This window comes from Prunus persica, chromosome G1 (assembly GCF_000346465.2).
Source record: "Prunus persica cultivar Lovell chromosome G1, Prunus_persica_NCBIv2, whole genome shotgun sequence".
In the NCBI taxonomy this organism is placed as follows: domain Eukaryota; kingdom Viridiplantae; phylum Streptophyta; class Magnoliopsida; order Rosales; family Rosaceae; genus Prunus; species Prunus persica.
In genome coordinates, this window is record NC_034009.1 from 15,228,053 (window position 1) to 15,300,141 (window position 72,089).

A 72,089-nucleotide genomic window follows, 5' to 3' on the forward strand; every position below is an offset into this window, starting at 1 on the left:
TACCGGGTTGCCGGAAAGACTCGAACCAAGACTCCAAACTCCTATCCTAGGTAAAACATCCCATTTGGAGTCACTTTTGTTCTTGGTCATACCCCAAAAAGTGGCCAGAAATGGCCGATCACGGCGGCCGAAGTTCGGCCGATTTTCAATTCGAAAATCGAGTGATCTAGAGGTAAAATCGATCAAAACCCAGCCAACCATCAGTTAGAGCATGAAAAATAGCTGAGAAACCATACCTTACTCGAACGATTTGGTTGAGAAACGAAGGAGATCGAGGAGCTTGAAGTTTCGACTGAAAACCGGCGGAAAACTCCAGATTCCGGCCAGTTCCCGGCGGCCCCAGGTCGGCGGCGGGTCGGGGAAGAACGGCGAGGCCGAGGCGGAGCTGACGGTACCCTTGCCGGAGATCGGGCCGAGCTGTAGCGGCGGCGGGACGAGCTGGAAGGGGAGGAGGCGCGCGGCTGGTCACGCGGGAGGAGAGAGAGAGAGAGGAGAGAGAAAAATGAAGAGAGAGAGAGAGAGAGGAGAAAGGGATAAAAATCTGACTTTTTGTCCAAATTACAGTTTTGCCCTTTGCGGTATTTTGACCGTATTTTCTTTGTTACAACTCCGATTCGAGTCTACTCCGTGTCTACGAATGCGTTTCGCCGTGCTCTACACAACGGCGTAAGCGAAATTGCCAACTTCCTTCTCGATCAAAAAGTTAACTTTTTCCCTATTAAATAATGCGAGGGCAAAATCGTCTTTTTGCTAGAATAAATAAATCCTAATTTTTAGATATTTTGTTTTGGGTTATTACAATATATGTATATCACAAAACATCCTTGAAGTTCACACACCTATCACAAATGGTACTTATGAAAATTTTTAATTTTTTAAATTTAAATTTCATAAAAAATTTTGTTTTCTATTGATGAATTATAATTATTTTAAAATATATATTAAATTTTAAATACATGTGACACTATATTATTGTAGATGTTGGCTCCATATATATGCCACATCAACAAACTAATGAAGTTTTTAAAAACTAATTAAAAAATTTATAAAATTTAAAAATGAAAAAAAAACTAAAGTTTTAAGGTTCATAAATGGTCCTCAAAATTAAAATCCTTCTATAAATGATTTTTTCATTTATAAATATTTTTAAAAAGAAAACCAAAATTTTATGAATTTTTAATTAAAAAATAAAAAAAATTCATAGGGACAATTTGTGATAAGTGTGTAAACCTCAGGGATATTTTGTGATATATATGTATATCACGTCAGCAAACTAACAGAGTTTTTGACAGAACCTAACGGCAGGGACCATTTGTGATTGTACATACTAACCTTGAGTGACCCAAAAAAATATTAAGGATGCAATCTGATAGTTTCGTAAACCTTAGGGATATTTTGTGATAATAAGCCTAAAAAAAAATCCATCAAAATTAGCAAGTTGTTGAATACCAAAAAACTTTTTATTACTTGTTTAAAGTCCAGATTGAATACCACTAGATTTGGACACCCTCTTTCAAATATCCTAATAGTCCTGATTGAATACCACAAGACTTATTTAGATTATTTAAAAGTCTTAATTGAATACCACAAGACTTATTTATCCCAAAATAGTCTTTTAAAATCCCAATTGAATACACCCCCCTTAATCTAAACTGTCGGCTTTGATATGGATTTATTTTTCACCATTAATCAATGTAATTGTTAGTTTCATATTTCAATTTGAATGAAATATGGCCATACATTAGAGAGTTGTTGGAGAAGAACTTTGTACATTTGCATCATTTTAATAACTTCCTCATTTTAATAAATCTCAGCCAAGCCCTGGGCCCACCATTTTAATAACTTCCCTATCATTTAGGCAGCTTTCCTCTCTCATCTCTCTTGGATTTTCTATTACAGGACCCACTTGGCTGGGTGTAAAATTAGCTTGAAGGCATCTTTTTCCCATCTCATGGCTATGATGTACACCTCCTCATTACAGGACATTCTGACAACCAAATGTGTATATTTGACATACACCTCCATGTACACTTTACCATTGTGGATGCTCTTAGAGCTCACGAAACTTTCACATTTGAGGCATTTAGGGATGAATAAATTGACCAGGGATCTTGCCTTTAAGTGAAGAACACGGTAACACATGTATCTAGAAATGGCTGTCTAGTTTAAGGAAATGCAATCAGAGCCTTCTGAATTGAAGTAAAGACAAGTTTCCAGCAATGGGAAAATGATCGTCGAGCTTTTGAAGAAATAAGTCATTACCACCCAAATTAACCTATGCAACAACTCCTAGAAAGTCCTAGCTAAAAAAACAAACAAAATCATTAAAAGTAGAAATCTCATTCCCTTCTTATACCTCATCATCGACACTAGCTAGCCCTCATAAGCCACCAATCCACTGCTCATACCACCAAGGCCAACCTACCCACCACTCTTATTTTTTTCTCTGTCTCTGTCTGTCTGTCTATATATATATATATATATCTCTCTCTCTCTCTCTCATAATCAAAATACAAAGAAGCAGAACATACCTTCCAATTTCCATTCATGGACACTCCCAACCAAACCCTAAACTCATCATCTGTGCAAGTCCTAATCCACCCACTTTTTTCACTTACATTCACATCCACTTCCTATGCACCTTCCCAAACCCATCTTAAATATTTTAGTAAAACCCCACATGACCCGCCCTCAAATTCCCCCTCTGAACTCGGGAAAGGTCCTATGCATGTCCGACATCCCTCAAATGTTCGGCCCACTTACTAAACTACCATTACTAGAAGATTAAGGGTTTGTTTGATAGGAGGGATTAGACAAGACTAGACTAGCAAAATGCCTACATTCAAGTGCATATATTCAAAACATAACATGGATATGTTGCCTAACTTGGAGGGAAAATGAGGACTATCTGTAAGAGGTTGTTGTGGGATTAGAAGGGATAAGTTTTAGATCAAACTCTTATGAATAGTCCTCTCTTATCCTCCAAATTAGACAACAATATCCATATTATGCCTTGATTGCACATGAATTGTAGCCACTTTGCGAGTCTAGTCTAATCATCCCTAACAACTAAATGTTAGAAAACATAATAATAATATTTTCTCAAACGTTGCATGCATAAAGTATACAAATATACAATATCACAACAATAACAACATGTTCTTAGTCCTTTTAACAACACCATCATCTTTAAATCCCAATAAAAAAACACAAAAAAGGGTATCCAACCCATCTACCATCCCCAAACAATGCATTCACCATTGTGGTATCGTTCCAATTCTCTTTGAACATTAGTCTAAAGATCAAAATACTAGTAAAATGACATATGCGATGACATAGAGAGGGATAAAGAAGAAACATACAAGAATAGCACGAAGCACAATCTAATAAGTAGCCTAAATGAATATTAGGTCACCTAATGTGATGATGAGGGAAGGCAGCCCCCACCATACCAACCCAAGAGAAGCTATTGCACTGAAAAAGTAAAATGAGGGATAACAAGTGTAGTAGGTGTGCGGTAAACATATGCAATAGCTCATGCTCTCAATGACACAAGTTTTTCAAAAGAGAAAAAAATGACACAAATTTTTTACCCAAGAAATTAAGAACGTTCATAGATCATTTATCACATGGTTGATTCATCTTTATTAATTGCATATCTATTCGAAGTTCATTTTAATTTCATCTTAATCATTCATCGAATCATGTTTTACACTAAATATAAAACTTGCTTTCCATCTTTATTAGGAATGCACTAGCAAAAGGTGCCCATGCGATGCTGCGGGTTTTAAAATTGTGTGAAATGTATATAAAGCGATGAAAATAGGCACGGAACATCGTTCTATTTATATATACATGAAAATGTAAATAGTGCCATCACTGTTAGTTTTTCAAGTTTTAGTTACAAAAGATAAACTAATAACATGTTTTATATACTGTTTGATATCTTAAAATATTGGGCATATTTTAATAGAAAAAAAATATCAAAATATGAGAAGTTTTGAGCTGTGCATTGATCAACATAGCTTGTACAACTGTTTATCTATATGCTATTGGGTCGTAGAAGGGGATTTTTCCTTTTTTATGTATGTTTGAAGGGGATTTAGTTGTTGCTGGCTTTGCTGCAGAGCCGACTTATGCTTCTTTTCCTTAGCAGAGATTTTAACTATGTTCCCATAAAGTTAGAAAATGCCATGTGTTAATGTTGATGAATGAAAATTTTTTGAGTGAGGGCAATAACTAATATGATAGAATTAAGTTAAAAAATTAAACATGACAAACAATAATGTAGATATATTAAGCATTGTATTAACTTGACAGACAAAAGTATAAGTTCAATCTGTCAAATCAATTGAAAATAAATTGAGGACAATTGTGACAATTTATTAAAGATGTATAAGAGATTTAAGCAAAAACACTTGAGCTTTAATAGAATCAAATCAAGGGGTGTTGAATCTGTTGTCATCAATTTGGTAAACGGCAGGTGTTAGTGTAGAGAAATGAGAAAATTTTAGTGAAGACAATGACTATCGTAAAAGAATTAAGGCCAACAACATAAACTGCACAAACATAAATTTAAATAATCTTAAACACCTAATGATCTACAAACAGAAATAAGATAACCTAATGACCTAATGATGGATAAGTAAGTTGTAGAAGCAGTAACAATCTATGAACAACCATATGGGAAAAAAGTGCATAGAATAGAAATGCTATCAAATTTATGTCATAATTGAAAGGAAAAAAAACAATTACATGAGGCACCAAAGGAACAGAAGGGAAAGCTTTTCGAAATTTAAGGTTAAACCACGTATCATTATAGTAAAACTTCAAATAGAAAAGCTTAAAATTGGGGAAAAAAAATAGAGTAAGAGCACCACCACCCCAAAGGGCAAGGGCAAAGGTAAGGCAAAGGTAAGGCAAGGTTTGTCACTATTCACGTGAATATTGGCAGCCTTACCTTTTTTGGTTCCACCCCGAAGGGCAAGGGCAAGGGCAAATACTATTCACTTTAATTTATTTTCTACTTTTTATACTTAAACCATTAATTTTGATAAGTTTTTAGATCGCCACGTGTCATTATTTATTATAAAATTCTCACTTAAAATTTCAGATAATATTTTCGGATAAAATTTTTGAATTAAATTTTTGGATAAGATTTTCGGTTGCCACGTGTCCATATGTTGTTATAACATTCAGATCTCAAATTTCAGATAAGATTTTAGGATGAGATTTTCGGTTGCCACGTGTCTCACTTCAGATAAGATTTTCGGATAGTTATTAAAAAATTCCACTCTCAGATTTCAAATAAGATTTTCATCCTCTAAAATTGTGCCATGTGTCATCTCTATCTTCTAAATCCCTCTATAAAACTACACCCTCAACTCATACCTCTCACATCATATCTTCGCTATTTTTTTCATTTCTCAAATTTTACAAAACACATTCTACTCTCAATGTCTAACCTGAGGAAGGTATTAGAGAGGCAAGAGTGAGAAGAGGAAGAAATCAGGCACAAACATGCTAAAGAAGATCGTGAGTGGGATAAAGAGGAGGAAGAAATTGTTTTAGCGGTGTGTATGCTCAATGAATCAAGGCAACACCACTGTCGTCATGCCTCCAACGTGGACATACATAGGCATTCTCGGGGTAAGAATCTCTTGGAAGATTACTTTATCCCAAATTTGTTATATCTTGTTTCCCATTTTCTAGAGAGATATAGAATGCAGCCTCATTTGTTCCAAAAAAATTGTGCATGATGTTTGCAATTATGACACATACTTCGTTCAGAAGTATAATGTCGTTGGGGTTTTGGGTCTTCTTCCGAAGCAAAAACTTACAGCTGCTTTGCTGATGCTTACGTATGGGGCATTTGCAGAGCAAGTGGATGAGATTGATAGGATGGGGAAATCAACTATCTCAGAGTGCTTGGTCAGATTCTGTGATGCAATAGAAAATCTCTACACAAGGGAGTACCTTCGCAAACATATGGCTAGGGACCTCCAAAGGCTTGTACAAAAAGCTGAGGCTCGAGATTTCACAGGCATGATTGGAAGCATCGATTGCATGCATTGACAGTGGAAGAATTGCCTAACTGCTTGGCAAAGAGATTATGAGAATAGAAATGGCTAAAAAAGTATAATTCTATAGGCTGTAGGAGTTGTCGGATCTCAGAATGACCTCAGTGTGCTTGGTCAATCCCCGATATTCAACGATGTCTTGAGAGGTCATTCTCCCTACATCACGTATCAAATCAACAATACTGTATACTCGGGTGTGTATTGCCTCGTCGACGGAATTTTTCCGAGGTAGACGACATTCGTGAAAATAATTCCGAATCCCCAATCCGAGAAGAAAAAAAGCTTTGCTGCCTTTCAAGAAGGTTATAAGAAAGACATAGAAAGGTGTTTCGATATCTTGCAAGCTCGTTTGAGCAATTATTAGGGGTGTTGCTCGAATGCTTGATGTGGAGGTGTTGCAGAGTATTATGATGATTTGCATCATCCTCCATAACATGATTGTGGAGGATAAGTATGATTATGATGCTCCAGAGGTGTTCGAACCCGATCCCATGAACACGGCATTGACAAGAATTTATGAAAGGCCGATGGGAGCAAATGGACAACCAATGGAGCATGAACTGTTACTTCAGGATGGTCGATACAACAACCAAATGATTGACCCTTATTAGGAAATGCAGGGATGGTCGATACAACAACCCAATGATTGACCCTTATTAGGAAATGCAATCTTCGTATGTTTACAAGAGACGTCAAGTTGACTTGATCGAGCACTTATGAGAGATGAAAGGCAATCACAGTGGATGAAGTTAAGTTTAATGCTTTGTTTGGAATTATGATTTATTTTATGTGTGGTTTGTTTGGAATTATGCTTTGTTTTGTGTGTGGTTTTGTAATGAATTAAGGTTTGTTTTTAATTATGCTTTGTTTTGTGTGTGGTTTGTAATGAATTAAGGTTTGTTTTTAATTATGCTTTGTTTTGATGTATGAAATGTTTTTAATAAATAGCTTTATTATTTAATGATTTCTTTATTGAATAAAAGGGAAACAATACAACAAATTAATACATATGGCAACTCTTTCAATACAATTTAATGGTTTTGATCATTTAACCAATCCATGTTGCTAGGTCCATCATCATGGAAAAGCTTTCTTCTCATAACTTCCCTTTATTTTAGCTTCCAATAGGACTTTGTTTCAAGAGACATATGGCTCGTATCCATGGCCATGATTTTCATCTCTCTGTCTTACATGTCTTGTTCTTGTGCCTGCTGCCTTTGAATTGCATATGTTTCATGTCGTGCCTTGTCTGCTTCTTCTTTTTTCAAGTCTCTCTCAATTCTCAATGTGCCGTTCCTAGCAATTTGCTCCAAAAATTGTGCACATTCATTGTTCGAAGTGCTCCCTCTCTTGGCCTTTGCCGCATTTCTCCCAATAAGTCTCGGCTCACGTTGTATTGGTGAGTTTAATCCATTGGGGAGTTCAATGGAGAATCGGTTACCGGTGAATTGTGGAGCGGCGTCTCATTCAACACAATCGTCGGACCAGTGGAGATAATTTTGTATCTCAGACAATTCTTCACAACGTCCCAACATTGGTGATTCATGAAACTCTTTTTATCTTGGGCAATGGCACTGCACCACATTTGTGCTTGCATTTATTTTATAAAAAATTGGAAATGCAAGAAGAAAAAAAAAATATGCAAGAAAAAAAAAAAAAGAGTTTACATCAAATTGAATAAAACGGCACTTATAAATATTTTATCTCATAAGCAAGATTTTGCCAATGCATCTCTCCATTTCTCTAACTTTTTATTCAAAATTTTCCACCTACTAGCCAAGGCCATTTCCGTTTGAGGCGAACCGACCTTTCACAAAATTCTCCATGGATTTTTCTCCACATATGAGAGAATGCCCATCATCATGCAATGACCAACTTTTACCCAACATTCACACAACACAATATCTTCATGAGTTGTCCACGCACCTCCGGCTTCAATGATGGAGGACATTTATTTTTTTGATACAAATGAAAAGTAGTAAAAAATGTGAGTGGAAAGTAAAAAATATTGGAAGGAGAAGAGTTTGAAGATTTGGTGTGGAAAGTGAATAAAATTGTTAGGTATTTATAGGAAAAAAATTCATGATTTTTTGGTTTTTTTTTAATTTCAAATTTTTTTGCCATCAGATTTTTGGAAAAAATTCAATCGGAGCTTCTAGGAAGCGCCACATGGCTTCTTCTCATTGCTGTCAGTCAGTCGTGACGTCACAACTAACGTCAGCAGCCTTCGGGCAACAGCGTAGTCTAATTTTGCTCGTGGGCTTGCCCAAACTGGTGGGTCCCATGCCTTACCAGGGTTGGACTTCGTACGCTAGAGTTGGATTTGGGGCCTAGGGCTGCCTTTTGCTAGAAAAGAACTTGTTTATAAAAATAAAAAATAAATAAAATAAAAGAGATTTTGTTAGAAACGGTTATGAGCGTCAGTGCTTGCTAGAGAAATCCAAAAATGATGTTGTAAACTCAGCATGCACAAACACAAATAACCAAACAGTCAAATTTTACATGAATTTTTTTTTAAAAAAAAAAATAGGGAAAAGTATTGATATGTTCCGAATTTGAGTTAAATAAAGGATATTTGGGTGAAATAATGCCTTTTTTGGGGCAGAAATGGTGATTCCCACATTACCTGATATGATATTGGTTTTGAGAGAAATGAGCAGGGCATCATCACAATTTGATATATCTTTCTCTGGAGCTTTTGCAACATGAATTGTCAGTTTTCTTCTCAATTGTAATGTGACTTGGATACATACCAAAAAAAAAAAAAGAGTATATATATTAATTGATATGTAATTATTGATATCAAGAAGTGAATTGTCATAAAAATTCTTAAGTTTTGAATTTTGTGTGTGTTTGGATGAGATAACTGAAAGGCCTTTTTTTCATAGCAATTCTTGCCTTTTTCTTTGAGGTGGACGTATGTTCGTTTGGTGAAGAGGTGGATGAAGTAGTAAGTGGTGTAGTTAAAGTTTCTTTTGAGAGCGGTGGCAGAGTGGATGGAAATATTTGGCCAGGTGTGTCCTTCTTTTCATATTGAACTAACGCTTGATGAGATGGGTTGGAGCCTGATTCGAACAGCGGCTCAATGTCGTCAAACACAACTTGAATCAAGAGATCACTTATGTTCAAATCATTTTTAATTGGTTCAAATCGCAGTTGAAAAAGTTTGTACTGGCCTCTGACTTGAAGAATTGCATATGGGAATTCTTCTTGGTTTGTAAAACCTTTTTCAACTACCAACTAATAACAAGAAATTCCAAATAATTGCTTCGTTGCTTTTCTGATAATCATGACATTTGCCTCATCGCTTGTATCTTCGAGAATCAATCCCACTTTAAACCTGAATTTCAAATTTATGAGATATTATAATATTAAGCATAGCTGCGGTCAAACTCTATGGAAAGAATATATGAAAATAATTATTATTTATATTATCAAGGGAGAGGGCCTTGGTCTATTGTAATGTTCTTTGGACACACCAGCCAATCCTTGTGGGCACGGTTCTTAGCTGCTTGAAGCAAGATGGACATGCATGATACCACCATCCACCACGCATATTAAAATACGTAATGGCTGCTCTACATATAACAAAAGTATTCTACAACATGTTTAAGGAAATTGGTTAATTTTATGAAAACAATTATGAGATGAAAAATGGCAGGGAAATGAAATAAGTCTTGCTTCTAATAATTGTCAGATTGTGTATTAAATTGGAAGCAATAGAAACCTAAAATGAGGACATTGATGTTTGTACCTTATATATGTCTAGATTAAGAACATTCAATTCAGCCACAGAGAGTCTTTTAGAGTTGCCTAATTGTTGAAGCGCTAGTTGTGGCATTGGAGAAGGTGGCAACATTCTTATAGGGTTTGTCAAATGATTGAAGCTGCATTCGTTCGGTTAAAAGACGAATGCACATCCATATGAGAAAAAAAAAAGGGTAAAATATCATACAATGTTTTGTATGATTGCAATTCTGGTATATCTGGGTTGATGAAAAGCAAAGTTGAAATGGTTCTATTTAAGACAGTTTGTCTTGCATATTGATAAATAAGAGATTAGATTTGCTTTTGGTGAAGATATTTGAGAATGATTAATAGAAAGAATGAGAAACAAATTGCATACCTTGAAATTCTTTAACTTTATGCTTGTAAAAACCACAAATATAGGCGAGACTAACTGTTGTAAAGCTTTCACATTGAAAGTTTTTGTTGTGTCTGTTGGAAAAACAATAATGAGTTACAATTTAAAATAATTATATATTAACAATATCAATAAAATAGATACAAACTGTAATACAAAATACAGTAAACAACAACAAATAAAATCAACTTGGATTCGAGATAAAGGCTTGCATATTTGATATAGTGTCCTAAAGATAGTAATTTCACCCCTTCTCGGTGCTTGAAGTTCTACAGGTGGCTGCCACCCAGGATTCAACTATTTGTATTCTAAGCCATAGCACTAAGATTTAGAATCTGGCGAACTTTGTTTGTTTTCCTCTCAAACAATGTGAAATGCTTGTAGAATGCTTTTTTAGTGTAAAATGAACGATGCTTTGTTTGATTTAAATAAACCTCTGAAACCTTATCAGAAGAGTCACAACTGTTAGAAAACAGTTAATTAGACTAATCCAGATTAAAAAATTATTAATTCGAAACTAAAAAAATTATTTTAAATCTGAAAGTGCCAAGTGGGCCCAAGGCCCATCTTTTTTACCATTAAATATTATATATTTTTATATAATATTCAAAGCCCAAATCGTTTTTGAAACCCAATTGGGTTCCACTTGGCCTACTTCCATTTACTATGTGTGGGACTTCCACACTTATAAAGACCTCACTCTTTCTACTTCCAACAGTGTCACCCCATAAAGTGACTCTAATTTTCTCTCTTTTGTAGCAACAGAGGAATAAAAATCAATTTAATAATAAAGCTAACAGGTTGACAATTTATAGATTTTTGTTAACAGTTTTACCTTATATTCTCAATGTGAATTTCACACTTTGTTTCAAGCCTCTTGTTGTCAACTATTTTGGTTTCCAGATCTTACACAGCAATGATGCGGCACAGAACATCTTGCAATTTAACAAAATAGCATTATAAGATTATTAGAATATGCAAAACCTCATGTACTCAAAACGTCATTTAAAAAAACTAATTGTATGTGTATGCAAATTGCTACATGTTAGAATTGAATTATCATTTATCCGAGAGGATATGTGGTTGTAATCAAGAAAGTAGAAACGATGTGTTGGAATTGTTGGCTGAATATTCAATAATTTTTTGAAAACCGTTCTTGCATTAAAGATCAATGATGCAACATCTGGAACAACTTGGAATGACGGTTTGCTCTTTGCGGTATAAAAATAACTAATGTCCTAAACACATGCAGTCTCTATCCTTGAAGCCACAAAGTCATAATCAATATCTCTAATTATTGCTTGAATCGCATCTCCCTGCATCATAATCAGTCTCTATCCTTAAGACTTGTGTTATGTGTGATTGATGAGTTGAAAGATTTGACAATTATGTGTGTGATGGGTTGAAAAAGTTATGGAGTGTGACACTAATTCATCGCATCAAGTTTTACATTCATTCTAAGCATGTAACTAGGTTAAGCATTCATTGTTCCAAGTTTTGGTATACGTATGGTTATTTATGCTAGTTATCCTATTCATGGAGGGTTGTTATACGATGAGATTATATAAATCCATCATCCTTTTGGTCTATTCTCAATCTATTCAACTTCTTTAATGAAACCCCAACCCTACTCACCTCCTTCAATGGAACCCCAATCTCACTCACCTCTGCGACCACAACCAAACCTCCAACTTCCCCAAGAAGAACATCCAAACCAAATAATGAACTTGGTTTTCGCTTTCTTCGGAACCATGTATATATTCAGTCTCAACTACAATCAACTTGGAAATATTAGTTTTGAGGAGAAGGAGAAATGTATTTGTACACTAGAAGATAGTCTTAGTAGGTGTATTCCTTTAAACTACAAATTTGTAGTGAGTGTCACTGTGGAGCTCACATTAGGATGATCCTTCATGTTTGGTTCACTCAAAAAATGCTTCACTATTTATTTTTATGGGGTATCTTTACCTTCTTGTTGGGGATATATAGGGACATTTTGAACTCAACATAACACTATTTTTCTTTAATGTGTGGGGTCTGCAATGTAGTCATGATCATCATATTCTTGGACTTATTAGTACAAGAAAACGATCACATACTACTACATAAGTTACTTACATACAATTAGCTTAATCCTAGCTTAATTAGCTTTTAAAACTCCTCAAACTCAAAGACACAATTAGCAAGCAAAACAAACAAGGAAACGATTACATCCTACCGAACTAGCTAAGCTACATAAATAAAATCTCGAATCCGAAAGACTATAAAAATGACTCACATATTTTAATGTTAGAAATGAGAGAGAGAGATTGTAGAGGTTCAAGCGAACAACTCAAGGATTTCAACGTTCGAGTGAGAGATCATGGAAGTTCGAGCAAGAGATTATAGAGGCATGACCGAGAGATTGCTAAGGCTATTGAGCAAGAGATAGCGAACGTTCAAGAGATCACGGAGGTTAAAGTGAAAAAGTTAAGGTTAACACATATCCAAAAGGAAAGATGAAATACAACAACAACAACAACAATAACAACAACAACAACAACAAAAACTTCTTTTATTGGGATGTTTCTTCAAATCTTCAATTTCCGCTGTCAAATAAGTTCTCACTTTTCCTCCATCCTAAAATCATGTTCATAATAAAGTACAAAACAAAAAAGTTATAGAATGAGACATTAATTCATCACATTAAGTTTTAGATTAATTCTAAGCATATTGATGTTCGTGTGCACAAAAAAAAAATGTCAATGGCTTAAGAGAAATCAAATCATAAGGATGGAACTAAACACATAAACATTTTATGCTCTAAACACAAGATACCATTTGTTCCTATTTTCTTAAATAAAATATATATTGGAATTCTTTTTGAATTGTACACTTATCAAATTCCAAAATGACTTAACATAAGAAACTATTATATTGATGGGCTCCATCTCAACTCAACTAAAGAGATTTTACACAAGTTAGTCATAGTGTCCATAGGTTGCAATGGCATGACCCAATGAGAAAAGCAAGACTAAAAAAAAAAGTGAAAAATTATGGTGCTTTTTGGTCTGCCATCAGAAAGAGTTGGTACGTACGTAACTCTTGATGCTCATGTAGTGCAGCCCAATACTTGCATAATTAATAGCTTTGTATCCAAGCGAAACGAGGATCCAGTCGGTTTTCCTCTCCTCGCTCACTAGGGTCTTAGGTCTAGGGAGAGAAGACAAACATTTTTTCGCTTCTCGACCAACCAATGGTATTATAGAAAATAGTACACTTGTGCCATTGCTGCTTTTTCTTTGCCTCTTTCTCATTATTATTATTATTATTATTATTATTATTATTATTATTATAGCAATAACAACACAATACACAGCAACACCCAAAGGAAGTGTGGCTTAGTCCTTCAGCTGTATGCGCAAATTGTTCTTACACACAGGGGCGGATCCACAGAGGAGCAAGGGTGGTCAATTGACCCCTGCAACCTCTGAAATCCTCCATTAGAGCCGCCCAAATTGACCCTCGCAAGGTGCTCGATGAAATGCCCCAATGGGGCAAACTCTTGTGCTGCTGTGCAGCTGTGGAGAGCTTGCGCGCAGCGCGCATCCTTTTTTTTTGTTTGGTCGACGTCAAAACGACGTTGTTTCATTTAAGTGATTTTTTTTTTTTTTGCGCCCTCGACGTCGAAACGACGTCGTTGCACTTAAGGTTTTTTTTTTTGCGCGCTATTCTTCAAAACGACGTCGTTTCACTTATACTTTTTTTTTTTTAATAACACCTGGCCAAAACGACGCCGTTTTGACACATGTTAAAAAAAAAAAAAACACCAGCACAGCAGCCCGATACCCATCAGTTTCAAAACTCATTTCTTCTTCTCAATATCAAATTCTCTAACCTAAATTCCAACCTCAACTAAAACAACCAACCTCCAATCCAATTCAATGGTGGCTTTCCCTCCCCCCTCACAAATCAGTCGGTGGAGGCAGTAAAGTGGCGTCGGCGGTGGGCATTGGGCAGCAGAAAATTGAATAAGTGCCTCCAAAATTCAATTTGATTTCAAAGGTGGATTTATCCCTCAAATTTGAGAGTATGTTATCCTATTTTCTTTATGCTTTAATTAATTAGTAAAGATTCTTATATGTTAGTGTTTTTTGATTAGTTGTTGTTTTTTGTTGTTGAGATTTTATTTTAGTTTGTTAGTTTGAATAAACTAGGGCTTTTATGTTAGTTTGAATAAATTAGAGGTTTTGGTTTTGGTTAGTTAGTTTGAATAAATTAGGGTTTTATTTTTATGTTAGATTATATGATTATCTTGGTTAGTTTCAATTAATTAGGGGTTTTGATCTTGGTTAGTTAGTTTGAAAGTATGTTATCCTATTTTCTTTATGCTTTAATTAATTAGTAAAGATTCTTATATGTTAGTGTTTTTCTTGATTAGTTGTTGTTGTTTGTTGTTGAGATTTTATTTTAGTTTGTTAGTTTGAATTAACTAGGGCTTTTATGTTAGTTTGAATAAATTAGAGGTTTTCGCTAGTTAGTTTGAATAAATTAGGATTTTATTTTTATGTTAGATTATATGATTATCTTGGTTAGTTTCAATTAATTAGGGGTTTTGATTTTGGTTAGTTAGTTTGAATAAATTAGGATTTTACTTTTATGTAAGATTATATCTCTTGGTTAGTTTGAATAAATTCAGGGCCTCTAGTTTTGGTTAGTTTGTTTGAATAAATTAGTGTTTTATGTTAGATAATAATTGGTAAATTTGATTAGTTGTTGGATTTTATTTTGGTTAGTTTGCATAAGTTATGGCTTTTTAATATTGTTGATGTTTGATTGGTTATTTCTACCAATACAGTTATGGAACGATACTTTAAGAGAAGGTTCGCATCAACTACTTCTAGTTCGGATAATGTGGGTAGTTCGAGTTCGAGAGATGTGGATATTTCTAGAGATGTGGATAGTTCGAAAGAAAGTGAGTTGAAAGATATCTTAGCTAATCTTATTGCAGACCCTGGACTTCGACCTCAAATGTTGGATTATGATCCTAACATTAGAGACGAAGTTCGAAGAGCATATCTACAAAAGGGTCCATGTCAGCCCAAGGATCACACATTTCCACAAACTGATCTTTCAGGGTATGATCGACGCTTTAATGTCAAGTGGTTTGATGAGTTTGATTGGTTGGAGTACAGTATTAGTAAAGATGCTGCATTTTGCCTTTATTGTTATCTCTTCAAATCCAATTTCAGAATTGGTCAAGGGTGTAGCGACGCCTTCACAGAGATGGGTTTTAGGAATTGGAAGAAGAAAGATAAAATTAGGCAACATGTTGGACCTGTTGGAAGTGTTCATAATCAATCTAGACAGTATTGTGTGGATCTTATGAATCAAAAGCAACACATCCGAACAGTTTTGATAAAGCAATCAGAGCAAGCTCGTATTGATTATCGTATTTGCTTGACAGCTTCTCTTGATTGTGTGAGATTTTTATTGAGGCAAGGTCTTCCTTTTCGTGGGCATGATGAGAGTGACACTTCAAGCAACAAGGGGAATTATTTAGAGCTCTTACAGTTTCTTGCTGATCATGATGAGAAAGTGAAGGCCGTTGTGTTAGAAAATGCTCCCGGGAATCTCAAGTTAATAGCTCCAACAATTCAAAAAGATCTTGTGAATGCTTGTGCCACTGAAACTATTAAGAAAATCATCAAGGATATGGATGGTGCATTCTTCTCTTTATTAGTTGATGAATCACGTGATGTGTCAGTAAAAGAACAGATGGCGGTGGTGTTTCGTTATGTGGACAAAAGTGGGGATGTAATTGAGAGGTTTGTGCGCATTCAACATGTTAGCGATACTACATCAAACTCACTCAAGGAGGCTATTGACACATTGTTTGCAAGAGAGGAATTGAGCATTTCCATGCTAAGAGGACAAGTATATGATGGAGCTAGTAATATGAAGGGTGAGTTCAATGGTCTTAAAACACAGATTTTGAGAGAAAATCCTTGTGCCTATTATATTCATTGTTTTGCACATCAACTTCAATTAGCTCTTGTGGCCGTGGCAAAGGGAAATGCTGATATTGCCACTTTCTTCACATCTTGCAATAGCTTGGTTAATATTGTTGGAGCATCGTGCAAGCGTCGTGACATTCTTAGAGAACAACTACAAAAGGATGTTACGGAAGCTCTAGAAAAAGATACTTTTCCAACAGAGCGAGGCTTAAATCAAGAAACTTGTCTCAAGCGTCCCGGTGATACACGTTGGAACTCACATTATGGTACATTACTTAGTATCATTTCCATGTTTAAATCTGTGGTGAAAGTGCTCAAATTTATTATTGAGGATGGCTCCACTGATAATCTAGGTGAAGCAAATAGGTCATTGAGAGAAATACAATCTTTTGAGTTTGTATTTCACCTATTTTTCATGAGATCTATATTGGGAGCCACAAATGACTTGTCACAAGCATTACAGAGGAAAGACCAAGATATTGAGAATGCAATGACTTTAGTCAAAGTTTGCAAGGACCAACTACAACACATGAGAGAGAATGCATTTGAAGCCTTGCTTGATCAAGTATCTTCCTTTTGTGCTAAACATGATATCTTTGTTCCAAACATGGATGATGCATATGTAGCTCAATGGAGATCACATCGGAGAGCTCCTATAATAACACACCTCCATCATTATCGTGTGGACATCTTTATTCAAATCATTGAGTGGCAACTTGCGGAATTAAATCGTCGCTTTAGTGAGGTAAATACTGAGTTACTTCTTTGTTTGACATGTTTAAGTCCAGATGATTCATTCATAGCTTTTGACAAACAAAAGCTACTTCGTTTTGCTGAATTTTACCCTCAAGATTTTAATTCCCGAGATCTCTTGGCACTTGAAGATCAACTTGAGATTTATATTACTCATATGCGTACGATGACTGATTTTTCTCAATTGAAAGGGATTGGTAGCCTTGCAAGAAAAATGGTGGAGATAGGGTTGCATAGAACATATAATTATGTTTATTTGCTTCTCAGATTAGCCTTAACTTTACCGGTTGCAACTGCTTCTGTGGAGAGAGCATTTTCTGCTATGAATATTGTGAAAGGTCCACTTCGCAACCGAATGAGAGATCAATGGTTGAGTGATAGTTTACTTGTTTATATTGAGAAAGATGTGTTTGCTTGTATTGATAATGAAACTATAATGCTACGTTTTCAGAATATGAAAACTCGTCGTGGACAATTGTAATGTGGTTTTTTTCTATGAATTATGAATTCTAATATTATCGTTTCATTTTTATGAGTATATTTTGTATAAATTTTTTTCACCTTTAGACATTGACCCCTGGAAGGAAATATCCTGGATCCGCCACTGCTTACACAGTAAGATAATATCTAAAATTCTTTAGTTTTTACTTTTAGATTGAAATACTATGAAACATCTCACGAGATAGAGAAGAGATATGATGTTTTTTTTTCCTTAGTGACTTAGGCAGTGAGGTGACCGTAGAGAATTCTTATAGCGTAGTGTGTACACGTAAGCCACGTAAGAAATTAAGGTGTGACCGATAGTGAAAAAGCAAGACTGTATAAAACTATGTGAAAAAATTACGGTGCTTTTTGGTTAAAAGCATATATCTAGGTTAAGCACTATTATTCCAAGTTTTGGAACGTATGGTTATTTATGTGGTTTTAGCTTATTTATAGAATGTTGTTTTATGACGAGACTATATAAATTCATCTTCCCTTTTGGTCTCTTCTTAATCTATTCACCTCATTCAATGGAAACCTAACCCCACTCACCTCGTTCAATAGAACCCCAACCTCACTCACCTCCACGACCACAATCCAACCTTCAACTTCCCCAAGAAGAACATCCAAACCAAATAGTGCACATGATTTTCGGTTTCTCTAGAACTATGTATACATTTGGTATTAACCACAATCAACCTGGGTGTTTGTACACCTGAAGATTGTCATATTATGTGTGTTCTTTACTACAAATTTGGAGTGAGTGCCACTCTGGGGTTCATATTGGGATGATCATTCTTATTTCATTTTATTGAGATATTTTGAATACATCAATAATAAACTTTTTCTTTGCACCCTTTTACGGGGTTTGTAGTGTTGTTATGGTCATCACATTCTTCGGGTTGTTGCAACAAGGAATGGCTGAGAAATTCCAAATAATCTTCATGGTGTCGAAAGCTGCACGAGCCGAGGTTAACACATATCCAAAATGAAAGCCTAAATACAAAAAAGACGCTTTCTTTATTTGGATGTTTCTTCAAATCTTCCATTTATGCTCTTAGATGAGTTCTTTCTATTCCTCAATCTCAAAATCATGTTCATAATAAAGTACCCAACCAAAAAAAAAAAAAAGTTATGGAGTGAGACATTATTCATCTCATTAAATTTTAGATTAATTATGGGGATCTTCATTATTATACCCAAAATATTAATAAAAAATAAAAACTCATACGGAATGCACTTTAGGAACACACATAAAACTCATTTACTACATAAGAAATTGATGTTGAAGTTTCTATAAATTATGTGACTGCCACTGATTGACTTAAAAGAAGCTAAAAAAAAAAACCCAAAACAAGCCTAGCCTAGATTTTAAACCCAAACAATTTATTAAAATAAACCGTAGCAGACTCTTTATTACCCGTCTTCTCTAACACTCCACAGGATCTCTGCAAGCCTAAAACTCCATAAACCACCAAGCTTCATCTTGTTTCAAAAATCACCACCACACCTAACACTAATCCCTACCTACAAAACTACGAAAAATACAGAGAAGTAACATTAAGAACCATTAAACACAAAAAGGAGAAAATTTTCAAGCAGAAAAGGCTTCAAAGGTAAGACCTTTAAAAACCACACATTTTTGTTAATGGCTGTCATGTTTCAGTCTAGTATAATAATATTGCTAGTTTACTATGTTGCTATTTCTAATGCATGTCTACCAAAGAAAAGATGAAGAAAGAAGAAAATATACCAACATCTAAACCAAAACGCAAGCCCTCATCATCCAAAAAGAAAACCAACCAGAAGCTAAAAAGATGGGATAACCCGAACTATGTGTAGATCAAGAGCAACATGCTCACTTTTGCAACAACAATCGACAACATCAAGGAGAAACTTCAACAACGGAAAGATGTCTTGACACTGCTATCAAAAACACCTTTTTGAACACTCATCGAAGTATATCCAGAAAAGGTTAACAAAGGTAGAGTGCATGACGTCTAATTATAGCAACGTAAGATTCATATAAGAATATAACACAAAAATGAGGAAATTCAAGTTCCATGATGGTGACAATGAGATGAAAAGCCAAATGTGGCTGAAATTTTTGTCTTGCCAAACAAGGCAAGAAGCTTCCAAGTACAACAAACTCATCAAGGTCGGAGTTAGATTTTGTAAAGAAATACTTCAAAGGTTATTAGAAGATAACAAAGACTTCAATTGATAAGTGCTTGAACTTTGCATTTGAAAATGAAACATAAGAGGGTCCTGTGGATATAACAAGATTGATATTCCTACAACTCCTCATAACCGAATCTTCTGTAACTTTGGTTGTATACTCGCTTGGACCTACACAACTATGATAGACACCTTAAAAGAGATGGAGAAATATAATTGGGCTCAAGGAGTTTTGGCCTACATGTAAACCACTACTAAGCACAAATTTAATTTAATTTTTCATTCTCTATTTAAACACATAATCAGAAGAAACCAAAGACAAACCGCTTTTCCTTAAATTATTTGCATTTACATTTTTAGGTTGAGATTTGTTTGACATCCAACATTAGGACTAATTCAGTTCATTCGATTGAACTTCATCATTTTGGTGTGTTCTTTGTTTTCATAATTTACTATATGGTTGAAAAAACTTTTTTTTTTGTTGAGAAAACAAACAGATACATGCATCTGTTTACCAAAATTTATATGCAAGGAACTCATAACTATTAATGCAACACAACTACAATTGTTCTTGAAAATAAAACATGTTTAAACGACAATAATGAGCAAATTAGGTCATATAAATTGATTTCTTTGAAACTATAACTCAAATTAGGGGCATACTAATTCTTTTCTTACAAAAATGAAACTACAATCCTAATTTGAAATGAGAGTTAGAAAGAGAGGGAGAGAAAGAGATTTTGTATCTTAACATTGATGAATAATTTGTTGCGCAATTAAGGAAGAGAATTTGGGAGAGAGCAAATCAGAGAGACACCATAGAGCCAACGAGAAAGAGAGAGATGAGATCGTTTTCAGGTGAGAAAATCAAACAAAGACCACTGAGCCAACGAGAGAGACAGAGAGAGCAGTGGGAAAAAAACAAAAGTGATAGACATGCCATATGATGTATCTAGAAGGGTCATTTTACAAACTTTTTAAAAAAGGGATCATTTGACCAATATTTAATGGAGCCGAGGTCAAAGCTGCTAATCTCCCCAAAAAGAACAACAAAAGAAGGCAAGACATCTAATCAGAAGACGGTGGGACATTAGTCTAAATTATAATGTGTGTCAATTTAAGATTACCCGTTAACTTGTTAAGCTTATGGACATTTTTGTAATGTTACAAAAGAGTTGGATGGAAAAATTATGAGAAAATTGATTGCTTGGAAGGCATTCGAACACCAACCCACTTTTGAAAAGAATCACCGCCTTTTCCAGCTCTACTATCTTCATTCTTTTAATGTGAATCAATTGGGAGCGGATCCGCTGTCCCCAAATTGGTGTCCCCCTCCATGTCCCCTCTCTAATTTGCTGACACGTGTCAATTAACATAACGAGGAGTTAACTCCGTTAATTTTTTTATTTGATAATTTTAAAAATTAAAAAAATTAAAAAAATTAAAAAAAATTAAAAAAATTATAAACTGCCCAAAATAACCCAGCAGCCAGCTAGCGTCCTTCCTTGCTAAACCCAGAGCGTCGTCTTCCTTGGGGTCTTTTATCTGTTTGGCTATCTTTGAAGAATTTGTGAATTAAATGGTTAATTGGAGTTGAATCTACTGCTGTTATGACATAGAGATTTAGTTATTTGGAGTTTAACGATATTCACGAGGTGATGGTTTTGCTCTGTCGCCAACAACCTTCAAGAGGCAGAGGAGAGGAACCATCACCTTGGATGGTTTTACTCATGCTCTTTCACGGCTTCCCATACCAACAAGTTTTGATGTCGTCAAAAGCACCAGTTTAATGACTCTGCCTCTTCTTCCGTACCCTCCTCCTCCTCCATCATCAGTTTCTGTTGTGACCAACCAAGCAATGGTGGCAGTTGAGTTTGAGTTAATTAAACCTTGTGAAGGAGAAGAGAGGCTGATGGATTTGAACACTGCGGCTGCAATTCTAGAAGAAAAAGATCTGCTCCAGCAACTACAAGGAAGTGCCCCTACCCCTACCCAATTAATGTCATAAGGTCTGAAGAAGTTGCATGCACAATGTGTTTGACAAAATGTTGCAGCGAGATGTATGCATTTTGCCAGTTTATTGACTTACTGAAGATAAATCTTTTTTCCCCTCATGAGGGAAAGAATGAAATATAGTATTGTTCAATACTTGTCCTACCACTTAACAACGAGCAATATTCAGTTATAATTGATTCCATATAGTCGCTGGTTTTGTTCCAATAATATATGACATCAAATGCCCGTTAAAATTGTCATACATATGAAGTCTTTAACAATACAAAAGGTAAATATATGCTTGTTCCAAATGTCATAACCAAATATTCTTAAATGAAACTTGGAGTCCAAAAGAAGGAAAAATTCTTCAACATTCTTCTCATTCAACATCTTGGACGTCCATATCATGTGTCTTGGCACTACATGTCAATTCAGAGCTCAGCAGGTCTAGTCCTTCAGAGCTCAGTAAGCTTAATTCTTCTTCTTGTGGTAACTCTGCCTGCATATATGTGTATACAATGAAATAAGTTAGTACTCATTCACAAGAAAACAAAAGGTAGTAACAATTGCAAGGAATTACCTGCAATAAATTCATCATGCTAGTTGGACCTTGTTGATAGTTGCTCAAAGTATTGTGGTTCTTATGTAGTATTGCTAGTATATAAGTTAAGTCAGTAACATAGTTAACATTACTTGTGAAATGCCATAGATAGACACCAAAAAAAGATAAATTTAACTTAGACATTACCTGTGAAATATCCATTGTTGCTTGAGATTGGGTTGGCATGTGAATAGTCTCATTGTGAGAATCAGGTTCCTAACATTATTTCAGAACCATAAATTTTAAAATTAGTTAAAATAAAACAAATATTAACAATCATAACTTTTAAATAATAAAAAATATATATTAAAATACATGTTCCAATAGAGCACATTCTTCTTTATTTCGAAGCTTTTTCTTCTTTGTGAGCTTTTCCAAAGCATTCTTTGGCCTTTTAGAATTGCCAACAACTTTGGTCTTAGTTTTGATTCCTCTAAATTTAATGATATCATCGTCAATACAAATATACTCATTAAGCTTAGATGCACTGGTAGTTGTTGAGATCGCCTGAGTTGGTTCTTGACTTGCTTTCTTCTTCAAACACGCATCCACATCTCTCAACGTATTGTTAAGTCCTAATATAGCACTTTCATATGCATCTTTTGACTCTGATGCTCGTGTTGCTAACTGAGTATGCAACCGACATAATTCTCTATAACGCCTGACAATTTCTACTTTTGAGTCATTTTCACTTGAGACATTGCAAGTAAATTTTGCACTCTTAGCCTTAATATTTTTGGTCCATCTCTTCAAGATATATTGAGCTGGAATACTTTTAATATTTCTTGTTGAGAGGACTTTTAAGGCATGTGCACACAAGATTCCTGCAAACTCATACTTCTTACAACTACATAAAACCGTATTATCTATTGAGTCAAATGTGACTGTGTTTGATGATGCTTCCAATCTCACCATTGAATTTCAAGACACAATCATGAGCTTTACACAACTCATCTAGAAACAACTTAAACACTTCTGGTGTATATATATTTGATGCATGCTTTAATATTTCCACTGGAAATGACAATGCAGGTGAACTTTGACTTGCTCTAAATTCAGCTTTCAACTCTTGATAACGATGATCTTCAACTAACCTCTGAAAATGTTGAAAAAATCATAGCAAATCATATTTATAACTAACATACTTCTTTAAAGCACTATTCATGCTTTCACTGCGTTGGGTAGTAGTAATATCAGCACAAAAAGTTTGTCGCCCATAAACTAATGCCCATTGCTCCTTTAAATTAAACAATCGCCTCAACCAATCATTATCCTTGAGATTATATTTTTCAAGCATGTTATTCCAAGCGTTTATAAAATCATCTTCATCTTCATAATCATATATGCATCTACAAAAGTCTTTGGTAAAATTTTTGAACTTCTCAAAAGCATTGCTAAGATGCTTGGCTGCGTTTTGGTATATGTGCCAAATGCACAAACGGTGACATGTTTCTGGCCCCTCTGAAAGCAACGCTTTAGCCATTGCTGCATCTTGGTCTGTCAGAATACTTATTGATTTTTTTCCAGACATAGCCTTGACAAAAATATCAAATAACCAAATAAATGTGTCAGCTAATGCAGCACCGAATACAACAGTTTACCTATGACTGTTGACACCAACAAACATTGCAAAAGGTCTTCCGTCTTTATTTTTTCTATAGGTCGTAAGCATACCACATCACCAAAATAATCATAATCCACCATCATCCTTGCATCAGCCCAAAAGATATTAGTAATCATATAATCTTCATCCACTTGTATAACATAAAAGTAATTGGGATCACTCAATTGCATTTGTTGTAAATATTCTAACAGGCCCCCTGTATGTCCTACCCTCATTTCTCTTGTACGCTTTGAACATAAATAATTTTTATAATCTACAGAAATGAATCCAAGATTCTGACGTCCACCAGCTTGTCTACTCAGAAGTTCTAGAGTTGCTTTTGGAGCAATCCCCGAACTATCAGCCATATCAGCTTCAACTATTTGTGCAAGAGACATGTTCCTATGTGACCTAAAAAATGGGGTCTTACAAGGACTAGAAGTAACATGCGTATGCTCAGGCACAAACTCAGTAACACAATACTTATCATTTAGCCGACAACTAATTTTCATCCTTGCTAGACATCCAAATCTTGTCTCAGCACGATGAGATTTCACACTGCCATCACACTTATTCTTTTCACGCTTACCTTCAGCAGAGCAAACAAAAAGTCTGTCTCTCAACTTCCTACATTTCTCTTTATGAAATTTACTTCGTCTAATACTAAAGAGAACACCATATGCATATGCATTGTAAACTTTAAAGGCTTCTCCTTCTGTCTCAAACTCCATGCTTATTATAGGAATTAGTTTTTTCTGCATGTTAGAATGAATCAACTCTATGTTTTCGTTACCTTGTGTAGTTTCTGATAACTTTTCTTCATTACTTTCACTGCCTGCAAAAGCATTGAAGTCCACACCTGTTTAAAAAATTAGCTTTAGACTTGCTTGAGTTCCATCATCGTCTCTGTAATTATTTTCCCTGTTCATGTCCTTGAGAAAATTGGCAACACATAATTTATAAGATTTAAATTTCTATATATAAAACAATAATCATAAAATAACAATTAATTTAATCGAGACAGGGATTGATTATTATATGTTTCCAATACATATGGCTTTGCTCACCTCCATCCACGGGGCTTTAACAAAAGGTATAATCGATTGGTTTAATGGTGCTGCAATTTCCAAACAGAGATTGGGAGGGAGGAGAATTGGGTTTTGCAAGTGTTTGAGAGTTGATGGTGGAGAAGATGCAGAGATTATGAGGGAGGAGAGTGGGTATGGCTGGTTTTTGCAAGGAAGACGATGCTCACTGGCTGCAATTGGAGAAGAGGAGAAGACTCTCGCGGAGAAGACGACGCTCGTTGGGTTTAGCAAGGAAGATGACGCTCGCTGGGTTTAGCAAGGAAGACGACGTTCACAGGGTTTTGCAAGAAAGACGACGCTGGGTTATTTGGGCAGTTTTTAATTTTTTTAATTTTTAAAATTGTCAAATAAAAAAGTTAACGGAGTTAACTCCCTGTTATGTTAATTGACACGTGTCAGCAAATTAGAGAGGGGACACCAATTTAGGGACAGCAGATCCGCTCCCCAATCAATTACGTGCATATTTATACAGCTTCCACTATAACTTTATTTGTTTCTTTCTTTTTTCTCCATACTTATCTTCCTTCTCTTCCCTCTACACTAACTGTTATGCTCCAACTCTCTTTGATTTTCCAAAACAAAAAACTCGCTCACCTGCCACTAGGGGTGGCAATTTGCGATACGACCCGTTACACGATTCGAAACCCGCATGGAAATAACACGACACGAACCCGCACGATTAAAATACGGGTCACTTTTGGGTCAACCCGGCAGTGACTCGTTTATAAACGGGTGGGTTTCGGGTCAACTTGCCAATCAGCTAAAACACTTGTTTAACCCGTTTATTAAACGGGTCAACCCGCTAACCCGATAAAATACCTATGTAACCTGCCAACTTGATACTTGTTTAACTCGTTTATTAAACGAGTCAACTCGTTAACCCGCTAAAATACCTATATAACCCGCCAATCCTCTAAAATACTTATGTAACCCACCAACCCATTCCTTTGTTTTTTTTTCTTTTTTTAAAATAATTTTTATAATTTCTCATTCTCAATCTTTATATAGAGAGAGGCAAAATACAATAATTATTTATATAAAAAAATAAAAAAAATGCAATTTCTTGATTAATTTTATCAAAATTTAGATTTTAAATTTTTTTTATTTACTACCACTTAGCGGGTTAACTCGACATGACCCGAAACCCGCAAGGGAAATAAACGGGTGAACCCGAAAATGACAAGTTTATTAAACGGGTTGGGTTTGAGTTTAGCATTCTTCAAACGTATATAATCCTAACACAACAGGAACCCGACAAGACACGACCTACTGCCAACCCTACCTGCCACAAACACAAGCCCCATAATGGAAGTTTGAACTTTTTTCGATTAATTATCTGTTAAAGTTTGATGCAGTATTTGATGAATTTCAAGTACTTGATTTTGAACTTAGATTGAATTTTTGAGCTAAGTCAATTTCTTTGATAGAAATTTGGGGAGGAGAGAAGAGAAGGTTGGCTGTGTGTACTGTGATTGATTTTTGTTTGTCTATTTTTTAAAGTTTTTTAAAATATATTTTTAATGGGTGAAACGGGTTGTGTTGTGTTATTCGCGAATTGTAAAGAGTCGTATTTTGTGTTTAGTATTTTTCACCTGTTTTCTTAACGGGTTAAATGAATTAACACGACACGACACGATTGCCAAGTCTATTTGACCAATATTTAGTGGATCCAACCGCTAATTTCCCCCAAAAAAAAAAAAAAAAACAACAACAAAAAAACAAGTCAGGGTATCAGATCAGAAGGCGTTAATGTGTCTTACGCATTTTCCAATATGAACCGTTGATTTCATCAACGCAGATAAATGCAGCTGAGTGCACCACAGGAGATCCGTGCCCATTTCCCCGCTTCGGCTTGCGCGAGACTCTTCTTTTTCAGGCTTCTGGAATTCAAAACTGGACTTCCTTTCTCTCTCTCTCTCTCTCTCTCTCTCTCTCTCTCTCTCCTTCTACGGCTCTCCCAAAGTTTAAGTGCAGTGAATAATTAACTAAGCTCTCTTCAACTGCCGCCATGGAAATAGACCCCGATGACCTTTTCAGAGACGACGAAGACGACCCAGATAATGAACTCTTCCAGGTTCTTTCTCTATCTTTTTTCCTTTTTCCTTTGGTCTATTTGCCTTTGACATATCTTTTTTCAGTGTAAAAAATGATTTTTTTTCCCCCAATTCAGGAAAGAGAGTCGACCAAGGAGCTTGTGGTGTACCTGGTTGATGCTTCCCCCAAAATGTTCACCACTACTTGTCCAGCCGTGAGTTTGTTTGGTTGTTTATTTGCTTAATTTGTTTAATAAATAGCCGTTCTTGAATCTTCGGATCTCAACTTTTCTAATTACTTCACTCATGATGTGATACTAACCAAATCATATATGGATGGATATGTGGCTAGGCATGTTATGCAAGAAATGCTTGTCATCATTTGACAGTTGCTCGAAATGTGCTTCTAAGCGAAACTAAACATAACCTCTAGACTTGCTTTCCAATGTGGTTTATGGAGGAACTATTTTCTTGTGCTTCAAAAAATAACAAGGCCATGCCAGTTTGTTGTTATCAGTACGTACTGATTTTCATTAATTTGTTTGAGGCTTCTTTATTTGTCAATGTTTGCAGGGCGACCGGAAGGATGACACTCATTTTCATGTTGCTGTGAGTTGTATTGCACAGTCTTTGAAGACGCAAATCATTAATAATTCGTACGATGAAGTTGCCATATGCTTCTTTAACACTGTAAGATTGGAACTCTATCAAGCTAAAACATGTTACGTTGCTTGAACTTCTTACTACTTGATGCTTTAATATTAGTCAGAATATGAGTCATTCTCTTGTTGAGCTTACATGTACATCTGCAGAGGGAAAAGAGGAACTTGCAAGATTTAAATGGTGTTTATGTGTTTAACGTCGCTGACCGAGAGTATCTAGACAGGCCAACAGCCAGGCTAATAAAAGAAATTGATAACATAGAAGGTATTTCCTTGGTGAAATAGTGTTTTTGTTGGCTGTTTTCTTAGATACTTTTCTTAGAGTTGATTCCAGTTATAATTTAATTGACAATGTCCACTACTTGAAAATTTATTTTATTTTTTCAATTTGTTTTAATCAAGATATTATCGATCTACTGTTGTTAAAATTTGGTTTATTAAGTCTAACATGCATTGAGTTTTTCTTGCATATTTTTTTTTTATTAAAAAAAATTACAGGCAGAATTTAGAAGTGTATAAGGTCAGTTAACAATGTGTTGTGCGTCTGTGTTTGACTGAGGGCTGCCCTGTGTGGGTGTGGCTCTGAGACTGTATTTTATGTAAATCTACCCTAAAATATACTCCGGAAATGTTTATAGTGAAATCACGTTTTCTCTTGTAAAATTTGGCTTCTTTTATATGCTTTCTGGAGTTCTCATGCTTTGTAATTTATCCTGCCTGTCTCATCACTCTGCTTTTTGTTGAACCTCTTAGATTATGATAAAATTTTACAAAGAAAGGGCCATGTTGATGATCATAGCTGGATTAAAGATCTAACTTTGAGGGTGGTACAGCTCTGTTAGCTTTAGGCTCCCATGTTATATATATTTATATCCCATCCCCAACATAAACTGCTTGTATAGACCAATGAAATTCCTGGTGATATATATATATAATGTTAAATAGTTTGTGGTAATGGATGTAAACCAAAGACATCACATGATGATTTTGTTTGTGATCCAAGTTCTTCCTTTTGACCAAATGCCTCTTTGGAGTGTCCAAGTCAAACTACTTTTTTTTCGTTTCTGTGGCAGAGTCATTTATGAGCAAAATTGGGAGTCAGTATGGTATTGTCTCTGGGTCCCGAGAAAATTCACTTTACAATGTCCTCTGGGTAGCCCAAGCACTGCTGCGTAAAGGGTAAGAGTAACGTATTATCAAAGTTTGGCTTTCTCTTAAAGAAAAAAAGTAAAAGAAAAATGGTATCAAAGTTCATTCCCCTTTTGAAATCATTTTCTATCCTGCTATTTTTATTTTGGTAGAATTGGACCCCATCTGTGTGCTCTCTAACATTATTAGCAAAACTACTATCTCAGATCTGCGAAGACAGCTGATAAGCGTGTTCTTTTATTTACAAATGAAGATGATCCATTTGGCAGCATTAAGGGAGTGATAAAGACAGATATGATGAGAACCACATTGCAGCGGACTAGAGTATTTGATTTGCACATCTTTGCAGTTTAATAGTATATTGATTGAAATTCACTGTTATAAGAAGTCCACCCCTTAACCGTTTCCAGGATGCACAAGATCTTGGCATCTCAATTGAACTTCTTCCGTTGAGTCGGCCTGACAGTGATTTCAATGTTTCTACATTCTACTCGGTATGGCTATATCCTTTATTGTAATACTTTTTTTTGTTTTGTTTTTATTATACGCTTCTTTGAGGATTAAAGTCATCGCACTGCTTACTTCTCTACTTTTATATGTTTCAGGATTTACTTGGACTCAAAGGCGATGATCTTGCACGATTTATGCCTGCAGCAGGAGAAAAGTAACTTTTTTTCCCCAATATTTATTTTATTATGCTCATTTGTGCAAACCATTATTTCCGGTTGGTCTTTTAACACATCTCTTATGTGCATTTGTAAGGAGTACTGCATATAACATTGGAACTGGGGAAACCAGTTGCTTCCTTTCAGATTCAACATGCTTAAATATTTCAACCTGTTGATCTCCCACATCTTTAGAAGCATATTGCTTATAAAAGTAGAGTGACTATTGGAACTTGATGACATAAAAGCTGTAGGAGTTTCCAGGATATTATGGAGACAATGGATTGAGTTAAAAGAGGCAATGTAGAAGTTTAAAATGAAGCATACTGATGAAATTTAAATATGAAATAAAATTTTTATGTTAAGGAGCTACGCTGCTACAATTGAGCACTGAGCATCAAATACAATTCAGGAGTTTTAGCAACAGACCATTTTATCTTAAAAGTTAATTCTAGGGGGTCATGTGGCATTTTTTGTATTAAACGATGATGATCGAACATCTGGATTCGATGATCTATTAGGTTGTGCACTGTTGCGTTAATCTCAAATGCTTACTCTTCTCTGGACCTTTTAAGGCATAAAACCTAATAAATAAGTCTCATTTGTTGCCTAATTTACCTGTTTCTTTTTGTAAATATCTACTCTAATTTCAGATTGGAAGATATGAAGGATCAGCTTAGAAAGCGAATGTTCAAGAAACGCCTAGTTAGAAAGATCACTTTCTCAATTGCCAATGGACTATCAATTCAACTGAGTTCTTATGCTTTAATTCGTCCTACTCTTCCAGGTATTTGCATCACCATTTGTTCAATTACTTACTCATTCTACAAGTCAGCGTCTGCCTATCAGTTTGGGCTCAGAACAATGTTTCATTGACTTTGGATAATAGGAGCAATCACCTGGCTTGATTCTGTGACTAATCGTCCTTTAAAGGTGATACTGCTTTACTACACTACATATCTTTTTATTGCCATTACATGGATATCTGTATCAATGACTAATGAATCGAAGACTTTGAAGTGAGAAAACTTTCTGATGCATTTTTTATGGCACGTAGCTACTTCCAATTTCGAAACAAGGTGGACTTTGTTGTTTATGACTTGTATGGATAAAGGTTATTTAGTCAACCCATTTTAGGAGGTTAATGATTCTCAGATATGTGTTTAAAGACCAGATTGATGAGCATTTTGATTTTGTATTTATTCATTAGTTTGGCTCACATTTGGAGGCTGGGTATGTTTCCCCTCTGTCAATCAAAGGGAAGGAGTCTAGAGACTTGAAATGGTATGATTTGAACAGTTAAGGACCTGTTTGGTTCTGCAATTCAAACAGTTTAATGTTGTTGAAGACTAAAAATTGGAGAATACTCTTTGGCTTGCTCCTCTCGGGTGTATTTTTAGTAGTTTTTGAAAATCGACATAAGGAAACCTTAAATGATTTTTTCAAGAAATTGGGTTGAGTTTTTGAGATCCTACACACATAGAAAACATCTCTTGTTGTTCCCATTATATTTATCTTCCTAATTCTGTGTGTATTTTCTCCCGAAACTTTTGTATAAGTAAATGTGCCGTAAAACTTCAACTTCATTGGAGGCTCATTAGGCCTATTGTATAACAGGAGGGTAGCTCTCTCCCATGACAAAAACCCCTTCATGGGTGAAGCAGGATTTGATCCAGTGTCCCTTTTTTTGATACAAGAGATGTTACTAGCTAAACTAGCTGGCATCTTTTTGGTGTTGATGTTTAGCCTCCAGCATTTCTATTGAACTTTAATTACATCCTTAAGAGTTTCAATATAAGAAAATGAGTTTCCATCAATGATTGAACTTTGTTATAAAAGCCGTTTCCCCCAAGGTTGGTGTTATTACAAGTGTTGTGATTGGCATATTTGTTGGAGTAGTTTATTATAGCAGACATATCTATATCCAAGGCAAAATGTTCCACGTAGAGTATTGCATATCATGGAGTACTGAATTTGTAAGACAAAAATGCACATGTGTACTTGGGGCATGCCTCACTCACACACAAAGAAACACATGAACTATGACCTATGTCTTTTTAGTTCCTGGTTTACTCTACTAGAAAGTTTATGATTAACAAAAATTAGATAGAGTTACATTCATAAGATCTCATCCTGGTTTGTTGAAATGGTTCTAAGATGCAATAATTATCCCTAATCTAATTATTGTTTCCGATTGGGTAGTGATGCCATTTAAACCATATCTTGAGCAGTTTCTGTGTGTTGACATTGTGCAGACTGAAAGATCTTTCATCTGTGCTGATACTGGTGCTCTGGTGCAAGGATCTGCAAAACGTTTTCAACCTTACAAGACGTATGCATGTTATGCTACTTTTCTATCATATTCTTTCTTATGTTTTAAGTTTTCCTAGCTCAATCCGACATAACCTTACCTTCACCAAGTGAAAGAACATTGGCTAGTTTATATTTATTTTGTAAAAACTATTTTCTTCTTCATCTCTCTCGTTTTTTTTTCTCTTGTTTATTTTGTTATTTTCAGTTTACCATTACCTTAAAAGAAAAGAAAAAAAAAACAGAAGGGGTCCTAGTCTAGTAACATAAAGTTGATGTTACCCGAATCTATCTTCTTGTTACCATAGTTTACAGCATACAGTTACATGGACAGAGGAGTGCTTGTCATGAATGAGATACACAATTGGGCGTAGAAAACTAGCTACAGAACCTTTAGGCAGCTACCTCTGTAATGGTTGCATTAGTCTCATTATGAAATCATCATCTTATCAATCTTATGATTTCACTTCTATACTGTTAGTTGGCTTCTTGAAATTTTTTCCTGACTGTTCCATCTGTTTTCTAGTGAAAATATCAAGTTTTCAGTGGAGGAACTTTCAGAGATCAAAAGATTTTCCACTGGACATCTTCGTCTTCTTGGTTTCAAGCCATTAAATTGCTTAAAAGAGTTTCACAACTTGAGGCCGTCAACATTTGTTTTCCCTACTGATGAGGTTGCTTCTTTAGTCCTATAGAACTGAAAATCTCAATTTTCTATGGTTATTGTTGATTTTTTTTGTTTTACCTTTATTAGTATAGACTATTTGTTCTTCATGGTTTATTGCAGTAGTTATTTTTTGTTGAACATTTAGGTGATGGCTGCTTCTTTCGATTTTAATATACTTTTGGGATTAAAACTGAGAGATTGTACTCTGCTGCAGGAACTGATTGGTAGCACATGCATTTTCATTGCTCTGCATAGATCAATGCTACGGCTAAAACGGTTAGTTCTTGTAGCATACATTTTCATGGACTGTACTGAACTATTATGTACTATTATTTTCATGCTATAATAATAAGGATAAAATGATTACTTGTTAATTATTATATTTTGATTTTCAAATGTAAACACCACAGTAAATTGGGGAAGAAAAATCCAAGTTTGGACGAGAATGGGCCCTTGCGTAGGCATGGGCCCATCCCTTTTGAGGTCTGCCGTGGGTACATCACAAGCATGAGATGGGCCCTGGCTGCAGGATGTGTTGGGCTACTCAGGCCGAGGCATGTCCTAAAGCACGAATACTCCTGATTTAAATGGCTCGGTCCCATTTGACCCTACCCATTTGACACCTTTATAAGGACAGAGGGAAATATTCAATTCTCTCTACAAATTTTTTAGCCTCTCTCTCCATTGCCTTCACTTAAACATCCAATTCAACTTTTATCATCCCCCGCTTTTCAAATATGTTTGCGTGTGCAGATTATCATTTCTTTTATCTAGTTTTTTATTTTACTTTGTATTTTGTTTTTTCAGAATTCCTCAATTATGCTTTTTTGGTAGCCTTGCTTGTGGTTTGCGTGGAGCATTATTAATATCTATATATCTTTTAAAAATGATTGAGGTTATGAGTTTTTGAGGGTTTACTTGTTATTGTTGATTTTTTAATTTTTAATTTTAATTTTTCCAGTTTCGCAGTTGCATTTTATGGTAGTTCATCTCGTCCTCAATTAGTTGCCCTTGTTGCTCAAGTAAGATTTTATTACATTCACAAATAAGTTATGTTTAAATGCATACAATTTATGTCCACAAACATATATATATATATATATATATATAATGTATGTATGTATAATATTTCTCTGGGTTGTTTTAATGCATGTGACTGAATGAATTGTTAAGAAGGGTGCGATTTTGTCAGATTATCTACACTGGGTCCCCATCTCTGAATTAGTGCTAGTGCTGACAAATGGTTTCTCTATCAATAGATGCCAATATAATCTACCTTTTTGAATTCTTAGTAGTTGTTTGTTGCTAAACAGGGCAACATTTTTTAATTTGAAACAAAGAATTTGTTATGATTCCATATTCGTGATAGAGGAAACATGTGTTGGTGGTAGGTTTTAAATATTCTTGATAGCAGTCACTTGTTTTTGGGACTTTAAAAGTTGGTATTTGAACTAATTAATACTCGGCATTATAGGAACCATTGTTTTTAAGTATTTGAACTAAAAGTTGGTAAGTTTTTGCAGATTTCCAACTCAATGGTTTTATTAAACAATTTCAAAATCTTAAATTCTTTTTACTTATTTATGTTAGTGAATGGCATTGACAACTTTGGTCCTAATTGTGAAGTATTGTTGGTGATAAACCACACCTCATGTTATGGGTATGCTAATTTCTTTAGGCATTCACCAAATACAAAAAAGGAACTTGTGCAAAACATAAAATTAAGAAAGAAAATTGCAAGCAATTTCTATGGGAGTTATATAATTCTCGCTGGTTACCATTGTGGTCATGTGTGTTTTGCTCAAAAGAAATACAATTTTTCATTGTTGATGTTGTCCCTCACCTCCATAGTTCTATACAGATTCGTAAAGCAATAATTTGAAATTTTCTGGTAGGAACAGAACATGAAAATAAAAACAAAATGGAAAAGGTAAGGTCATACTCTCATGGTATAGTTTTGTAATTGAGAATACTGCTTGATCTTATTCTCAATATCTATCAAACTGCTAAAACGATCAGTGGTTTTCAAACATTTGTGAAATTTTTGTGTTTATATTTGTATGTTATTTGAGTCACAAATATCCTTGTCAAAATTTGTTTTATTAGAACTCACAAATCTCTTTGAAAATTCACAGGACGAAATAATTAGTGCTGGTGGTCAGGTTGAGCCACCGGGAATGCACATGATATATCTTCCATACTCTGAGGACATTAGAAACACTGAAGAGGCAAGGGATATTGTTGGATTTGTATTATAGAGTTTCTCCTACTAAAGTTATCTAACAAATGTCATGGTCGTGACAATTTGCAGCTTCATACAGGTTCAAATGTTGCACCACCTCATGCAAATGATGATCAAACTAGAAGCGCTGCTGCTTTAATCAAACGTTTTGACTTAAAAGATTTCTCAGTATTCCAATTTGCCAACCCTGGTATTTCGTTTTGCAAATCCTTCATTGAAAGTATTCTATCAATTTTCGAGCTTTCATTTGTGTGTATTTTGTTTGCTCTGGTTGCTTATCGTATACTTGGCCATTAGTTTTTGCTTAAGTCCAATCGAGAGATTTTGGAGAGGCAGTTGGGTGTGGACTTTTGTTTCATGCTTGTCCTTTCTGGGTTTATAAACTGTCATATTCTCATGATGTGTGAATTGCCAATATGCTAGTTTCGTCATCTTGTCATGTGGAGTGGAATCTTAACTTCTGAACGTGGGTATGTTGAATTGAAATTGGGGAGCTTTCTCTTTTGAGCTGAATCGTAGCCACTTAAGTGTTCATTTTACTTCATGTATCCCACTCCCCTCCTTATATGTCTTCACCCATTCACCTGATTGGGCTGGAACCATCCCATCGTTTATAATCTCTAGGCCTTCCCAGCGCAGAAGCATATTCCTGCAGAATATTCTTCTCTTCTTTCCCGGAATTCCTAGAAGAGGATATTTAGTGATTTTGTCATCAGTGGAGGAGCATGCGTGATACAGATCTATTTCAAAACAATGCAATATAATCATCTGATAGCATGTGGTCTTAAAGATATTCTTACCTTTAATTCTAGATTGGGAGTAATTGTCTGTGTTTTTGATATCCTTGTTGAGTTGTCTTTCTTTTTAATATAGCAAATGAATCATTACAAGAATGATTGAAATTTATAACTCAAACCGTGTTCTGGAAAACAGTCCTTGTTGAACAATTCTTTGGATGCTTAGGGGGAAATTCACCTTCAATTGCTTAGTATAAATGTCTATAATATATATTAGTAATTAGTTGTACACATGTATTAGTGTGCCATTGTGTTTGGACTTTTGGAAGTTGACATCTTGGAGACCTCTTGTCCATCCCCTCAAATCGTGGCTTTTTGACAGTACCAAAATAGTACACTAATCTTTTTACTTTTGCTGTCATAATTTTTCTGTAAGGTGCATAGTATGAAACAGAGATTTTTGCAGCCTTGCAGAGACACTATGCAGTACTGCAGGCCCTAGCCCTGGAGGAGGATGAGATACCAGAAATCAAAGATGAAACGGTGCCTGATGAGGAAGGCATGTCTAGGTAATGGAAAGTGTATGCTTGCATGTCTGCCTGCTCGTATCTCTTGCTTCCCAGTAACTGAGCACTTACTGTTTATTTTTTCTCCTGCACAATGTTCCTAACTCGATGTCTTTGCGTATATGGCTTTACAGACCTGCATTTGTTAGTGCATTAGAAGAATTTAAGCAGTCTGTTTATGGGGATAATTATGAAGAGGAAAACGATGCTGTGGGAAATGGAAAAGCAAGTGAGACCTCCAAAAAACGAAAAGCAGTTTCTGAAAATGCAGTTAAAGAGTCTGGTAATTATGATTGGGTTGATCTTGCAGACAATGGAAAGGTGAAACTGAAAATGGCTTTCCTGTACTTTAATACTTGTGGTTTTTATCTCACCTTTTTAAGCCGAGACGGAAAAAGAACATCCAAAAGATAATGTTTAAATTCAAGAGTTTTCATCCTGTTGATGTTAGCATGGATTTTTTTTTTTGGGAGAATGCTAATCACTTCTGATACAATCCTTGTTTTGCAGTTAAAGGATTTGACTGTCACGCAGTTGAAGTACTATTTGACAGCAAATAATCTTCCGCTTGCCGGAAAGAAGGAAGCTTTGATCAGTCGAATTTTGACACACATGGGGAAATGACCAAGGCCAACTATATATCTTCTTTGCAAGATCAAAAGCTGTGTGGCTACGGTTCCGATGAATGGTACGTTGTGATCACCAGGGGTTTATGTACTTACAGCTGTGCATGAAGATCACCAGGGATTTTGAAAGGTGAAGGCTCAATTTTGTGGTGACAACCAATTCACTAATTCATTACAAATGAGCTGTTACTCATCACGAAAACATGGTGCAAATTTGACTTCACCATTGTATGTATGAAAAATTTGTTCATTTTCATCTTTAATGATAAGAATTGGAAACTTTTCAAGTAACTTAAATCTCGAGTAGACCTTCACATTTTCTGTGCATATTTTTCTCAAAGATCATTCCTTAATTTATGTTTAACATCTTCACTCATTATAGTGAAGGAAACGAACCAACAGATGAGATGTCTGTCTGCTAGGTGTAGATGAGTGTTGTTTTTGAGGACTCCGAGTGAATTCATTTCCGGAAAATTATGAAAAATAACTTTTTAAATTCACCATTGAAGAAGTGTAACTAGGAAGTCAAACTGAAAGAAGAATGTTGCATCTTGGAATTTTAATGTGATACGATCAAGGTCTAAAAAATCGATGATATTGGAAATATCTGTAGTCCAAAAACATGGAAATTTCAATGGAAATATCGGGATATTATCGATATCGATAATAATTGAATAAAACCCACATTAAAACTTTGGAGAATGTTTATTTAGTCAATTATCTATTAGTTTATCACATAAAATTTGAAGGAAATGCATTGCATGATTGATTTAACTGATTTAAGTTGATTATACAGCGAGCTGGCAAAAACTGTGAGTGTAGAAAATATGTAGTAATTAATGAAAAAAGATTAAACACACCATAATCATTTATATATAATGATTTACTACAATATTTTACACTTCATACATTGCATGGTAAGACATATGAGTGACTTAGTACCACATACAATTCCTATGAGGTTCAAATTTTTCACTATCTTCATCATCTCTATGTGTAGAATAAGTGTATTGTGAAGAATAGTCATCAAATGATAAATCCCCAAAATAGTTTTGTATGTAATTGTTAACATGCCACCCATATATATATATATAAATATTTTAGCATATTATCACAAAAACATAAGTGATATGGTGATTAAGGTGTCAGAGGAGTAAAATGGGAGGGGTTTAAGTCCCCTTTGTGTTTTTTTTCCTCCCTTCCCCCCCCCCCCCCCCCCCTTTTTTTTTTCCTTTTACATCGATATTTTCGATATTTTGACAAAATATTGCTATTATCGTCGATATTGTCGATATTTATACGATATGTATATGGATATGTTCTGAAATATCGATATTTATACGATATTTCGTCGATATTATCGATATTTCAAACACGATATATATATGCCTATCGAAGGGTGAATTTTCCTAGAACCTGTTAATCTTTTACTATGTCTATCTCAAATTTAACACTAACTAGCTATTGTTCTATTTATTATCATTTATATTGCAACGTATCTCAAGTTTGAATCTACGTACTTTGTCTATCCCAAATGTTGACTAGCTATTGATATATAGTTCTACTGGCAATGGAATCTAGCTAGAAAAACGTCGTGACTTGTAAATTAGTGGTCTCATATTTAAATCCTCATGACACCTTGATAGTGTGTGTGAGAAAACCTCTCCCATTTCCTAACTTTGGCAAAAAAGATATATATAATTCTCACTCTTTGTTGTATTTATCATTTGTTATTGCAATATATCTTAAGTTGGAATTCTCACTCTTTGTTAACTAAAATAAAAACAAAACAGAAAAAGTGGTTTAACATGAGAAGATGGTAGCTTATATATGGTGGCTTTTAACGCTGCTTATATATCTTAAGTTTCCGTGAACCAACTGTAATGCATTGCCATTTCATTTTTCTTTCAATAAATTGTCCATGAGATTTGAGATATTCTCCAACAAAGTGGAGGCTATACACCATCATCCCAAATTTTCATTGACAACTCTAAATACCGAGTTTTCATATCAATACCAAATTTTCATTGACTAGGGGGCCTTTGGTCAAACGAAATATCCAGAGTATCATTCATGATCATGGTTATTATGTTGAGCAAATATAAATTATTTAAATTAATCATTTCACAAAATTGTCTGAATGTGGCGAGTATTGTTCTTCTTTCAACTGCAATGCCAAACAATCTAACATTGCATATATAAGCAAGCCTTCAGGATGACCCCTATCTTCGACTGTAAATACATGAGGTTTCCCATTAACATGAAGAAGGCTTTGTCCTGGAATTTTTTTTACTTTCTTAAATTTCATAGCTCTCCTTAATGCAGCAACTTCATCCCACCTTCTCTCTGATGCATATATGTTCGCCATCTCCACAAATGGAACTGCACCCTGGGGCTCCAACTCAAATAGACGGCGACATGCATATTCCCCGATCTCTACGTTATGGTGAATCTTGCAAGCACTAAGCAATGCACCCCATATGCGAGCATCGGGTTTCATCGGCATACTTTTCACAAGCTCCGTTGCTTCTTCCAACCTTCCCTTACGCCCAAGGAGATCCGCCATACAAGAATAGTGGTCTACCCCAGGATTTATCTTGTAAACTTTTTTCATCATGTCAAAGAACTCCATTCCTTTCTCAAGAAGACCCGCATGAGTGCAAGCTTGAAGAATGGCAAGAAAAGTTAAGTGGTTTGGTTTCAGGTCCAAATCCACCATCAGGCAGAAAAGGTCCAGAGCTTCTTCGTAGTTGCCATTCAAAGCAAAGCCTGCGATCATAGTTGTCCAGGAAACAACAGTTCTCACTGGCAAGGCATAGAAGAGCTCCCGAGCACTGTTAATATTTCCACATTTTGCATGCATGTCAATTAATGCATTGCAGACTACGATGCTGTCTCTTAAACCGTTAGAAAAGGCATAGTTATGAATCCATTTTCCCAGCTCAAGTGCTCCTGTTTGGCCGCAACCTGAAACCAGAGAAAGCACAGTAACCAAATCAGGTTTCTCACCAGCTGCTTCCATAGCATGAAACAATCTTAGCGCCTCATTCAAATCTCCTTTATCAGCATACCCACTGATCATAGCAGTCCATGAAACACAAGTTCTATTTGACATGCCATCAAATAAAAATCTAGAAGAAAGTATATCACCACACCTGGAATACATTGATATAAGGGCATTGACAACAAAAATGTCAGAATCACAGCCCATTTGAATTCCATGACAATGAATCAGCACACCCTGTAGCAATTTATCAGGTTGAATGCACGAAGAAAGGAGGCTCACAATTGTGCTTATATCAGGCCTATATCCATCACAGAGCATCCATTTGTAAAAATTTAGAGCATCAAGAAATTTCTCTAAGTTTGCATATCCTGCAATCATTGAATTCCATGAGACAACAGTCCTCGCGCCAATTTCAATCCCATTAAAGACAGCCATGGCCGAACTTAAGTCATCGCATTTGGAATAGGCAGAGATCCAAGTGTTAGCCATTGAAACATCTCCATCTATCCCAATCTGAATTCCAAATGCATGAATGGCTTTCACCAGTGCCAAATTCTTTGTCTCCAAACTTGCCTGAGTCAACCCCATAACCGTGATGGTATCAGGCAGAATTCGCGCAAACCTCATCTCATGGAACAAACGTAACACTTTATCAAGAAATCCCAATTGCGCAAAACCCATAAGCATCACGTTCCAGCAAGCCACGTCTCTCATGGGAATTCTCTCAAACAGAATGTAGGCATCAGCCAACCGATCACACTTGACATACATATCGAGCATTGCTGTTTGCACAAAGATATCTGACCGAAATGGTGATTTTAAAACATTGGTGTGAATAATTTGGGAGAATTTGAGGTTGGAAAGCTTGGCACATGCTTTAGCCAAGAAGGTAAAGGTGAAGTTGTTAGGTTCCAAACCATTTTGTTTCATTTGGAAAAAGAGAAGGAGGGCTTTGTGGGGACGGCTTTGGTTCACAGATTCTCTTATAGCAGAGTTCCATCCAACAATGGTTGAGAATTTTGAAAGGACCATTTATCATCGTCTTCGCCGTGGCTGAAAAGAGAGATACTTTCTCTTCAAATCTAACTTAATGTTGACAACCATCAGTTTTACATATGCCTTGAAACTGCCACGTAAGCATCATCAACTTCGGGGATGCATCCAACTCTATTCTAAGTCTCAACAGCAGTTCCAGAATTCACAGACAAACAAAGAGAGAATGGTGGAAACACCGTATAAAGATGACGGCGACTCCAGGCCAAGGCACCAGAAGAGAGGCGGTCGGAAACCCTAGCGACGAAGTCAGCAGAGAACGGAAATGAGATGGACGACTTGTCGTGCGATGGGGTCGTCGTCGAAGGAAGAGAGAGCATGAACGAGAGGCGAGACGAGGAAGTGACGGTGGAAGCAGGCTAACCTGGGCTACCGCTCGGGGCGCTTTTAATGTTTTACAGCCCAAAATAAATTTTTAGCCCGCCCCAAGCCCACTCGCACAGCAGCAATACCCCTTCACGAATTGTCTGTCTGTGTTGATGTTGTCGTTTGCTTTGGTTGGCATGTTTGGTTGCTTTAGCTTAGGTGGCATGTTTTGGTTGTTTTCTTCTATATTCCTTCATCATCTTTTTGTTGTCTTCATATTATTTTCTTCCCTCAATTTGTTGTTATTGAAATTTGGGAATTTTTTTAAGGTTTATAAAGTATCAGTTTTTTATTGAAATTGAAAATCCTAATTGATACTTTATAAACTCTAATAAAATTAGGGATTTCAGTTGAATATTATAAATTATCAATTGATTATATGAATGATGAATTATTAATTAGGGATGAGGTGAATTAATTAATTACTAACATATTGTCCTTTTTTCTGAAACTGAATAACCCTTACTCTCCATTGTTAAGCAATTTAAAAAAAGTGAGGCCCACACCACGTAACAGAAAGTCTCTTAATACTGACGGAACGAGTAATGTAAGATAGTTTTTAAAAGTGTAGGTTGTATTTTGAGATGTTTCAAAGCACATGTGGTAATCTAAGACAACTTTGGAAGCACATGGCGCATGTACGTAAATAAGCCTTCTATCTATGTACTAGATGTATTTTGAAGAGTGAGGCTCATTATGTCCCCCGACTAGGTGTAATGCTTTGGTTATCAATGAAATTCACTCGCACCGTCGAGTTTTCTTTCTTCTTTTAGGTTATGTACGTAAAATAAATTTAGCCCACCTCAATTTGGAATTTTGAGTCTGACCCTTTATAACAGCACTGTTTGAAACTGCCACATTCTTAAATGTCTACATTTCGTGATGCAATCACAAGACACTCAAGTATTGGTGCTCCTGGATGAAAGAGAGTATCCTTTAAAGAACCATCCCTTCCTATTTGTTTGTCCTGTCAGATAGAAAAAAGAAATTCCTACCTTATAGGATTTCTATTAGTGGAGATACCTATTTTTATAAGGTTGGATAAAGCTTTTTCGAATCTCTTTAAAGAAGCATGAAAGATGAGTAGATTAATTTTACAGATATTTAACTAATTTAGGAAAGGAGTAGAAGAAAAAAGTAAAAGTTTTTGAAGATAGAACCCAATAGCATCACCATGTATGCTTCATTTAAAGAGGGCAAAACCATGAACCAGTTCAAACTTGTATACATGCAACTAAACTGGAAATAGGAAATATATCCAACCAAATATTCAGAGACCCACAGTACACAATTGAATAACCACAAAACAGAACCATTTAGTCAGCTCAGCTGTGCCCCCACCAAAGACACATTGGATCCCTAAGCTTAGAGAAGTGAAAGAACTATTACTATAATGCTCATGAATAAGTCCTTATGGAAGTCTCTTGAGATTTCCGGATTGATGGATTCTAAATTTACAGCCAAAATAAAACTCAACTCAGAAAATAAAAAAGTGGGTGAGATAACCTCGCAATGGTGAGGGAGGAAATCAGACTGCTGTGCTGCGTTCGAAACTTGGAAGAGAAGACTGGAAGTGGAGAGGAAGTAGAGGGTGACTGAGTGAGTGAGTGATGGCAAGCGGGTCAGGGGCAAAGGACTACGCCGCTGTGCTGTGTTTGAAATTTCGAAGAGAAAACTGTGAAATGGGCTTGGGCTTGGGCTTGCATGTGAATTTCTTGAACTATTATTTCTGCTTAAAAACTTACTCAGCATGAATGTTTGATTGCATTGGCTAAAAGGCTTTTGTTTAATAAGAGTTTATTTACGTTGGCACCTAAAGCTTTTTAATGTTTTAAACTGTTTTTACAAGTTCCTTCTTGTTAATTTTCGGTTAAAAAATTACTTATATCATTAACAGATTTCTCCAAATGACAAAGCTAATTAAAAAAATTACTTATATCACTTTTAAATAATGATGGGAAATTTGTCTCATGTTTGGCAATTGCCTTTGATACCCAAAAAAAAAAAAAAAAAAAAAAAAGCCAGAAGTCTGCTTTACCATCAATTGCTGAATCGATACTCATCAATTGCCAAATTGATATCCGTCAATTGCCTATTTTGCTTTCACTCCGACCTGTCAAGTTGGCAATCGACAAACAGACAACACGTAATTACCATTCCAATGTAGCATGGGTCTGTAATGTTGTAAACCTTTGTTTTTATAATAATAAGGAGCAATTTTACTTGTTCAAGGCCCAACAATTCATGAATATTGTAATTTTTTTTTATTATCAAAGAGTAAGAAACTTTCATTCCAAACAACAACAATTTGCAATGAAAACATGGATGCAATAAGAGGTGGCCTCATTAAAACTTTGCCATAAAAATCTCCAATAGAGGAAATCTGATCAAGAAAAAAGAGTACCACAGCATCCGAAACTGAAAATCCAAACAACTACCCACCCTTCATGTTTGTTACTAACAGTGAAACAAGCCAGTCAAGAGCAAGACCAGCCCAGAAAGAATGATGCTGTTCTCGCAGCCCAAACTGCTCCAAAGAGTGAGCTACCCGATTACCCGAACACGGCTGAAAAATAACATCACTAACACACAGTTCTGCTAGCAACCTTCTATTGTCATCTACAATATTACCCAGATTACTCCAGAGCTCTCCATTTCCTTTCAGCAAAACCACAACTTCTTGCGAGCCTGATGCAACCAAAAAATCAGAGATTCCCAACTCAGTAGCCTTCAATAATCCCATGTGTATAGCAGCACATTCAGTAGCCAAAACATCTAAACCTGTTGTGCCCTACTTCTTTTAAATCGCTTAACAATGGAGAGTAAGGGTTATTCAGTTTCAGAAAAAGGGAAATAAAAAACCCAGTTTCAACAGAACACTCCCAAGTTTTTTTCAATTTTTTTTTTAAAATTATTTCAATTTGTTGAGTGAAAAGAAAGAGTCGAAGTTTCAGAGTTCAATGGAAGATGACGACACGAAGCAGCTGAGCATATACAGGGCGGCGAGGACGATAAAGCGGAGGGAAAACACCCTTTACAAAGCCCTGAAATCCATCTACGACGACTCCATCTTTGTCGGCGAAATCTTGCAGGTTTGGCCTGACCTCCCTCTCCTACTCTTCCAAGTTCCACTATACTTGCTACTTCAAATCGACTGACGGCCATAACAATAACTGGTCCTTCAACACCTCTTGCCTCAACCTCCATGTCACTCAACTTGCAGGTACAACATACAACTATCATGTTTATATGTTTGCTTAACTTTCTCTTCTCTCTGGTTTTTTTGTTTTTTGTGTTTGTGTGTTTGTTTTGATTTTGGGTTTTTGTTGTTGAATTGGGTAGGACAGAAAGGAGGGTGCGTTATTGGATGCAACTTGGAGAGGGAAGAGGTTTCCAGATAGCATGTCAAAGATGATACCCATTTGGACTAGCGTTTTGAACCAATCTATTTCTAACCATTTGAATAAAATGCGTCAATCTGCTCTGTTCAATGATGGGGTGAATTGAAAACCAAATTTCCCCTAGCCCTCTTCAGTAGCCAAAACATCTAAACCTGCTGGGCATTGATCGACAAACCCCCAAATAAAGTTACTTGTAGAGTCTCTTAAGGCATCACCCACCCCTCTACTACAACCAGCTTGTCCAATCGCCCCATCACAATTCAATAAAAAGGAAGAAGAGGGAGGTTTAATCCATATAATAAATCGTGGCACCCTTGCTGGCTTGGTGTGAGTATTATGTGTTTTAAACTGCTCCAAAAACTCCATGGTCCACTCTACAATCTCAGAAAGCCCATCAACGGGCTTTCTATAGAGTACCTCATTGCGAAGCTTCCAAACTCTCCAGCAACAACACACAAAACGTTCTAAGTCACAATCTGACAGAGTAAGGAACATAACCTCCAAAAAATCAGCAAAAGAGCCTGGTCTGACCGTTGAATCAATGTTGAAGGAAGTTAGCGCCCCAAACTGTCTGCTGCGTTTACAGCCCCAAAAAGCATGATAACATCCTCCGTCGCGGTCTGAGGTAAAGCGGGACTATCTCGAAACTACTACCCTCCCTCGGACCAAGGTTGAATTTGAAGCAAAATATTTTAAACTTTCCATCCAATATCAGGATTTTTACCTTTTATGGTACTTTTCAAGTGTTTGCGTGACTAGGGGATACTAGCTTACTTTCCTTTATCCACCTAGAATTCTATTATAATTGTAATTGATTTACTTTAATTCCTGATTTCCTACTGTAAATGGATTTAGGAATTTATTATTTACTTGCCCATTCAGGTTTTGTTGTATTATAAATATGACTTCCTACAAGCAGAAGAATACACAGAAAATTCCCACAAACAAATATTCTCTCATAGTTTTCATATTTTAGCATGGTATCAGAGCGGCGATCTTGGGATTGCTGACTCTAGTTTCTAAACCCTAGCCGCCACCATGGGGGAGGATGACTCTTCTAATCCTCATGGCGGTAGCACCACTGCTTCCTCCTCTCCTTCTCAACCAACCATAGCCGAGTTGAGTGCCCAGGTGGCTCAACTAATGCAGATGCAGACTCAGACCTCGAAATTGATCCTAAATCAGGATCCTACCAAGACGACCCTGACCTCGACTCAGACGACGACCTCGACCTCGAATCAGACGACCACCTTGAACCCGAATCAGACAACGATTCCAGTGACAAGTACCTATGAAGCTTCTGCTTCACAGATTGGCATAAAGTTGGATGGCACCAACTATGCCCTATGGTCCCAAGTTGTAGAGTTGTATATCTCCGGCAAAGACAAATTGGGATATATTAATGGCGATCTTCTACAACCTCCTTCGACCGCTCCAACGTTTCCTCGCTAGCGACCGAGAACTCTATTGTGAAGGGATGGCTCATCAATTCTCTGGAGCAGAGCTTGATTGGCAATTTCATTCGATTTTCAACGGCAAAAGCAGTGTGGGTTGCAACTGCCGCAACTTACTATGATGGCACTGACACTTCTCAGGTTTATGATCTGAAACGACGAGTCTCTCGTATGCGACAAGCTGGTGGCTCCATTGAAACCTATTACAATACTCTCCAAAGCTTATGGAGAGAAATTGATTTTCGTCGTCCAAATATGATGGAGTATGAAAGTGATATCAAGCGCTATAATGATATTCTGCAGGAAGATCGAGTTTACATATTTTTGGATGGCCTTGATGATCGTCTTGATAAGGCCCGAAGTGATGTTCTTCACATGACTCCATTCCCTACTGTTGACCAAGCTTATGCCTATGTTCGCCGTGAAGATGTTCGACAAGCAGTGATGATGGGTTCATCCGATCAAGCCACTGGTGCTGGCTTAACAGCCAAGAGTGCGCCTCGATCAGGTCCCCCTACTTGTGCTGGACAGCCCCATAATTCCTCTACTGCAGCCCACCTTCAGATCCAGTCATATGCTACTGCTGCTGGTGCGCCACTTCCTAAAACCATACCACCTTCCTGTCCCAAGGCTCCGACTGATGGAAGTGGTTGCACGCACTGTGGCAACCTCAAACATACCCGTGACACCTGTTTTAAGCTAAATGGTTATCCTGATTGGTGGGAGGACCTCCGCGCTCGCAAGCTTAGAGAAACTGCTAGTAATTCTGGCCGTGCTGCTCTTGTCTCTACCGAACCCCCATTAGCCTTGTTCCCGCAGGTAGATCCTCCTGATAGTCCCGCGCTTCCGGATATCTTAGGTAACTGTGGTTATGCATTTCATACTTCTGATCTACGAGATACTACTGGTTGGATAATTGATTCTGGCGCTACTGATCATATGACCTTTGATCCGAATGATTTTTTGCACACCACTACACCCCGCCGCACAAGTATTGCCAATGCAAATTGAGTTACCTATCCTGTGACAGGGGCCGGCACTGTTGCCCTTTCACCTTCTCTGTCCCTTTCTAATACTCTACTCGTTCCATCTTTGTCCAATAAATTAATGTCTGTGAGTCAGGCAACTGAACAACTAAATTGTTGTGCACTAATTTATCCCAATTTTTGTTTACTACAGGATATTCTCACCAAGGAGATCATTGGGCGTGGTACTAAAAGAGGGGGGCTGTACTATGTGGATGACTTCAGTATGGGACGTGCCAATAGTGTGAAGCATCCGTCTGATGACAAGCACCGACAAATTTGGCTCTGGCATCAACGTTTGGGGCATCCATCTTTTGGTTATATGAGACACTTATTGCCAGAATTGTTTTCTGTATTTAAGGACTCAGATTTTAAATGTGACACTTGCATTCTAGCCAAGAGTCATAGAGCATCCTATCCTTTAAGTATGAATAAAAGTACTATTCCTTTTGCTTTAATTCATTCTGATGTTTGGGGACCCTCACCTATTTCTACTCATTCCGGTATTCGTTGGTTTGTCACATTCATAGATGATTGTACACGGATGACATGACTTTATTTGATGAAAATAAGAATGAAGTGTTTTCCGTGTTCCAATCCTTTCACAAACAGATGGAAACACAGTTTAATGCTCGAATACAGATTTTTCGCTCTGACAACGGTGGAGAATTTGTTAATTATGATTTTCAAACTTACTTCCAGACACATGGCATTATTCATGAGACAACTTGCCCCCAGACACCACAACAAAATGGTGTTGCCGAACGGAAGAATCGTCATCTCCTTGAAACAGCCCGTGCTCTTCTCATTGGTGGCCATGTTCCTCATCATCACTGGGATGATGCTGTCGTCACTGCTGTCCACCTTATCAACCGCATGCCATCTGGGGTCTTGAACTTCAAAACTCCATTACAAGTGCTCGCGCAACACGGGCCTCTGCCCTCTGTTTTGGTGCTTACCCCTCGCATTTTTGGCTGTGTGGCCTTCGTTCATCTCCACAAAAATCAACGAAGCAAACTTGATCCATGTGCGCTTCGTTGTGTTTTTTTAGGTTATGCCACTCATCAGAAAGGCTACCGATGTTATCACCCTCCTACCCGACGAACCTATGTCACTTTGGATGTCACCTTTCTAGAATCAGATATGTTCTTCTATGACCCAGCATCCAATTCTACTCTTCAGGGGGAGATACCGAGTGAAGAGCTCAATTGGAGCAGCTTGGAACATGAGGATATTCATCTATGCACGAAGATTGCACTCGGCCAAGAAACAATAACAATCGATCGTCCCGAGTCTAGCACGTGTGAATGCTCTCTGCCAAACAACGATCGATCGCCTAACCCTTGCGAAGATGTTTTTGATTCGAGTCATACTCTTACAGACAACTCAGAACAACAAGATGAAGACCCCCCCTCTCATTCAACAGTACCAACGAACCAATCTCCTGAGAATATCTTTGAGGTAAATACTCCTACTAGACTTGTGCATTTAGAAGATAAAACTATTGGATATCAATTACCTTTCAGGCAAAATTGTGGGAAGCCACCAAACCATTATTCACCTGATATTGGCAAGACATCTAAGTATCCAATTGCAAATCATGTATCCACTGAGAAGCTGTCTGAACCACTCAAGGCTTTTGTGCATCAGTTGTCTGCTATCCATATTCCAACCAAGGTCTCTGAAGCATTGAAAGATCCTAAGTGGGTCCAAGCTATAAAAGAGGAGATGAAAGCTCTTGAGAAAAATTAGAATTGGACATTGGAGACTATACCACGAGGAAAAAAGACTATCGGATGTAGACTATAAAACATAATGCAGATGGATCTATCGAGCGATACAAGGCAAGACTTGTGGTAAAAGGGTACACACAGACCTATGGTATAGACTATGAAGAAACTTTTGCACCAGTTGTAAAGTTAAACACCGTCAGAGTCTTATTGTCCCTTACAGCTAATTTGAATTGGCCACTACACCAGTTTGATGTAAAGAATGCTTTTCTACATGGCGAACTCACGGAGGAGGTGTACATGGACATTCCTCCTGGATATAATACTACTCATAGTGGAACAGTTTACAGGTTACGAAAAGCATTGTATGGATTGAAACAGTCACTACGTGCATGGTTTGGACGGTTCACCATGGCAATGAAGAACAATGGTTTCAAACAGTGCAACTCAGATCATACTCTGTTCTTGAAACATCGAAAAGGGAAGGTAACAGCATTAATAATCTATGTTGATGATATGATTATTACTGGGAATGATAAACAGGAAATATCACAGCTACAAGACTATTTGGCTACTGAGTTTGAGATGAAGGATCTAGGTGGACTCAAGTATTTCTTGGGAATTGAGGTGGCTCGATCGCAGCAAGGCATATTTCTCTCTCAAAGGAAATATGTCTTGGACTTGTTGACGGACATAGGAATGCTAGATTGCAAACCTGCGGACACTCCTATTGTTCAGAATCATCATCTTGGAGAATATTCGGATCAAGTTCCAACTAACAAAGAAAGATACCAAAGGTTAGTGGGAAGATTGATCTATTTGTCACATACTCGACCAGACATTGCATATGCGGTGAGTATTGTCAGTCAATTTATGCACTCTCCAAGTGAAGACCACATGAATGCAGTTCTTCAGATACTTAGATATTTGAAGTCTGCACCTGGAAAATGACTTATGTTCTCAAAGCATGGTCATCTAAATATTGATGGTTATTCAGATGCAGATTGGGCAGGTAATGTAACAGATAGAAAATCCACATCGGGTTACTTCACATTCGTAGGAGGTGTTTTTGGTGACATGGAGGAGTAAGAAACAGAATGTAGTAGCTTTATCCAGTGCAGAAGTCGAGTTCAGAGGCATGACTAAAGGGATTTGTGAACTTCTTTGGTTAAGAAAGTTGCTTACTGAATTTAGGTATAAACCTACATCCACAATGAATCTCTTTTGTGACAACAAGGCTGCTATAGCCATTGCACAAAATCCGGTTCAACATGATCGTACTAAACATGTTGAGGTGGGTCGACACTTCATCAAACAGAAGCTTTAGGCAGTTTCCTTTTGTGAAATCCGAGGATCAATTGGCGGATATTTTGACAAAGGCAATTTTCAGTAAAACATTCCACAATTCACTGGATCAGTTGGGCTTTGACGACATCTATGCACCAACGTGAGGGGGAGTGTTGGTGTGACTTATGGATATTGACTTACTTTCCTTACACACCAAGAATTCCTATTATAATTGTAATTGATTTACTTTAATTCCTGATTTCCTACTGTAAATGGATTTAGGAATTTATTATTTACTTGCCCATTCAGGTTTTGTTGTATTATAAATATAACCTCCTACAAGGAGAAGAATACACAGAAAATTCCCACAAACAAATATTCTCTCATAGTTTTCATATTTTAGCACCAAGTGCCAAAGTTTTTTCCAAAAAGGGCGCTGACTTCCAGAGTTGGAACCTCCAATCTCCCCATTGACCTCTCTATCACAAAGTCTTAAAAGCAAGACGATATCCAGTCTTCACAGAATATTTACCATTTTTTGAGAAAAACCAAAAGCGCTTATCTTTAAGATACCCCATTGATGGCAATGGAATACTCAAAATTGCCGCACAGTCCTCGTCACAAAAAGAATGATCCAAAAAAGTCCTATTCCACCCACCCGATGCCGTAATTAGATCAAAAACTTTGGCCTCTAGAGAAAGACCTCTATTTATAAGGGGCGAAAAGGTATAAGGTTTTGGAATCCATTTATCATGAAATACCCTCACAGAAGTCCCACCACCAATGCGCCAAATAAGGCCCTGCTCAATAACTTGTCTTCCCCACAGAATTGAGCGCCAAATTAAAGACGGTGACTGTCCATACCCAGCTGTAAGAAAATCACCATTCGGAAAATAACGGGCTCGAAGGATTTGACCAACCAAAGAGGAAGGATTCTCTAACAGCCGCCATGCTTGTTTGGCTACCATGGCTTGGTTAAAAGCTTCAAAAATTTTGAACCCCAGTCCTCTTAAGCATTTTGGCCGACACAGATTCCTCTAGCTCTTCCAATGTATGCTGCGTTTACCTGACTTCCCCCACCAAAATCTCGCCACCATTGTTGATAATTCTTGACATAAACTTTTTGGCAGTTGAAACACCCCCATTGTGTATGTTGGGAGCCCCTGAGCCACTACTTTAATAAGAACTTCTTTCCCTGCCATTGACAACAGTTTAGCATTAATTCCACATATGAAGCTTGTTCCACAACATGTCCTTCACATAATTAAACAAGCGATGTTTACTCCGTCCAGTAATAGTAGGCAACCCCAGATAGCGTGTATGACAATCCACAATACGTACTCCCAACATGGACGAGATAAGACATCTCATGATTGGATCTATTTTAGGACTAAAGCTCGCTGCAAACTTCACAAAATTAATTTTTTGGCTTGACGCACGCTCGTAAACTCTGAGAAGAAGCATCAGATTATAACAGTAAGATAAATGGGCATTGCAGAATAATAAACTATCATATGCAACACGAATTTGCTTAGTACTTTGAGCCCGAGACAACAAAGCTGAGAGACCTTATGCACAAATGAGAAAGAGATAAGGCAAAAGAGGATCCCCTTGTCTTAATCCCCTAGAAGGAGTAATGAAACCCATTGCCGACCCCCGAACTTTCACCGAGAAGGATACAGTAGAAATACAATCCATAATTAAATCCACCCATCTGTTATTGAAACCCAATTTCCTCATCATACAGCTCAGAAAATTTCATTCCACTCTATCGTAGGCTTTTGACATATCAAGCTTCAATATGATCTTTTTCAGAGCACTTCCCCTCCTTCTTTGGATGGTGTGAATGCTTTCGAAAGCGGCAATAATGTTGTCAGTAATCAACCGAGAAGGAACAAAGGCGCTTTGGTACTCTGAGATGACATCCTGCATAATACCCTTCATTCTATTCACCAGTGTTTTTGATATCAGTTTATAGAGAACCGAGCATAAACTTATTGGCCGGTACATGTTGAATTAGTATCAAGCTTAATACTTTAGGTTGAAAACAGCAGTTGAAACTTTTAGGAGAAATACACCTAAGAGAAAGAAGGATATGAGAAAACAGAGGATTTGAAGGTTTCAGTATATTTCTCTATAAGAAAACGCAGAGGTATTACATGACTATATTCATATCTCAGTCAAAAAACAGACCCTAGTTTTTAGGGAGCAAGGACTCATCTCCAGCCATTCAGACCATATGAGGCTACGATCTTTCCACTTGGAGAAAGATTAGATGACCCAGTACAAACCAAATAGGACAAAAATAACAGCTGTGCTGGTTTCTAAAAACAGAAATAAAGCTGTTACATATTTAAACTAACGGCTATTTCAAAAAAACTGATTTTTCATCTCTTCAATTCCAATCTGCAGGATTGTCATCTGCATGTTGATTTAAGCTGAGTATGTAGCTTAATTCTCAACAGCCTCTCCTAAGCTACTTACTGGCTTAACTCCAAGTTTCGACCTTAGATGCTTGAATCTGTCTTTGGGTAGTGCTTTAGTAAAAATATCTGCGAGCTGTTCTTCACTTCTGCAGAATTGCATGTTGATCACACCTTCTTGCAAAGCTTCTCTTATAAAATGATACCTTCTGTTTATGTGTCTAGTTCTTTGATGAAAAACTGGATTCTTAGCCATCGAAATTGCTGACATATTGTCACAGAACAAGGGTGTTGCCTCAGATTGCATTTCACCAAAATCATCAAGAACAAATCTTAACCAAATGGCCTATGCCGTTGCCTCAGATCCTGAGACATACTCAGCTTCTGCTGTTGATAGTGCCACTGTGTTCTGTTTCACAGAGGCCCAAGAGAATGCTCCACTTCCAAAACTAAATGCATAGCCAGAAGTGCTCCTGCTATCATCCTCACTGCCTGCCTAGTCTGCATCACAGCATCCAACAGGGTTGCTGACTAATTTCTCACGTATTCAATGCCATAGCTAAGAGTCCCTTGCATATATCTTAGAACCCTTCTTGCAACTCCCATATGCCTTTTTGTAGTACTATTCATAAACCTTGATAACAGGCTAGCAGCATACATTAGATCAGGTCTAGTTGCAGTTAAATATAGTAGGCTTCCTACTATTTTCATGTAGAGTCCTTCATCAGCTAACTCACTCCATCCACCTTTTTTAGTTTCTCACCAGTAGGCAAAGGAATTGAGACAGGTTTGCAGTTTTCAAGCCCAAACTTCCCAAGCAAGGATTTGGCATACTTGCTTTGATGAATGAAAACCCCTTGATAAGTTTGTAGTATTCCCATGCCCAAGAAGTGATGAAGGAGTCTAAGATATGACATTTCATATCTTTGCATCATCTCCCTTTTAAACTCAGCAAGCATCCTCTCACTGTTTCCAGTATAAACAATGTCATCAACATAGATTGAGACAATGATCAAACCTCCTTCATTATCAGATCTAGTGTAAAAAGTCGCTTCACTAATGCTTCTTTTGAACTTGCACATAGATAAATATGCATCAATCTCACTGTACCAGGCTCCAGGAGCCTGCTTAAGTCCATACAAGGCTTTTTCCAACTTGTAAACCTTGTGACCTGCATTTTTCAGTTCAAAACCTTCAGGCTGCTTTACATATACTTCCTTATCGAGCACACCATTTAGGAATGCTGACTTGACGTCCAGCTGAAATAGTTTCCAACCCTTTTGTGCTGCAAGTGCAATAAGAGTTCAAATTGTATCTAACCTTGCCACTGGTGCGAAGGTTTTGTTGTAGTCAATCCCAGGTTTTTGTGAATACCCTTTTGCTACAAGCCTAGCTTTGTGTTTCTGAACAGTTCCATCCAAGTTAAGCTTAGTCTTAAACACCCATTTCACACCTATAACAGGTTTATCAGCTGGTCTCTCAATCAATTCCCAAGTATTATTCTTCTCTATCATCTCCAACTCTGCATTCATGGCTTTTTGCCAAGCTAAATCACCATCTGCTTCTTAATAATTCTCTGGTTCTATGATGCACATGTGACACCTTGCATATATATCTTCTAGAGTTTTTAATTTGACTGGAGTGGAACTAGGTGTGGAGTTTGGATTGCCATTACCACTAACATTCTCAACTAAATCACCAACTGTGGAGTTTAGATGAGAACTTCCACCATCATCAAACTGAGTTCCATCAGGTTGTATTTCATTGTTTTCATCTTCAATTTCATCCCTTTCAAGATTGAAAGGTATTGGAACATATTCCTCTTGATCACTCTTCCAAATCCATGACTTGTCCTTACTGAAAATTACACTCCTTGAGAGTACAATCTTCTTAGATTGCAGATCATACACCTTGTAACCCTTTTCACAGCTTCCATATCCCATAAAAACTCCCTTTCTAGCCTTGTCATCAAATTTTTGCCTCAAGGGTGATGGAACATGAGTGTAACAGATGCAATCGAAAACTTTCAGATGCTTGATTCCTGGTTTTCTACCTGTGAATGCTTCAAATGGTGTTTTGCTTGACACATGTTGTAAAACATCTGTTTTGGAGGTACACAGCTGTACTTACAACTTCAGCCCAAAAAATCACAAGAATTCCTTTGTCTGTCATCATGGATCTTGCCATCTCACAGATTGTTCTATTTCTCCTCTCAGCAACTCCATTTTGCTGAGGAGAGTAGGCAATGGTTAGTTGCCTCTCCATTCCTATGCTTGCACAGAAATCTTGGAATTCATATGAGGTATATTCACCTCCTCTATCACACCTTAGCTTTTTCAAACTAAATCCACTTTGCAATTCAACAAAAGCTTTGAATTTCTTGAACACATTAAAGGTATCAGATTTATTTCTAAGGAAGTATACCCAGCACATTCTTGAAAAGTCATCAATGAATGTGATGAAGTACCTATTTCCACCAATTGACTCATTTTGCATTGGTCCACACAAGTCTGTGTGCACCAATTCCAGTGGACAACTTGCTCTCCATGCTTCCTCTTTATCAAATTTCTCTCTGTGATGTTTTCCTGAAAACAACCTTCACACACATCCTTCATTTCGGTTAACACAGGTAGTCCAGTCACCATTTCCATATGCTGCATCTTTTTAATGCTAACAAAATTCAAATGTCCAAGTCTTCTATGCCAGATCCAAGGGTCTTCAATCACTGATACTTTTCTTGCTGCAGGTGTCATAGATTCTAGTGAAAGAGGGAAACATCGATTTCCTCCCATGACCACTTTTGCTACAACATTGTTGAGGCTGCCATCATCAAAGATAACTGCCATGTTACCCCCAAATAGGACATAGTAACCATGCTCCATCATTTGGCCTACACTCAATAGATTTTCATCCAAGCCCGGAACAAGCAACACTTCATGTATATACCTTCTCCCATGCTGAGTTTCAACCACTAGAGTGCCCTTTCCATTTGCTTGTACAAGATCTCCAGTGCCCATTTTAACTTTACAAGTCACGGTTCTGTCAATGTTTATTAACACAGACTCTTGAGAGGTCATGTGGTTGCTGCAGGCGCTGTCCACAAACCATACACTTTTATCTTGCAAACTTGCAGAGTGACAAGCATAGAACACAGTTCCTGTGGTTACTTCTTCTTCCTTTGCATAGTTGGCTACTTGTTTGTGACTATGACCTTCACAGTCCTTTGCAGTATGACCAAACCTATTGCATTTTCCACATCTAGGTTTGCCTTTGTGCTTGCACACACCAAAATGATACTTCTGACATACTTGGCACTGTGGTTTCACACTTCCTTGACTGCTACTACCTTGCTTGTTCTGTGAATTGAAGTTATTGTTCCAATTTCCTCCAACACTATTATTCCAGCTTGAACCATTATTGTTGTTCAAGCTTCCATTTTGAGACCAATTTGATCCTTTTTTGTCTTGTCCTTGCCACTTTTGATTTGGTCTACTTTGTGAGCCCTTATGAGTACCATGAACTTGGTTATTTCCAACCTTAAGGCTATTGAAAGCTTTCTCAGTTCCTGTCAATTTATCCCTTTCATCATGCAAGTCTTCCTTTTTATCATAGACCTTGACAGATGCAATAACTTCTTCAACTCTAAGAACATCAAGATCTCGAGTTTCTTCAATGATAGACACAATGGACTTATATTTTCTACCTAGGCTCATGAAGAGTTTTTGCACAATTCTTGTTTCAGACACATCTTCACCAAGTGATTTCAAATTATTCACAGTTCCAAAAAACTTAGACAAAAAGCTATCTAGGCTTTCACCATCTTTCATTCTCATATACACAAAATCTACTCTAACTGCTTGAAGTTTACAGCTCTTACCTTTTTATCTCCTCTGTACTCTCTTCTCAGAGTATCCCAAGCTCCTTTTGCAGTCTTCTCATTTCTTATGAGAGAAAAGAGAGCATCTGTTACCGCTCCTTGAATAAGACTCAATGCCTTGGCATTTTTGATCTTATCTTCTCTGGAGATAGTAGGTGCTTCCACTGGAACTTGCTCAGCCTCACTTCCTTCACCTCCAGAGCCTTCTTCCTCCTCAAGAATCAGTTGTGATTGTACTCCAACCTCTACTACATCCCATAGATCATATGCTATGAGAATAGTTTCCATTTTGACTGCCCAAAAATCATAGTTTGCACCATCAAATTGTGGAGTTCGTAAATCTCCACCTGAAGAACCTGATCCCACCATTTTTATGTGAGTCTCAGTGAACCACACAATGACAGAGCAACCTTTATCCCTTTTAGGAATTTCAGGAAAGACCTCTCTCTCACAGCTCACGCCCCTCTCTGGAATCAAACCAGGAGCTCTGATACCATGTTGAATTAGTATCAAGCTTAATACTTTAGGTTGAAAACAGCAGCTGAAACCTTTAAGAGAAATACACCTCAGCGAAAGAAGGATAGGAGAAAACAGAGGATTTGAAGGTTTCAGTATATTTCTCTATAAGAAAACGCAGAGGTATTACATGACTATATTCCTGTCTCAGTCAAAAAACAGACCCTTGTTTTTAGGGAGCAAGGACTCATCTCCAACGATTCAGACCATAGGAGGCTACGATCTTTCCACTTGGAGAAAGATCGGATGACCCAGTACAAACCAAATAGGACAAAAATAATAGCTGTGCTGGTTTCTAAAAACAGAAATAAAGCTGTTACATATTTAAACTAACGGCTATTTCAAAAAAAACTAATTCTTCATCTCTTCAATTCCAATATGCAGGATTGTCATCTGCAGGTTGATTTAAGCTGAGTATACAGCTTAATTCTCAACACTTTTGACATATCAAGCTTCAATATCATCTTTTTCAGAGCACTTCCCCTCCTTCTTTGGATGGCGTGAATGCTTTCGAAAGCGGCAATAATGTTGTCAGTAATCAACTGAGAAGGAACAAAGGCGCTTTGGTACTCTGAGATGACATCCTGCATAATACCCTTCATTCTGTTCACCAGTGTTTTTGATATCAGTTTATAGAGAACCGAGCATAAACTTATTGGCCGGTACTCAGTAACTCGTGTGGGATTGTCCACCTTTGGGATAAGAGTGACGAGAGTATGGTTGATCTCTCGTACACTAGCCCCGCCATTTAGCACATTTAGTCAAAAACTCACCACATAATTTCCAATTACATGCCAGTACCATTGGTAAAACAAAGCTGGCATCCCATCGAGACCAGGAGATTTAGTGGGGAACATTTTTGAGAGCACATCCTCCAATTCGGCTCTAGTAAAAAGCTGGCTCAGTCTTTCATTATGTTCCCAAGTCACTTTAGGTTGCATTACTGCCAGTACAGTGCTAGAATCATTCTCACCACTAGTGGTGAATACTTCTTGAAATACTCACAAAAAATAGAACCAACGCCTTCATTAGAAGTATTCCACACATTATGCTCATAAAAAATACCTTGCATGAAATTTCTTCGTCCCCTTTGTTTAGCTTGTGCATGAAAGAATTTTGTGTTATGATCCTCATATTTAAGCCAAGAGACTCGAGACCTTTGTTGCCAGATCATTTCCTCCCTTGCAAGTAGTATATCTAACTCACCAGCCAGCCTACGTTGACACCGCACCACATCATCCGTTTGCGGTTTCTTTTTGAATCCATCAAATTGCCGTTGAATCTGTTGTATCTGCATGGGAATATGGCCCACCTTGGATTTATTCCAATCTAGTAAGGACTGTTGGCAAGCTTTTAACTTAGTAACCAGATCACCTTGTTCCTTTCCCCAAGCTTGAACAACTGTCTCCGTACACCCATCAACTTCAGTCCACATTTCTTCAAACATAAATCTTCGAGCCCACTGCACCGAATCTGAGCCCCAAAATGTATAAATACATGAAGGTGGTCTAAAACCAAAGAGTTCACATGATTAACTATTGCCCCCGGAAAAGCGAGAAAAAACGCAACATTCGCCACCCCCTATCCAGCCGAAGTTGGACTCTGTCATCCCCAGTTCGATTGTTTGTCCAAGTAAATTTGTAACCCTTATACTTCATCGATGTCAAACCACAATCCTCAAGAGCCATGCCAAAATCCCGCATTTGTGACTGTTAAAGTAATCTAGACTTCATTAATAGTCGGTTGGTAACTTTGAAATATTTGGCAGTTTGTTAGTAGTTGTGTGTTAAATTAATGGTGTGGTAGAAGTTAGTTGAATTAACTATGTTTGGTGTTAGTTGTATTTTTAATGTGTTAGGTGGGTAGTGGCTATTATATAAAGCCACCCTTTTCTCTTCATTTGCATCAATCAAGGAAGGAACATTATCATATCTAGAATAGTGTCCCACTACTTTTCCCACTACTTTCTGCTTTTGATTATCACAAGAGAACAAGTTTCTTCTCTTACCCATTATTACTTCCACATAACCGTACCCACCACCAATAATATCATTCTTTTATTCCATCAAAGTGGTATCAGAGCTGGAAACTCAGAATCATATGGCTTCAAACAACAACTTGTTACAGCCCCAGCTTCCAAAGTTTACAGGGAAGAATTATAGTCAATGGAGCATCCAAATGAAGGTGTTGTATGCTGCTCAAGATTTGTGGGAGGTGGTTGAAAATGGCTTTGTGGAGCCAAATGATCAAGCAGTCCTCACTCAACAACAACTCACAGAGCTGAAGGAGACACGTAAGAAGGACAAAAAGGATTTATTCTGTATCTTTCAAGCAGTGGATGAATCTATCTTTGAAAGAATCTTATCATGCACTACATCAAAACAGGCGTGGGACACTCTCTTTGCATCATATAAAGGAGAAGAAAAAGTGAAGATGGCAAGACTGCAAACTCTAAGAGGTGAGTTTGATATGTTACGTATGAAGGAGTCAGAATCTGTTGAAGATTATTTCAATTGTGTCATTTCTCTAGTCAACCAACTGAGAATTAATGGAGAAAAAATTGAAGATCAGAGAGTTGCTGAAAAAATTCTTCGAAGTATGTCCCGAAAGTTTGAATATATTGTGGTGGCAATTGAAGAATCCAAAGATCTGTCTACTTTGTCTCTTGACAGTTTAATGGGTTCTCTTCAATCCCATGAGTTACGATTGAAGCAGTTTGACTCTGGCCCTGTTGAGCAAGCTTTTCAATCTCAAGTCTCATTCAGAGGAAGTTCTAGAAGAGGAGGAGGCGGCTTTGCTCGTGGACGAGGAAGAAATAATCAAGGACGTGGCTATGCAAATGACCAGAAAGAAACTAATGATGAAGGCTCTGCACGAGATTATGGTTATTCAAGAGGAAGAGGAGATTATGGTTATCCAAGAGGAAGAGGAGATTATGGTTATTCAAGAGGAAGAGGAGATTATGGTTTTCCAAGAGGAAGAGGAGATTATGGTGGTTATTCAAGAGGAAGAGGAAGAGAACAAGGTTCCTCTCTTTCTAATATTCAGTGCTACAATTGCAAGCAATATGGGCACATCAAGTCAACATGCAAAAACAAAACAAATGGAGGAGCCGAATCAAGTTTTGTGCATGAAAAAGCTTCTGAAAGGGAAAATGATAATGTGGTTCTACTTGCATATGCAGCTGCCAGGGAAGGAAACGTGTGTGCAGAAAAATGGTATCTTGATAGCGGATGTAGTAATCACATGACAGGCAACAAAAGTGCCTTTGTCAATTTCAAGCATACCAACAACTCAGAAGTAAGGATTGGTGATGGTGGAAAGCTAGTGGCCAAAGGATGTGGAGATATTCTTTTTCTGTCCAAGTCTGGAGAACAAAAAAGAATCTCTGATGTGTTATATGTTCCAGATTTAAATTACAATCTCCTTAGTGTGGGGCAACTTCTTCGTAAAGGCCATAATATTCAGTTCAGGGAAGACCAGTGTGTAATTAGAGACAAGTACAACTCTCTAATTACAAAGGTGCAGATGTCAGGAGACAATATGTTTTCTCTGAACATAAAGTATGAATTTTTTGCTTGCTTAAGTGCACTTATCAAGGATTCGTCATGGTTGTGGCATCTACGCTATGGGCATTTGAGTTTCAATACACTATCATTGATGGGGAAACAACATATGGTACGAGGCCTACCAACGATACAGCATCAAACACAAGTTTGTGAAGCATGTGTGCTGGAAAAACATCAGAGAAATTCGTTTCTTACAGGAAATTCTTGGAGAGCATCCCATCCTCTTGAGCTGGTGCACTCAGATGTATGCGGGCCCATGAACACAACATCAACAGGAGGTAACCGCTACTTTCTTACATTCATTGATGATTATAGCAGAAAGACATGGGTCTATTTTCTCAAATATAAATCAGAGGTGTTTGATTACTTTAAAGTTTTCAAAGCTTTGGCTGAGAAGCAAAGTGGATTTGCATTGAAAACCTTGCGGTCTGATCAAGGTGGAGAATTCTCATCCAATGTGTTCGAAAATTTTCTAAAAGAAAATGGGATTAAGCATCAGTTCACAGCTCGGTACACCCCACAGCAAAATAGTGTGGCCGAGAGAAAAAATAGGACCATTATAGAATTGGCAAGAAGCATGTTGAAGGCAAAAGCAATGCCTAATCGTTTTTGGGCAGAAGCAGTGGCATGTGCTGTATATCTCTTGAACCGTGCATCGTCCAATAGTGTGGAAGGCAAGACTCCTCAAGAAGCTTGGAGTGGCCTCAAGCCATGTATTAGTCACTTAAGGATATTTGGCAGCATTGCTTATTCTCATATTCCTGATGAAACAAGGAGAAAATTGGATGACAAATCAGAAAAGTGCATTCTTGTTGGGTATAGTGAAAAGGCCAAGGCATATAAGTTGTTTAATCCATTGACTAACAAGATTATTGTTAGTCGTGATGTCAAGTTCAATGAAGAAGAAGCATGGAATTGGAGTGAAGCTGAAAATCAAAGTCCAATACTGTTGGACATTGGCCTTGAAAATCCAGATTTAACTCCACCAACAACTCCATCATCACAGGAATATTCATCACAAGGGTCATCATCAACTTCTTCTGGTGATAGCAGTGAGGAAGAAGAAATTTGCAGAGGACAAAGGAGATCAACAAGAGCTCATCAACCATCCACAAGGTACCCATCTAGTGATTATGTTTTGATCACTAATGGTGGCACAAATTTTGCTCTATTTGTAGATGCAGACCCAATTATGTTTGAAGAGGCTTCAAAGGATAAAAAATGGGTGAAGGCTATGGATCAAGAAATTGATTCCATTAAGAAAAATGACACATGGAAGCTGGTTGATCTTCCTCAAGGAAAGAAGCCTATAGGAGTAGAATGGGTTTATAAGACCAAGCTGAATGCTCAAGGAGAAGTTGAGAAATACAAAGCTCGCTTGGTAGCTAAAGGCTACAAGCAAAATTATGGAATTGATTACAATGAAGTTTTTGCTCCAGTTGCACGCTTTGACACCATCCGAATGGTGTTAGCTCTTGCTGCCCAAAATTGTTGGAAAGTATTTCAAATGGACGTTAAATCAGCGTTCTTGCAAGGTTTTTTGGAAGAAGAAGTGTATGTTGCTCAACCTCCAGGTTATGTGCAGGGAAATGAAGAAACAAAAGTGTGTAGATTGAAGAAGGCTTTATATGGTTTGAAACAAGCTCCAAGAGCTTGGTACAGTCGGATTGATGCATTCTTCCAAGAGTATGGGTTTCACAAATGCCCATATGAGCATACTCTTTACACCAAGAAGAACTCTCAAGGTTGTCAAGCTAGGTGGCTGAAAAGTATTTTAGAAGAGATGGGTCAAGTTCAAGAAGGACCTACAAAGCTGTTCTGCGACAACAAATCAGCTATTTGTCTTTCCAAAAATCCAATGTTTCACAGCAAGAGTAAGCATATCATGATCAAGTTCCATTTCATCAGAGAGCTAATCAAAGATAAAGAAGTTGAGGTTCTGTATTGCAAGTCCCAAGATCAGCTGGCAGATTTGTTCACCAAACCGTTGAAGAAGGAGCTGCTCATCAAGATGAGAAAATTAATTGGCGTAAATGAAGTCTAGCTTAAGGGGGGATGTTAAAGTAATCTAGACTTCATTAATAGTCGGCTGGTAACTTTGAAATATTTGGCAGTTTGTTAGTAGTTGTGTGTTAAATTAATGGTGTGGTAGAAGTTAGTTGAATTAACTATGTTTGGTGTTAGTTGTATTTTTAATGTGTTAGGTGGGTAGTGGCTATTATATAAAGCCACCCTTTTCTCTTCATTTGCATCAATCAAGGAAGGAACATTATCATATCTAGAATAGTGTCCCACTACTTTTCCCACTACTTTCTGCTTTTGATTATCACAAGAGAACAAGTTTCTCCTCTTACCCATTATTACTTCCACATAACCGTACCCACCACCAATAATATCATTCTTTTATTCCATCAGTGACGTTGGTCTATATAGTCTACCCAAATACTCATTAAGCTCCAGTACTTCATTAAAATCACCTCCCACTACCCATGGACCCGAATACCCATATGCCAAACGACGTAACTATTCCCAAGAGTATTTCCGCGATGCAAGTTCTGGGTTACCATAAAAACCCGTAAAATGGAAACAAGTTTGTGCCACACCCTCGATCATGACATCAATATGCCCTGATGAAATGGATCGAATAGAAACCTTCACCCCGTGCTGCCACAATAACGCCAATCCACCAGCACGACTATTTCGACTCACACTAAAATGACCCATTGCTCCTAGTTGTGCACTAACACCTGCCATTTGTTGTATCGTCTTCTTGGTTTCTGATAAGAAGATGACATCGGTCTTTTTGTCTCTGAGTAAGTACTTCAGAGCACGAAATGTTCGTGGATTACCCAGACCACGAACATTCCAGCATAATATTGTCATTTCTCGTGATGGGCCCATTCACCGGAGCCCATCACGGATTTGCCAGCAGAACCAGCAGTCTTTCTCATGAATATTGTAATTGAGATCCTTTTTATTGTAAATTAGACTATTACAATATTATCGATCAAATTAAACCTTAACGTTATAATAATGATGCCAAATCTCGTCAATTTGAACCCGAATCTTGTAATCTACAAGATTAAGGATAAACTTTACAATGTTATGGAACACTTATGTGCCCAACACTATAATATGAGTCATTGATGTTGTAAACCCATATTTTTACAAGATTAGAGATAAAACTTTACAATATTATGGAATGCTTAAGTCCAAAACACTATAACCTAAGTGCTTAAAGTTGTAAGTCCTTGTTTTTACAATATTAGAGATAAACTTTACAACGTTATGGAACTCTTATGTCCCAAAAAGTATTCCTGAATGTCGTAAACCATTGTTTTTACAAGATTAGGGATCAATTTTACAATGTTATGGACCTCACATGCCCCAACTATGATAAAATGAGTCCTTAATTTTGTAAATCCTTGTTTTTACAAGAATAAGGAGCCCTTTTACGACATTATGGTACCCTTGGTGCTTAAACTTGTAACAAAATTGTTTACTAGAATAAGGACCCATTTTACATTGGTAAGGTCCATCATTACCAAATCCTTGTATTGTGGATCCATATCCTTGTAAACTTATGATTTACAAGAATAAGGAACAATTTTGCTTGTTGAAGGTCCAACCAAACCTTAATATTTTAATAGATATCCTTTCCATTGTAAATTAGGCTATTACAATATTGTGCATTAAAGTGAACCTTAACGTGGTAACCACAATACAGACTCTAGTAAATTCGAACCCAAATCTTGTAATCTACAAGATTAAGGATAGACTTTACAATGTTATAGAACCATAATGTGCCAAACATTGCAACATGACTCCTTAATATTGTAAATCCTTGTTTTTACAACATTATGGATAAACTTTACAATGGTATGAAACTCTCATGCCCTAAACACTGCAATATGACTCATTAATCTTCCAAAACCCCTTGTTTTACAATATTATGGATAAACTTTATAAGGTTTGGGAATTCCCATGTCCCAAACGCTGTAACATGAGTCCTTAATGTTCTAAATCCTTGGTTTTACAAGTGAACCTTAAAGTTGTAATGCAAAATCTTGTAAATTCAAACTTGGATCTTGTAATCTACAAGATTAAGGATAAACGTTACAATGTTATGGAACGTTCAGAGGTCATTTGGCAATTGCCAATCAGTCGGTCGACATTTGCAAAGTAAATGGCAATTACATATTGTCTGTTTGTCGATTGCATTGTCATCAAGAATATGCACCTCCATTAAAACGTTAAGGTCCTTCCTAACCCTTAGAGGGATTCCATGGGGGAGCAAAATCTGGAGGCTGGGGGGGGGGGGGGGCGGTGGTGTGTGTGAAAAACCCAATTCCAGCGAGCCACTTTTGCTTAGGTTGGCTGTGGGACCCACGAAGACGGGCTAGCCCGAAGGCAAGTCTTGCCCAAGGGGAGGATGATGCACGTGCCAACGGTAAAAAAAATTTGAACTCACGTGCGCTGACGTCAGCCCTAAGCGTTTCCAACGACTAGAAGACACGTGGCTTCGCCTGGGCGCTCCGATCTGCTTCTCCTCCTCCAATCCAACGGCTGGCCTTTTTTTGGTAATAAAATTATGAAAAAATTCGAATTTCTTTTTTAAAAAATACCAAAAAATTCTGAATTTTTTTTTTCTATAAATACCTATTAATACCCTTCACTTTCAACACCAATCCTCATACATTTTTTTTTACTTCTACTATTATTCACTCTTTACTCAACATTTTATTCTCTTTCAAATTGTATTTTTATTTCTTATCTTTATGGCTTCTTCTATTGAAACCGGAGGGGCGTGAAGCACTATGGAAGATGTTTTCTTGTCTGAGTCTTGGGTCCAAATTAGTCATTGTCCCTTGTCAGGCAATGAGATGAAATTTTATCGTATGTGGAAAAAAATTCATGCCGAATTTTGTGAAAGAATTCCGGGGTCGACTCATACGGACATGGCATTGTCTAGTAGGTGGAAAATTCTCAACAACAAGTTGGGAAAATGGAGGGATGCCTTGGCAAAAGCGAGGGACAACCATAGAAGCGGGGAAAATCTTAGTAACGAGGTAAATATTTTGTAATTTTCGTTTTATTAAGTTTAATGTCCTAATATATATATTTTTAATGTTTCTTGCATTTTCAATATTTTGTTAATATTTCTTGCATTTTCTATATTTTGTTAATATTTCTTGCATTTCCAATTGTTTCTTAATATTTCTTGCATAAATAATATTTTGTTAATATTTGTTGCATTTTCATTATTATTTTTTTGGCTTTTTATCACCAATGGTCCCCGAGGTTTGCAAAATTATCGCCTTTCGTCCTTCACCTTTTTTCGGGACACTAATGATCCTTAAGGTTATTCTGTGCACATCAAAATGGTCCTTCTCTTAGCTTCCGTCAAATTTTCTGTTAAAATGTTGACGTGACACATATATGAACCCACCCATCCAATAGAAAAGAGTCATGTGGCTTTAAATAAAAGGTGTATATTATATTAAAAATAAAAATAAAAATTTTTTGAAAATAAATATAAACACTTTGAAAAAAAAAAAAACAAAACAAAACAAATGAGCTGCTAGTTCTACCACCAGCCACCTCCCATGATCCCACCCAGCCAACCCCCATCCTACTCAGGGACGGACCCACAATGGGGTCAATGGGGTCAAACGACCCTATGGACTCTATGAACGTAAGGTAGAAGGTCCCTTTGAACCTGTGTGTAACCCCATGAATAGCTGAAGGAGGAGCTGCAAATCTGAGGAAGAAGAAGCTGAACAGGGGTTCAGTTTTATTTTTTAAAAGAAGCTGACCAAAACGGCGTCGTTTTGGGTCAGCTCCTAATTTTTTTTAAAAACCCGGCTGGCCAAAACGGCGTCGTTTTGGACCAGCCCAGCGAATTTTTTTAAAAACGCGCTGGATCCAAAACGTCGTCATTTTGAACCCAGCGAATTTTTTTTTCTAAATGCGCGGGCACCAAAACGGCGCCGTTTTGGACCAGGAGCAACGAATTTTTTTTAAAAAAAAGACCTGGCCAAAACGACTTCGTTTTGGTCCAGGTCTTCGAAAAAAAAAAATTAGAACTGCTTGTAGTTGAAACAGACCTTTCTCTTCAACCAAACAGAACAGACCCCTCTCAAAACTCCAAAACCCCCATTTCCTAAACCTAAATCCCCAATATCTACCCACCCACGAACCTTTAACCCTCTCCCTACCAAGCTTTAATCTTTAAAAACAAAATTGAACTTTTACACTATGACCCTATTAGTTCATATTCCTGGGTCCCTCCCTGATCCTACCTTCCTCCGACTGACAGCCTTCCGATCCAGAGCAAACCTATCGCCACCGCCGTTCTCCTTTCCAACACAACCAAACTCCACCTCGCCCAGATTACCACGAGTTGAGTCGCTCGAGTTACCGCTTTCATTTTCAACTTACCCAACTTCAGCAGAGATTAAAATTGGGCAGCAAATATTACCAAAAACAAAGACAAGAAAAAAGAGCAGCAACATCACTTTTCAAGATGCCAAGATGGACAATTCAAAATGCAAATTTCAAAACAAATGTCCAGTATTAACAAACCAATTAGCTAGAATTTGAAATTTTATTCAAATTAAAAGGCTCGAATTCAAATTTCAGATACATATCAAGATACCCATGGATTTGGTGAAAGGGGAGATCCACTGTTGGGATGTGTCGGGTAGGAGAGAGAGAGAGAGGCTGGGGCTGTGCTTTTTCGAGGGAAGAGAGAGAGAGGGGCTGGGGCTTGAGATAGAGAGCACACCCAACCCAGATGTAAGACAGAGAGAAAGAGAATAGTGCCGGAAAGGAGGTGCTGCAGGGATGGGTGTGGGGTGTCAGGGCTCAGAGGATGGGGGTGGCGCTGGCTTTTGTGATTACCTTCTTCAATTCTCTAGTTGGTCGTTCGTGTAAATTTTTTTTTCCTCTCTCTCTCTCTCTCTCTCTCTCTCTCTCTCTCTCAAATCTGTGCGATTTGGGAGTTCAATTTTTCTTTCATTCTTTCATTCTTTCATTCTTTTAATATTATTTTATTAAATTTTGTTTTATGTTTTAGTTTTTAAATACTTTTAAATATTTTATTAATATATTATTGGATGTGTGGGCCCATATATATGCCACATCAGTATTTTAATAGAAAGATTCACGGAAACTAACAACATGGACCATTTTAATGTGCATAGTGTAACCTTAAAGACCATTAGTGTTACAAAAAAAGGTTAAGGACGAAAGGTGATAATTTGGTAAACCTCAAGGACCATTCGTGATAAAAAGTCTTTTTATTTTTATTTTTTTATGTTACTTGCGTATCCAATATATTTTAAATATTTCTTGCATTTCCATTATATTTTTTGTTGTTGTTAATAGATGATTCAAGCACAGATGTGGTTTGATGCAATTGGGCAAAGCAAAAAAACTTTCAACCATCATGAATGTTGGGAGGTGGTGAAAAATTGCAAACACTTCATAATTATTTCCGCGGGTCCCGCCTTTATGTTAAATTCAACGACATCGGATTCACCTCTCGATTCCCTTATGAGTCAAGACTCACCCATCGAAGAGGAGTTGAGGCCTATTGGCCGAAAGGCTGCGAAGGCGAAGAAAGGGAGTAATTCTAGCCAAAATACAACAAAATTTTTGGAGGAAATTGCAAGGCAGAGCGCCATAAGAATTGAAATTGAGAAGAAACACCAAGAGAATGAGATGGCAATTCAAGTAGAATATGTACAAGAAAGGGAGTATTTGCGCAAACAACATATTGACAAGACGGATCGGAAAATCATGGCTATGGATACAAGCCATATGTCCCTTGAAACAAAACAATTTTGGAAACTAGAAAGAAGGGATGTTATGAGAAGAAGACTTTTCCGTAACGATGGACCTAGCAACACAGATTGGTTAAATGATCAAAACCATTAAATTAGTTGGCATACCTTTTATTTATTTGTATTTTTCATGTTTTGTATTAAAGTTGTTGTAATTCATATATTTTATTTTAGTAGTAGTAATTCTTAATGACTTGTATTGACTTTCTTTATTTAATAAATAAAGCATTCAATAAAATACCTTTTTATTCAACATATTCCATACATCAAACAAAACATAATTAAAAGGAAAAACCACAACCAAAGCATAATAAAAAATAATAAAAAACTACAACAAAAGCGCAATAATAAAAACAAACCACAACCAAACCATAATAAATAAATAAAACAACACAACCAAACCATAACTAAATAAAACCTAACCAAAGCATCTATGCTCCATGATTCACCGTCATTGCCTTTCACCGCCCATAGATGCTCCATCAAGTTAAGTTGATGCTCTTCATGAATATACGAAGATTGCATCTCTGTATATCGATATATCATACGAGTCATGAAACGACCATCCCTAACCAACGGATCTTGCTCCAATGGTTCTCCACATGGCCCCATGGGCCTTTCATAAATTCGTGTCAAGGCCATGTTCATGGGATCCAATTCGTAGACCTCTGCAGCATCGTAATCATACTCATCCTCCACAATCATATTATGGAGGATGATGCAAGTCATCATAATGCTTCTCAGGACCTCCTCATCAAACATACGCGCCGCATCTCGAATAATCAACCACCGAGCTTGGAGGATGTCAAAACACCTTTCGACATCTTTCCTGTATCCTTCTTGATAGGAAGCCAATAATCTTTGCTTCTGGGATTGGGGATTCGGAATGGATTTGACAAATGTGGTCCACTTTGAGTAGATCCCGTCAGCTAGATAATACCCCGTCTGGTAGACTGTATTGTTGATTTGATAGGTGATATTCGGGCCTTCACCTCTGAAAACATCATTGAAGACCGGGGATTGACTCTACACGTTGAGGTCATTTTGAGATCCGACAACTCCGAAAAAGGCATGCCAAACCCATGTATCGAAGCCAACAACAGCTTCAAGGATGATACTTTTTTGGCCTTTTCTATTTCCGTAATCTCTTTGCCAGGCAGTTGGGCAATTCTTCCATTGCATGTGCATGCAGTCGATGCTACCAATCATTCCTAAAAATCCTTGAGCTTCGGCTTTTTGTAGAACCCGTTGGAGGTCCATGTGAGTAGGTCTGCGCAGGTAGTCCCTAGTGTATAGAGTTTCCACTACATCACAAAATCTTATCAAGGCCTCCAACGTAGTGGACTTTCCCATCCGGGCAATCTCATCCACCTGATCAGTAGATGAACCATACGCCAACATTCGTATAACAGCTGTAAGTTTTTGCTCCGGAAGAAGTCTCAAAACCCCAACAGCATCACACTTTTGAACAAAGTATGCATCATAATTGCAAATATCGTGCATGACTTTGTTGAACAAATGAGGTTGCATTCTATATTGCCTTTGAAAATCAACATTAGAGTATAAAGAAGTTGAGATAAAATAATCTTCCAAAAGATTCTTACCCCGAGAATGTCTATGTCTATCCACATTCGGGCTACGGCCGACTTGTGAACCACGACGGCGACCTTGGTTCTCTTCATCAAGTAAAGCCATTGCTATGACAACTTGTTGATCTTCTTATCTCCGCAACCTTTTCCTTTTAGCTCGTCTACAGCTTCTCTCATTTGTTTCTCGCTCTTGCCTCTCCAAGCATCTCCTCGTGTCTTCCATTGAGAATGGAGTATGAATTCTAAACTCTGAGAAATGAAAATATAGAAAGATGTGGTGTGAGGACTATGAGCTGAACCTCTGATTTTATAGAAAATTTTGGCTAGATAGAGATGCCATGTGGCTTGATTTTATAGGATGAAAATCTTATTTGAAATTTGAAATTTGAATGTTGAAATTCATCCGAAATTTGAAATTTGAAATTTATCTGAATTTTGAATTTTGAACCCAAAAATCTTATCTGAAAATTTTATCCGATTATGAGATATGAATAGTCTTGACACGTAGGAACCCGAAAATATTATCCAAATTAATTATGGAGGTAAAAAAATTTGTGAAAAAAAAAAAAGAATAGTCATTGCCCTTTGCTATGGCAACGGGTGGAAATACACAATGCTTTTTGCAAGGGCAACCACTATTCAGGTGACTTGTGGTTGCCCTAGCCCCCCTCTCTCTTGCCATGGAAAAGGGCAAATGGGTGGAGTTGCTCTTAATATTGTAATACCCTAATTTATAATGCAATGGACTCCTATTACAATGTTAAGGTGAAAGTGGACCTTGGAGGAGTATAATTGGTCCTTAGGCTTGTAAACACAAGGGTATACAATACTAAGGACCACATTTACACTATGATACATAGGCCTCCATAACCTTATAAACTTCCTTAATTTTATAAGTTACAATATTTGGGTTCTCATTTATGAGACTTTGCAGCTTAGTTACAATATTATGGTCCACCCTAATCCATAACATTGTAATACCCTAATTTACAAAGAAAATGACACATAGTACCAAGGTAAGAATGGACCTTGGAGGAGTAAAATTGTAAACACAACTAAAAATCTTGTAATCTACGAGAAAACTTGTAAACTTTCTACTTTTGTAATTGTTTTTCTTGACTTTTAATCTTAACAATGTACTATAAAATCTATGACCATGTTAGGAAAAAAATATAAATTTATAATACTTGTAGGATGTCTACAAAAGTACAACTGTGTAAAATAGAGTTCAACAATTAATATAGTTCTTATTTTAGAAATTGATTTTATAAATGCAATTGGATATGCAACCAATTACGTAGACAAAACTCAAGGTGAAATTTTTTGATAAATAAAGACTTTCTAACTCTCAAGTAAATGTTAATGCGCATTCACCAATTCTATGAAATAAAAGAAACAAAAATTAAAATTATTAACCTCAATTGTTTTTCAAAAACTAAGCATAATAAATACGGAGGAATTAACCACAACTAGCCATTATAATTCACATAAATAAAACCAGCAACTCATAATGAAAGAGGTGACATATCAAAATCAGAAAAGAAAAAAAAAAGAGTCTAAAATGGTTCTCATAAAAAAAAAAGATATAAAATGATAACTTTAGATTTATAAAAGTAAACAAATGTCATTGTGAAATTTATAAGCATGTCATTGTGAGTCAAATAAAATAAACTCAATTGAAAAATAAAATGTCAAATCATATGCCAAGTACCAAACAAGGAGGCCATAATTGCATGATCATTATGCAATTGTAATTGCATTAAATATTAATAAAAGGTATAAACTTGACAACTTGTATAACCGGTAACCAATGTAAGAAAAAAATCTGAGCGCATCAGTGCACCTAGTGCACTATAGACGTTGCCCCCTTGGCAATTCAATTTTGGAAAGGCCCCATGCATTTCATGATCTATATTGTTATAACCATGCAATGCAGATTTGACTTTTGAAGTACACATATGCCTCCAGGTCCACGGTCCACCCCCCTTAATTAGTCAATTTGAGCAGCCTCATGATCATGATTCATGACCACCACTAACCAAATTGTCCTCCACTCAACTCGTTTAACAACCAAGCATCTCTTCAATCTTAAAGAGGGGTTGGATTTTTCCTAGCTTCTTTTTCCTTTACTTCTTATTAATTATTTGTTTTTTTAGTCATTCGTTAATAAGAAGAACGAAGAGAGTATTATATGAGATTGCTTTAAAATTGTGTCTTACGTCAATCGAATTCAGGTGTAATCGGAGGGAAGAGAGAATTTGGCCCACATTCTGCTGTGGTGTCACCTCATGTGCTAATTCTTAATTAATTTTTACTCACTTTTAAGCTGTTGTGTTGATACGCTTCCATCTGTCATGCTAACTTTTT

The 72,089-nt window shown here is 36.9% G+C and overlaps 4 protein-coding genes across 4 annotated transcripts; 2 read left to right on the top strand and 2 right to left on the bottom strand.

Moving 5' to 3' along the window:
- On the top strand, positions 15,064-17,454 carry LOC109946487 (zinc finger MYM-type protein 1-like). The gene has a single exon (XM_020554503.1). The coding sequence runs from the start codon at positions 15,064-15,066 to the stop codon at positions 17,452-17,454; it is 2,391 nt and encodes a 796-aa protein (XP_020410092.1).
- On the bottom strand, positions 22,009-24,564 carry LOC18790671 (protein FAR1-RELATED SEQUENCE 5). The gene is made up of 6 exons (XM_020554508.1): positions 23,905-24,564; positions 23,372-23,764; positions 23,143-23,326; positions 22,546-23,054; positions 22,378-22,446; positions 22,009-22,128 (listed from the first exon to the last, which is right to left on the bottom strand). The coding sequence occupies exons 1-6, from the start codon at positions 24,562-24,564 to the stop codon at positions 22,009-22,011; spliced, it is 1,935 nt and encodes a 644-aa protein (XP_020410097.1).
- On the top strand, positions 26,405-36,907 carry LOC18791148 (ATP-dependent DNA helicase 2 subunit KU70). The gene is made up of 19 exons (XM_007221924.2): positions 26,405-26,995; positions 27,092-27,169; positions 27,528-27,644; positions 27,767-27,881; positions 28,690-28,795; positions 28,972-29,089; positions 29,176-29,259; positions 29,371-29,429; positions 30,084-30,217; positions 30,320-30,363; positions 31,686-31,762; positions 32,267-32,414; positions 32,622-32,683; positions 33,369-33,429; positions 34,543-34,635; positions 34,719-34,839; positions 35,853-35,955; positions 36,087-36,273; positions 36,463-36,907. The coding sequence occupies exons 1-19, from the start codon at positions 26,930-26,932 to the stop codon at positions 36,574-36,576; spliced, it is 1,887 nt and encodes a 628-aa protein (XP_007221986.1). The 5' UTR covers positions 26,405-26,929; the 3' UTR covers positions 36,577-36,907.
- On the bottom strand, positions 38,625-41,207 carry LOC18788510 (pentatricopeptide repeat-containing protein At4g19191, mitochondrial). Its single transcript, XM_007221985.2, has one exon. It carries the CDS (start codon positions 40,615-40,617, stop codon positions 38,698-38,700), a length of 1,920 nt encoding a protein of 639 aa, XP_007222047.2. The 5' UTR covers positions 40,618-41,207; the 3' UTR covers positions 38,625-38,697.

Bases quoted from the DNA above. Each gene is read 5' to 3' on its own strand.
- LOC109946487 (XM_020554503.1), top strand. From the start codon at position 15,064: ATGGAACGATACTTTAAGAGAAGGTTCGCATCAACTACTTCTAGTTCG.
- LOC18790671 (XM_020554508.1), bottom strand. From the start codon at position 24,564: ATGGAGTTTGAGACAGAAGGAGAAGCCTTTAAAGTTTACAATGCATAT. The intron at 22,447-22,545 runs GTATTTTAATAT...AAATAATGTTAG, and splicing joins AATGTGCTCTATTGGAACAT to GAACCTGATTCTCACAATGA. The intron at 22,129-22,377 runs GTAATGTCTAAG...ACATATATGCAG, and splicing joins CAACAATGGATATTTCACAG to GCAGAGTTACCACAAGAAGA.
- LOC18791148 (XM_007221924.2), top strand. From the start codon at position 26,930: ATGGAAATAGACCCCGATGACCTTTTCAGAGACGACGAAGACGACCCA. The intron at 34,636-34,718 runs GCAAGGGATATT...GACAATTTGCAG, and splicing joins ACATTAGAAACACTGAAGAG to CTTCATACAGGTTCAAATGT. The intron at 36,274-36,462 runs GTGAAACTGAAA...CTTGTTTTGCAG, and splicing joins ATCTTGCAGACAATGGAAAG to TTAAAGGATTTGACTGTCAC.
- LOC18788510 (XM_007221985.2), bottom strand. From the start codon at position 40,617: ATGGTCCTTTCAAAATTCTCAACCATTGTTGGATGGAACTCTGCTATA.